The sequence below is a fragment of the Tachypleus tridentatus genome, chromosome 3 (assembly GCF_004210375.1).
Source record: "Tachypleus tridentatus isolate NWPU-2018 chromosome 3, ASM421037v1, whole genome shotgun sequence".
NCBI classification, from domain to species: Eukaryota; Metazoa; Arthropoda; class Merostomata; order Xiphosura; family Limulidae; genus Tachypleus; species Tachypleus tridentatus.
The window spans coordinates 90,251,033-90,307,548 of record NC_134827.1 but is presented as its reverse complement, the minus strand read 5'-3'; the positions used below and the strand labels follow the sequence as shown (position 1 = coordinate 90,307,548).

Genomic DNA, 56,516 nt, shown 5'->3' with positions numbered 1-56,516 from the left:
TGTTAAAAGTAGTTTTCTTCAAGAGGGTTTATTGTTAAATATATATTACTATTCATTTTAAGTATGATACGAGAGCATTATTTAATTTATATTGTGTGAGTGTTAAAGTAAGTTATTTTTAGAAGCAATAGCTAAGGCAAGTTTGCTCACATAACGTTTTACAAAGCATTTGTTGTTTAGTTGAATTGTTATGAATTAACGTCATTTTACTCGAACATTCCGGAATTTTTTCGTTGCCTTAAGCGAGTTTGTTACATCATAATGACTCAGTTTATAAAAGTTTAGAGCTCAGTCGGGAAAATTACATATATGTAGCAGACCAAGTTAGTGCAAGTAAGTAAGTAAGTGAAAGTGAAAGTAAGTGTGAAAAGATAAAGTTAGAATGCATGATTGTAAGCTTAGCCATAAAAAGCATATAGTGGTAATTTTTAAAATGAGTTTCACAGGTTATTTTGTAATAACAGAGTAGAGGAAAATAATTTGTCATGCCAAAGAGTATTATAAAGTAATTGAACCTGGACTCTGATGAAAAATATAAACTTATTTATAGTTCTGGATACAACTGTGGCAACTAATAGTGTAACAAAGTTTTGTACATATGTTTGACTTGTTTTTAATATAATATTTTAAAACAAGTGGGTTGTATGCTGCCTGTTTATTGCTAAAATTTATTGCCAAAATGTCACAGACATCTACTGTGAAGAACCCGGCCTCACAAAACTGACATACTTAATGTATGTAACTTTACAGGTTTCTTTTCCATTAGAAGACAAAAGGTGTTATCAAACTTTAATAGCATAGAACAATAGATAACAACTTAACAAATTTCTTGACAACATGCTGGTAAATAAGTTATAAAGCTAATTCTGATCTAACTGTCTATGTTCTCAATTATTCCTTGGATAGTATCTGATTTGCCCATGGAATGTGTGGCTTTAAAACTACACCTTGTGCATGAAGACTGACAATGCTGGTCCTTCAATCATAGGTCAGGTTATGTCTCGCGGCTTTGCATTGTGAGAATGAACTTGTTTTTATCGTACCTTACATATCATATCTTATATATTTAGTTAGTTGAGAAAATTCAGTTAGTTCAGGTAAATTCAATATTATTTTGCAATGTATTTTGTCAAACCTTCTATCATATAATGAACATACGTCATTTATTCTTTTAGGAAATTGTTAAATTGAAAATACCACACTTGCATATTCAAACCTTCATATATCAAAATAAACAGAAAGAATATGCATGTTATTTCTCTATACCAACCGCCCACCATGAATATTAAGAGATTGACTCTTATTTTTATTATGTACTCACGTTTTAAATTCCGGGAATTTAATGTGATAATGTATTAATTTAAATTTGGTTTATTTTATTTTAGTTGTTTGTGTGAAATTAAGCTCAAACCTGCAAAATTGGCTACCTGTGCTCTGCCCATCATGGGTATCGAAGCCTGGTTTCTAGCAGTGTGAGTTCACAGAATATCAGTCCACCACTGGAGTATAAACCTCGTTCACCAGTTTCAAAATGCAGTGCTCTACCAGATGGCTAACCTACACCCGTCCAAAGACATAAACTTAAGGCTACTATAATTAAATGTCATTTGTCAACTAAATTTGCCCAACTTATAATTGATTTAAGTCATTTTGTACTACGTTGAGATTCTCAATACAGATAGAATTACCCAAGAAGTTTAATGTCATCGATAGTGATGTAGTTTGTTTTCTCCTTGTGTGTGTGAGTCAAATGCTTAAAAAGATCGAATATGTTGTTATAAATTATATTTAGTGTGTAGTAATTTGTTTAACTTAGATATTAGCTTGAGGGTGAATGACATTAAGATAAAAAGCTTTAGAAATATCTAAAGCCAGCGTTTTGTCGAATGTCATGACGATAGTTAAAAGTGACTTAAAAGATAGTAGAGGATATTGTAGAAAAAGTTTAAATTTATTTGAAGAATCAGCCAGTTTATTTTTGTGAAGTATTTAGATGTGTGTTTGTGTTGTACGGGGAAGTTATTTTTTTCATGTAATGTAGTGAAGATAACATTATTTGTAAGTTGTAACGTAGGCCTACAACAATTTACGACGACGTACAAGTGTTTAAATATGTAGAAATGTTGAAAGATTTGTGTCCCTTTTTTGTAGTTATGCGCAAAGCTACAGGACGAGCTACCTGTGCTTTTCCACCACAAGTATCGCAACCTGATTTTTTTTTTTTAGCATTGTAGTTCAATAACATTTCGCTGAGCTATTGATGGGGGGGGGAAGTAATGTTAAATAAATAAATAATACAATATGTGATTGTTACTAGAGTGGGCGATAAATTATTTTCACCAGATAGTTTAAAATAACCCGCTAATGAAAGTACAACGTTGTGAAAATGTTAAAGGTGGATAAATAGGTATATTTTTATTTAAACAATACAATTTAGACAAATTTACAAATACAGTCATACTTCTAATTTGTCTTACACATAAAAAAATAACAAAAACACTGTTTCGTAGAACCTAGTAATAAATATATAACTAGAATCTTGAAAACGTAAATTACCGAAGTTGTAAGGTTCTGTAGACAAATCCTTTGTCAAAGCACAATTTTACTTATTACTTATTTTGCATGGTTAAAGAATATTCTGTATTGTTTCCCATAATGCACTTTGGTATACGTGTGTCGGCTAAAAAGGTGCAACATTTAAGCGGTGCTGAGAAAAGTTGATGATGGCGTCTACTGTGTACAGTATTTGTGTATTTCTGTTTATGTGTTTATTCGTTCTACAAGCATTAGCTGGGTATGATTTCTATTATATTTGACTCTGTAAGAAGCAAAATGTTAAATTAAATAATGCTAAGTGTATTTTCGTTCCTGTTTAACTTAAAAATGAAATATTAAGTTAAATACGATTAAGAGTTTAGCCCAGGTTGGTACTTGTACATATAATTATTTTAAACAGTACCGGATATCTTGTTTCTACATAACTTGTACGTTTAATATAATATTGTTATTAACCGTATACTTTATATAGCTTACATGTCTTACAAGCTCTAAGACTTGTAATTTATATTAGTTATACTGTTGTATAAAATTTGTAAGTTATACAGACTAGATAGCCGGCGTTGTTTAACATTAAAATAGTTGTATAATACTTTCAGACAGTTGGTTACAATGTAATGCTTACTTGTTACTCTTATTAACTGTTACTGTTGCAAGTACACGTTAAGTATGCGATGTTACTGAAGAACATTTTTATACATTTAAAACCGGAATAATGTAAATATTTTCAAGGTACTGTCTGAAGAAACAAAAGAAAATAAGTACATAAATACAAAACATTACTGTTGTCCTATTTCAGTATTAGTAAATTTTCACGTTAACAGTGCAAAGTTTTTTTATGCATTTTAAAAATAGTGCTTGGGTAAGATAATTGACTAGATTATAGATAGTCAGTTACCAAGAATACATGCTAAAGAAATGTCATTGATTCCTAGTCACTACATTTATGAATTAAATTTGCAGTAGTTCAAATTTTGTTTCAATTCTTAATATTATTAATGCTAAATAGCAAGAAGGTAAGGACTTGGCTGTAGTGTGTGTTGTTTTTTTCTACATCAAAACCTTCAAGACTCTTTGTTAAGTTCTAACACTCAGTCTTTAAAGTTCAGTACTAGCATTCACTTAAAAAAAAAGCACCAACAATAACAAAGAGCCAGTCTAGATCATTTAATTATTCATTACATTTTTAAATTTAGGTTTACGTTTGAAGACAACACATTATATAGAATAGTCACCTTGCGAGAAAAATAACTGTGCAAACTGAAGATAATGCTTAACCTGCCAAAATGTGTATGTGTCCACTTGTGTTAATTCTAACTTCTAAGTAGATATTACCAAAAATCCAGTTTGCTTAGTCACTAGCAATAGCACATTACTTGAATGGTTTCAGAAACTGATGAACTAGAACACCAAGATTCATGTACTTTTCATGACACTATGAAGATAATTCACATAACATTTATTTTTAGTTTTATAACTAAGAACCATCTGCCAGTTATTTGCCAATCTCAATAAATTATCTAAATCTTTTCTAAAGCAGTAGCATCCTTCTGTCTACTAGCAACATATAAGACCATAATATCAGCACATTTGAGCAATTTAATGACTGTTCCTTTGTGTCATTGATGTACAAAAAGCAAATGTTTGAATACTGAGTTATGAAATGTCTCACTTAGAGTATTAATTTGATTTGACTGAATTCTTTATAACTGTCTGCCTTTCTGACTTAATCTCCATTTCTTCACAGATGCTTCTCTGTTGGGCTGAGATATGTTGCTGAATAACAACATGGCTTTGAATGTGTTGGTTCTGGAGGTGTATTGATTCCATGTCAATGTACATAAACTTTTTGCTTTCCATGGAGCATCTTTCATTTCCTCCCTCTTTTGTATGGATCAGTTGGTTATGATTCACTTTGACAATTCCATGGCCATTTTTTATATCATTTTTCATGGGGATACCCCTTCCAGGACACTGTGCATTCATGGCTTGTCACATCTCTGAACTTGGTGGAAAATTTTCCTTGGCCGGACAGGATTCTATCCACAGTGTGTTCTATTCACCCACATAGAACCAGTCTTCCTCTTTTCTAGTCACCAGCCTCTCGGTGTGGATTCCTGTACATGGTAAAGGGATCTCCCAGGGAAGGTTCTGTTCTTTCAGTTTACCTCCTCTGGGATCTAAACATCCACCCATGTGTTTGTCATGCGTGACAACCTGTGAAGGGAAGGAGAGGATCTGGTAGTTGAGGGGTCCAACCCTAACACACCACTTTGGCCTTGAAATCCTGTAGACAGCAGCCTTGGGTGGCCCACCTAGGGTCAGTAGGCTGGTCCACTTGGGCTAGAGTCAACCAAGTACCAGTGTTGAAAGTTCTCAATTGGTGTTGCAGACATTGTGTCTGATGCTGGTGTTTGGGTGTAGTGCTCACAAAATTTTGGCGTTGCTGCAATATCCTTGCATGACATTGTAGTGCGTCTCCTTGTAGGGCTCCATGGTGGGTGGGGTCAGTGGGTACCGAAAGTTTCCTTTTTTCTATGGAAATTTTCCTTTTTCTTCTCCAACAAAAAATTTAAATAAAATAGTGAAAAAACAGTCAATAGATAAATGACCATGTCTTAAAGACTCTGAGCAGCAATCTTCAACATATGTAACACCTGTACCCCATTTTCTTGTATTGCATTCTCTTTCAGAGAAACCTTTAGGGCAAATGTCCCCCTTTTTTATTCAGTATGGACTAGAGGGACTTGTTGGCTCTCCAAAGTCAGTAAAGAAGCTTCGATCTGGAGACATGTTGGTTGAAATATCCACATCCCAACACAGTGAACTCCTCTTGATCTGGCAATTGATGATATATCTATTGAGGTTACCCCTCATGCTACCTTGAATTCATCACGAGGAGTCATTGTTGAGAGGGATTTGAAGAATGTCCCCGAGTCGGAGATTCTCGCTGGTCTCTCCACTTGAGGAGTTTCTGCAGTGAGGTGCATCTCCACTCGCAAAAACAGAGTTACACTGCCCACAGATATCCTCGTTTTGACATTTACTTCACCACGTGATCCTGCCACCATCAAGGCAGGTTATCCAATTTGCAGGGTATGGCCATACATTCCAAACTGTCTTTGTTTCCAATGTCAGAGGTTTGGCCACTCAAAGTCATCTTGTCATGGTTCCCTTATATGTGCTCATTGTGGTGGCAAGGACCACGATGCCTATGAATGTGACACGGACTCACACTGTGTCAACAGCAATGGTTCCCACCCTTCCTACTTTCGTTCTTGCCCAAAATGGTTGGAGGAAAAATAAGTGCAGCGTTTGAAAATGATTCATAACGTTAGTTATTCTGAGGCTTGGAAATTACTGTTTCCACTCCATCTCAGACATATGCTGCTGCACTTCGTTCCACAACTACAGTGGGAGTGCAGACAGATCTCTCTGTACCTCCAAGAGAATTGTTTTCAAAACAAATGAAAAGCCTTTTGACCTCCATTGTTAAAAAGGTTGAATTGCCTTCTACACCCATCTCTGTTCCTCCCATGCAGTCCAACAAATCTCAAGATCCACATCTTTCAGTTTCGAATACAGGCATTTCTTCTGATACATCTTTTTCTCCAACCCCACGATGCAAAACAATCATTCGTTCACATCCTCAGTCACTGGAATCCCCTTCCAACAACAAAGTCCTGCTCCATCGACCCAGGGCATAATCTACGAAGGTTGATAGACCTCCTCCGAATGAAGAGAGTAAAGAAAAAAGATGTGGTCGTAAACAGAAGGGTTCTCCAGCCACTTCACCTATCCATCATTAAAAATGGCCACCTTGATACAATGGAATTGTCGAGGTTTACATTCTAATCTGGATAATATCAGAACACTGATTGCTTCTTACCATCCTGTATGTCTTTCCTTACAAGAAACACTTCTAAAACCTGCTGATACAGTCACCATTTTGCAGTTTTCTCTGTACAGAAATGACAGGCTCTGTGATGGACGAGTACATGGAGGGGTGGCACTGTTGGTTGATCAGCATGTGCCCACCCTGTCTTTGTCACTTTACAAACCCTTGGAGGCCAAGCCATTCATGTTTTCTTTCATAATATCATCACTGTTTGTTCTCTCTTCCTGTCCCCTGGAGAGACATATGATCAATCCGACCTTGATGCTCTTGTTGAACAGTTATCGTCTCCATTTCTAATCCTGGGGGACTTTAATGGACATCATCCCCTCTGGGGAAGGGCTGTCATTGATAGGAGGGGTCACACTGTAGAGCGTATATGCTCTCTGATCACAATCTTTCTCTTTTCAGTACTGGTTTTTCCACTTATTTTCATGCACCTAGTCAGTCCTTCACTGCTATTGATCTCTCAGTTTACACCCCTTCATTATTCTCCCATTTTTCAAGGAGGGTTGACAATAATCCACTGGGCAGTGATCATTTTCCTATACTTTTGAGAGAGACTGACCGTGGTCAATGCCACCCTACCCACGTGTCCCGGTGATAGCTGGATCAGACATACTGGTCCACATTCACTGCTCATGCAGAACTTGATCCTGCCATCATTAATCAGCCATCAATAGATGACTGTGTGGCAGTGGTAACTGACTGTATTATACAAGCAGCTGCTCAGTGTATTCCTCAAACCTCAACATGTTTTCCACGATATCCTCGTCCGTGGTGGAATCCTGCTTGCCACTTGGCATGGAAGGCTCAAAAACGGGCCTGGGATACTTTCTGTAAATATCTCCCACTTTCCAACGGGCCCGTGCACATGCTAGGTGAGTGAGACGTTAAATCCAGAAGGAATCTTGGATTAAGTTCACAACTAGCATATCTTTTACCATCAGTTCCAAGGTCATATAGGACAGGATTTGAAAGGTAAGTGGTCACTACAATTCTATCCCCCTCTCCATTTTGCTCTCTGATGGCCAAGAGGTAGCTGATGTCCAGAGCATTGCCGATACTCTAGGTGAAAGCTTTTGCCGGGTATCTAGCACTTTTGCTTGTTCCTCCACCTTCTTGGCCATCAAGACTTGGGCAGAGCGTTCACCTCTTTCCTTTTGAACTGACTGTCTTTTTTACAGTAATCGTCCCTTTACACTGGTGGAACTGAAAATGGCCCTTCATCTTTTGGACCTGATGATGTACACTATAACAAGCTGCACTATCTTTCTCCTGATATTCTTCTTATTGTTTTTAACAGAATCTGCCAGGGAATGTTTTTTCCTGATGTCTGGTGCCAGGCTATTATCTTACCTTTCTCTAAACCTGGGAAAGATCCCAAGATTCCTTCACACTACCGTCCAATTGCTTTGACAAGCTGTCTCTGTAAGATCTTAGAGAGGATGGTTAATGCTCGTCTTGTTTGGTTCCTTGAATCAAACAACCTCCTCGCCCACCCACTGTGGGTTTCGACGACAGTATTCCACCATGGACCACCTAATTTGATGTGAAACATCAATCAGAGAAGCTTTTCTCAAATGCCAACATCTTGTTTCAATATTCTTTGACATTGAGAAGGCTTATGACACAACATGGAGGTATATATATATATTAATATATGGGTTACGTGGCCATTTACCTATGTTTATCAAAAAATTTTTAATGGGTAGGATATTCCAAGTTCGTGTGGGTTTGACACTTTTCCGTTATTTTGTACAGGAACTTGGGGTCCTTCAGGGCTGTATTTTGAGTGTCACACTTTTTAGTATAAAGATAAATGCCATCACTGAACATCTCCCTCTCACTGTTACAAACAGGTTCTATGTTGATGACTTTCACATCTCAAACTGCCCTCAATTGTGTACTTAAGTGGACTACGGAAAACCGTTTTATTTTTTCTCTCTCTAAAACTGTTTGCATGCAATTTTGCTGCCAACGGGGTATCCACCCTGATTCTGAACTACGTATCTGTGAAGTTTCTCTGCCAGTGGTCCATGAGACAAAGTTCTTAAGGCTTATCTTTGATCGTAAGCTGACCTTTTATACCAGACTTAAAGCAGCTACGGGTCAAATGGATCAATGATCTATTGCTCTGTCAGACCCTTGGCCTTAAAGATGCTGAACCCCATTCATCATCAAGGACTTAGACTCTGCACTGGGGCTTTTTGCACCTCCCCAGTTCAGAGCTTATATGTGGAATCTCACGAACCTTCTCTGCACCTTTGCCATTTGCAACTGTCTTTACTGTATTCTTTGAAATTTGCTCCTTACCAAAGCATCCCACTTGGGAATGTGTTTTCCTTCCTCAGTGGGCCTTACTTTTTCAAAATAGATGATCTGCCATTGCTCCTTTTGGCCTTCGCATCCAGGTACAATTGGATGAATTGGGTCTGTCCTTAGAAAACATTGCAGAATCCACTGGTCAGTCCATTCCCCCATGGGTTATTACAGCTCCCAAATGTGACCTTTCTTTGTCATTTGAAAAAGGCAGATACTCCCGATTGGAAGTACCATTTTTATTTACTGAACATCTTTTGAACAATCTTTCCATTCCAATTTATATGGATGGTTCAAAATCAGGTGACTGTGTGGGCTCTGCCATAGCTTGTTGTGGGTTGGTGGTTACACACAGAATCCCCTCTGCAGTTTCTGTGTTCACTGCTGAACTGTACACCATATCTCTTGTCCTGGATAATATTGAAGCTGAGCAGTACTCCAACTGCACTATTTATACTGACTCCCTTAGTTCTCTGCTGGCCTTGGAATCGCTTTACGTTGGTTCACACCCTGTTCTCGCTGATATTCAAAACCGACTGGCCCATTTCTCATTAACATCCACTTCCATCCAGTTTTTCTGGATACCAGGTCATGTTGGTGTTCTCGGGAATTAGCTTGCAGACATGGCAGCTAAATCTATCTGCTCTGGCACTATCACCACTGTGCCTATTCCATACATGGACTCTGGTCCTGTATTATAGGCTCGGCTCTGTGCCAGCTGGCAGTCCACTTGTTTAATATAATCACTTACAACATCATCAATATATTTTGCTTTTTTAAATTAATTTATTGTTAGATTTAGGAACTTTTTTATAAAAAAAATATATATACACAAGTTTAACCTTTTATGGTATCTTTAATAAATTGTTTTATTTCTTTTAATAGATAAATGAGCTGCTTGGATTTAGTGAAAGGATTATGAAATAGTGTTGTAGAAGAATATTATTTTACTTCTTAAACAATGCTGCAAGTCAACACAAGACTGTGTGTGTGTGTGTGTGTGTGTATAGTTGGTGTGATAATAAAAACTATTTTGTAAGATTTATTGTTGAGATGCTATAGAAATTTGTTGCATTTTAATCTATTTTGTGTAGGATAAGTTAACATAAAAATATTTTATCAAGATTTGTCTTTCAAAATATTTCATGTTGTAACAAAACATTGTGCAAAATTTTCAAGTATCAACCATTGTTAAAGCCTCACAGTAATTCTAAATAAGATGCTCTTATAGTCAAACTTGTGTTACATACAGTTGTTCTGTGTGTTGTCATATTAGTTTACATTTTGCTATGAAATTTCTTAATGATAAACCAAGCTGCATTTAAATATTCTCTTGATGCCATGTAGTATTACTGTAAATAACTTATGCAACTTTCATATTGTATATAACATGGGATGGTTGTGTGATGAAATCAGTTTATATACTGCCTCTCCAAAATACATCAGAACTGTACATGGTTTATGGATATTAAGGAGCTGTTCAAAGTTGGCTTCAGATATCAAAATAACTGCAAACATAGTTTACTGTCCATAGCTTACAAAAGTGATTATATAGTTCAAAGCTACCAAGAAAACTTAGTGACCATCTGTTTAGGTAGGCCAAAACCCACAGAAGGAACACTGTTAACACTGACAGTCAGTAAAAAATCAGTTTTAATATAGCAGTCAATCTTGCTATATATTCCTCCCTTATCTATTTCAAGAGAGAAATATCTCTACAGTATGGGGTCTTCTTTGAATGCTGCCAGCTACAAGCTGTTCTTCCAATTGGCAACATTACCTAGTAAATGTTGCAGTTGTGTCATTAACCTCTTGACATATCAGGCCACTACTTCTCACTTCTGCATTTTATCTGGTGGATTTTAATAAGTCTAAACAAAGCCCTTGCAGGGAAATTTTTTATACGCATCTCTGGGTCTTTGGTGATGGAGTGGGAAGAAGTTTGGGCTAGTGGTCACTGAATAGCCCTTTTCTTTCTGTATTGTAACAGTCATGACAATTTGACATACCTGGGTGTTGATTTTTAATCATTGAAAAATACTTCTGTTCATAGGTGTGGTTGATCAGTGCACAGAGCATGTTTGCTCATCTAATAGAAATAGTTCACAATCTTCATGTTGTTGCAGCCATGTCAATCACTAGACATAAGGCTGATCAGATGTACTTGCTACTTAATATACATTCTCTTGGGAAAACATTCACCCTGACCAACAGTGTTTCTGTTGTCAAAGTTGTCTTCTTTTGAAGTGTGTGAACAAGTTATCCCAAGAGAAACTTGCCATTATAATTTAGGTGGTTGAGCAGTTCTGTAATTCAAATGAGTCTGGGGGCTGACTTTGAAGGTATTAATTGGTGATACTGATTCTGCCATTATTGCTCTGTTTTCAATCTGACAAATGTACCTTTTTGGTTATCTGTTTTCTGAGTATCTCTTTACTTTTGATCTGTTTTTTTCACACTGATAGAAAAATTTGTCTATATTTTAATTGAGTTTTTTCAACATAATAAAATTCTTTTCTCTTTTATTGTAATAGTGATTTAAAACTTGGTGAATAAAAAATCCTGAATTTTTATTTGTGAGTTGTTTTTTTAAATATGTTGGCTGTTTTATCTTGCAGAAGAGATTTTTATAAAATACTTGGAGTTCCTCGTTCTGCATCACTTAACCAGATAAAGAAGGCTTACAGAAAACTTGCAAAAGAACTTCATCCAGATAGAAACAAAGATGATCCAAAGACACAGGAAAAGTTTCAGGACCTGGGTGCTGCCTATGAGGTATAGTATTGTATTTAATATTGTAGTATAAGAATTTTTAAAAAACTAGTTTATCTGCTACTGTGAATTGTCTAAGTGCAAGAATGATTGTAATAATTGTAGTTAAAAAAAATTGGATAGGAAGTATTGAATATTCTAACTAGCTTATTTTAGATTATTTTGTGTACACAAAGTAAAACTGTTAATAATGCATAACTAGAAACTGATTATTTGAATTTTTTAGGATGCTTATGCATTTTTGAAAGTCCTTGAAATTCCATTCTCAATTTCAGAGGCTTGAAGTGCTTTTATATATTAACAGCAGACTACATCAATATATCTAATGCATGATGCAGAATTGAATGTAATAGTCTTTCTTTTATTTTTAGTCTCCTCCATTCATATGTTGAATGAATAAATAGGAATTGGATAAAATTTAAAATTTCAGTGGAATCCATTTGATTTTGGTATAGACTTGAGCTTCGAAATGTGTTTGAAAAACAATCTGAGAATGCTTAGAAAGTTCTTGGAAAGTGTTAAAATTTGATATGAGCAATTCAGTATGAACCATAAATCTTTTGTGTCAACAAAATTTAAATGAAAGTTAAAGAAATACTTTAATTTGTTTTATCAATTTTTTGCTTTTGGACTTGACAGGTTTTGTATTTTCAGCTTCATTTTTGTTATAATTAGTTCAGATTGTAGGCATTGACACAAGGCGTAGATTTCTTGAATTGTGAACTTCCTTCACAAATGGTATGAAAATGTTCAGTATTATTTCTAATACTTGTATCAGTAGCATATTCCATATATGGAATTATTAACAAGTCTGTGTGTGTGTGTGTGAAAATTAAGATGATTGTTCCATAATATCACCCACATTATCTGTTTCATCTTAATGCTGATGGGACTTTTTTCCCATTACAGTGGCTCTTAAGGTCAGCTGAAATATTATCTGTTTCATCTTAATGCTGATGGGACTTTTTTCCCATTACAGTGGCTCTTAAGGTCAGCTGAAGTATGAAATCATGATAACTGTATAAGATCCATGTGATTCAACTGCTAATACGAAAACAGACTTATGAATCTCAGTGAAGCTAAACTTCTACATGTTTGTTACCTCATGTTGCAGATGTTTTACAGTTATGATTGTTAATTAAGAACTAGAATGGTAAAGCTACTTTTCTACAAATCTTAATCATAAATGAAATATAGATAAACAATATTTGTTTAGTTACTTTTTCATTGTTTGTTATGAGACTTGCATTTATTTCAAAAACAAGATGATGCTTCATAGTCCCAATTTTCTCAGGTCAGAATACTGATTGAGATTGATTAATGCGCTTTAGTCTACATGAATAACATGTTTTTAAATGGTTGTAAAATTAATGATATGAAAAATATACACATTTTATACAATAAATCAACTTCTGTAATCAAAATATTAATTTTTTTTCTATTCATAAACAAAAGCTTAGTGTGATTAAAATTTGGAATTTCCATCTCTTTTATAATTGGATTGCAGAAGTAAAAGCTGTACTTCAACAAAATTGCTTTGTTGAGTACAGTTTGCAGTAAATGACACAAACTTTCTAAGGAATCATTTAATGTGTATTCTATTTTGTTTAGCATATATAAAAATGATACTTAGTAATGTTTACACAGTGATGTAAGTGTTATGAAATGTTTAACTACGTGATGTTTCATTACCCAGAAACAAAGCATGAAACAAAAAATATATGTTGGCTGGTAAATATGAGATTAAACCTTTAATATGTTGTTATTACACCAGTATTTTTAGAGCTTTAAATAGTTCTAAACTTAAATTTAAACTTTTATATTTGCTATTAAAATAAGCCAGTGATATACCTACTGAGTTATGATGTACATAACTGAAATATTGACCTGAGTTATTCCACAGGTTGACATTCCAGTGTTGCAAAAGCTGCTCAAATTTTACAAACTACTTTTCACAGTTAAGCTTATAAGGGATACTAAATTTTAAAACATGGGCTAAAAATGTTTTCTCTTGTATCATTTCAAAAATACTTTGAATAATTGACCAGGGTGTTTTATAAGTGAATATTACCTTACTATTGCCTTCAAGTTAATCAACTGTTTTTCTCTGGTCTGCAAAATAATTTCACACCTTCTGTTTAATAAAGTGTAAGATATTTGAAATCCAAACTTGGTTTTCTGATAGCTGAAATATCTCAACTGATTGTCATGTTAACAATTCCAATCTTATTTGAAATATTTTTGTGTGAAAATGTTATGAGCAAATAAATGATGAATTGGAGTATTCACATTGGAATATTAATTCAAATTCTTTGATACAAGTTTGTACTTTCTATGACTATCACCATAGGTATCTTTTATTGTACAATGACACAAAATTTGTCTTACATTCAAAATTTTATTAAACTACTTTGAAAATAGCATAAAAGCTGGACTAATAATCAATATGTTAATAGTCTATAAGTTTTAAGTTACTAATTCTGCAAGGTAATATTAAAAAACACACCTGAGTTTCCCCTTATGTGACCCATGTGACACATTTTCTTTTAGCATTTCAGCTTCCTTATTATATCCACTACCCCTCCAAAAAGTATGAAATTAAATGTAAATTACTCTTTGAAATTGTCATTGCTCAGACAAACCATATTTTTATAGTCTTCAGTTTGTTTTTGGTTACAGAACTATCAAATAGGAAATCAACCCCCCCCCCTCCTCCTGTCACATCTGCTGTTTCAGAACTCATTAATACATTTCTCTTATGTTTAATTATAGATTACTTATAACCAGTATAAAGTTAAGGTTTTAATTAATTAAATGATTTATAAAGTTATGTTCTGAATGGTTAAATGTCAGTTTCACTCAGAGTGCCAACAATGTTCCCATGAGAAAGTTAGATTAGATTGGATGAATCTGTCGACTCTTGTTGCATAGTTAGAGAGCCAGAAAAATTGGGAGGTGAAGTCATATTTGTTGAAATCAGTAGTAATAATATAATACAAATGTTTCACAAAGAACGCACGCAATCAGCTTGTAGCATTTCGTGGGTAATGTAATTTGTTAGCATAACATGAGCTGCATATTTGCTGAGTAATTTACAATGTATGATTGCACAGTTAGACAAAATTCAAAGGCCACAAAAAAGAAAAAAGTACAAATAGATGTATACTGTTATGACCTTAGAGCTGCTTAAGATAAACAAATTAGTAGTTTCATATTGCAATTTGAAGCCATTCTAGGAAGGAAAAAAGCTAATTTAGATTTATTTGGATTTTGTTTTTTGTGTTAGAGGTTTGTTGAATTGACCAATTCCATTCTAAGGTAGGGTAGAAGAAATAACAGACTATAAAGTTTTACTGAAGAAAATTTTAGAATGCATTTAGTAGGTTTGAGATAACATAAAGCAAATACAAAATTTTTGAAATGAGGAAAAATATTTTTAATCTTAACATGAAAATTACTTTACGCATGGAGTATTCTCAATGAATTCAAGGATATATTTTTATATTATTAAAAGTAACTTACTAAAAATGTTTTTATTTTGTATATGAGAAAGATTTAATAATATTAACGGAAAGACTACTAAATTTTGTGACAACATACACACTATATTTAAAATTAGAAGTAATAAATCTGAAAAGACTAAATACAAAGAGGTGGGTCAAGTCGACCATGCTTTTATTGAGAGAAATAATTTGAAGGTTGTAACTTCAGGTCCAATTAAGATGTTTGTTTAAACCTTATTCATTAGATTTAAGAACTAAATTCTGACTTTGCAGATCATCATATGTAGTTTATATAGGTTTACTTGTCCTTGCTGTAAGCAAACTCTAAAACTTGTTTTTCTAGCCATTGAAATGCTTTAGTTAATACTTATTAGTGATTTATTTTTGTCAAATTTGAAACTTAAGTAATTCAATTTGAATTCTTTATTGCTTAGAGATAAGACTGAGGAACAGAAAATTTGAAATCAGAGGAAAAAAAGTTAACCCATTCTCATAAAACTAAAATAGTGTGTTAAAACATCCCTCTCAAAATAATACAGATTTTAAGACTTAATATAATTAAAGAAAAAGTTAAAATAAAACTAAAAAGTGTGAGACTTCTACATTTTATGGCTTCCTAAGTATATTAGTCAAAGTGATGGAGTTACTTTGCATATGAAGTTAGTGCCATCTTGGTAGATATTTTTTCTGCATTTTTATGAAAAACACTGACTACAAAATTGTCCACAACAGTTTAAATATGTTGTTATAGTGTTTTTAATTGTCTAATACACCAAACAGAATCTAGCACCTGTACTTTTTTGCAGTGTTCAGGTATAAATTGCTTATGTATAACTATGTAATTACACAATCACCATATAATCAATAAAAGGAAATAAAAATATTTTATTTGTCAGGTAAACAAGTATTCAGCCAAAATAATAACCTTTTTAATTTTTTTATATGCTTTCAAGTAGTTTAAAGTTGTGTAATAGTTAGAATAACATCAATTTATTTTATATAATAAGACGTTTGATAAATACAACTGTCTTGCAAAGTTTGAAAACCATTAGGGAATAAACTAGAATAAATCTAGAAGGGTATTCAGTTATTGTAGTAATATTATATTAACTAGGAGGAACAATGTTAAACTATTCCTAAAGTAACCTAAATAAATCTAAGTTAAAATAACATTTAAAACATTTTGTAAGTGATTAGCTCAGTCAGGTTATAATTTGTGTGTTAATTCTGAGTAATATGATTGATATGAGAATAAAAACGGTTATTGGCAAACATGTCAAATGTTTGATTGAAGTTGCATAATTATAATATCCATAATTGTATATTTATAGCATTCATAAGCAGAATGCCTGTTTTCAGTTTTTAAAAATTGTAACTTGTACATTTATACAACTTAAATTTATTTAGATGTCAATAATATGAAAACATTTTTTTTTTTTTAAGAGTTCTAACTTCTAAGTAATGAAAATTTGATCAGATCTGTGTTATAAGAGCTGCAGAAGTCCTAAAGAATAATAATTTTAATGAAAATAGATCTAATGTGTCTGGAAAAGGGGCAAGGAATGAAAATTTACCATATTGACATTTCTATTATCTTACTGCAATACTAGATAATTCAGTTGTTAATTGCTGAAAAAAAAAAGATTAGTTTGCACATTTGAATCCTCCACTAGATGTGCTCCTACTTATACAGCATCAAATAATTAATGTCAATTATGTAGTTATAAATTTCATAACTCCAAAGAGTAAATTTGCATTTTATTTTACACGTCAATATCCATAGAGTTGGTAAGGGATTTGCCTGCCAATTGCCTTCTTTTTAGTCAGCAATTCAAAATTAATAACAGGGGGCAGATAACTAGTTGTTTTACAATAACAAAGGGCATGCAGGTTTAGTAACAAAGGGAATTCAAACCATAGAATCAAATCTCAAGGCTCCTCTGTTACCTAGCTTTGTGATTAACAACAAACAAACAATAGCAATGTTTCAGTTACTTGGATCGGTGAAATAATCAGAAATTAATTTTGATTAATTATTTGCATGAAAGTTAATGGAAGCATAACTTAGTTAATTGGTTGTTGGAATAATCTGAAACTAAATTTTAATTAGTTGATTATTTATGTAACATTAATTGATTAAATCTAAAAAGTGACCTTTAGAGTTTCCATATTATAACTTTTAAGAGGCATTTTTAAACAAATCGGGACTTTTAATGAAATATTTTCACTAGACGTTTCTCCATGAATATGCTATGTCAAAGTGTTGACAACTGGAAAGTGATTTCCATGGCATGATCAAAAATATATTTCTTCATGTGAAGAATTTCAAGTTTCATTTGTGGGTTCTATAAAACCTCCTAATATACTTAATGTTTTTTCCTCAGAGAAAAAAAAATTATTTTCTGTACTTTATGAATTTGGTCAATTTGAATGACTTTACTACCAAAAAAAATTGGAATAAATTTAAATTACTCTTTTTTTTCTTTATATAATAATTTGAAATTGTAACATGAAACTACAGTTGTTTATAATTAAAGTTTATTGTTTTCTTGCTTCTTGAACTGGATCAAACTGATAATGACATAACACAAGATGTATATCACTTGGTGAACATACAGTTCATGTTAAGCTATTGAATTACATAATACATGAGCCACTTCTAAGTGTATATTATTTAAAATGTTTCTTATTATAGATACATTCTTTATTTTACCTAATCTAACTTTATGTAACCTAAAATTTTTCTAATCTTTACATTTAAATTACTTTTATAATAATAATAATTACAGGAAAAATGTTTGAAACAAGAAACATAATATTTATTTGGGTTTTTTTTCTGCTGTAAACTGTCAATTAAATTTAAATCAACTAACTTTACTTTATACTTAATGTACTACTGCATCAAATAATCCTCTACTTACTTAAATAATGCACCAAAATACACAGAATAGTAGCACTGAAAAAGCAGACAATTTCTTAGTCACAATTTTTCTGGATTATTTTTTTATAAAAGCCACTAAAATTTCAAATAAGTTTATCAGTGTGTTTTTCACAGGAATGAAGTTTGAATTTGAAGCAAAATATGCAATTCTCTGGATAGTAAGTACTGTAATACAATGGATTAAAATTTTGACATTCTGTTGGCTATGATTAATATAATATTATGTCAAAGAAATGTTGCACCAGTTTCTGATCTAGAGGTTGGAATGGCAAGTGGGGTTGGATTTTCCATTTTATGGCTCTTTATTCAATTCAATTAAAGGCTATAAACATCTAATTGATGACAACACTATTTTCAATAATTTACATTAAATTTTGTAATTCTTGGATGGGTGGCAAATAAATTACATAAAGGGGACTACCTATAGCAAATGTCGCAATTCTTGTAATAGAAGAATTTCAGAGTTTATTTTAATATCACCTTATAAAATTGAGAACTTAAAACATTAAAATTTGGACTATTAGCTCTGTTTGTATTCCAGTAAAAATCTTTTGTTGTGCACAGAAAAAGATGCAAGAGTTAACTGTAATTTCAGTTTATCAGTTAGTTCAGAATACACTTCAGCAATGTGGTCACTGCTTGTAGATAATCAAGTACATTGATTTAACAAATTAAATTGACTAGGCTACTGATAATTTGTATTTATTAGTACCATGCTCAATTTTGCCATTATAACTTGTTTGTACATATGCAGTCATTTTTATTTGTAAAAAATGCTCTTCATTTGTATTAAACTGTTCAGGCTTTTGTTTAGAGCATTTAATGTCTTCTGTGTTTTTGTTTTTAGTAAGATGCACAATATATCAGCTACACAAGTAGACAAATGGTAAAATATCATTATTAATTTAGAGTAAACTGGAATGGACAGCAATTATCTATTCTAAAAAACACAAGTGCAGTGGATGTTATTTCAACAGTCTTCTCTTTCATCTTCAGTTCCTTTTTAAATAATGTTCTCTACACATGTTTTGTACAACAGGCAGTTGCCATCCATTCCAGTTTACTGATCATAAATACTCTGCCTAAACAATACATCAAAGAAATTATTAATTTACTTTTATTAAAATTTTAGGTGCTGTCTGATCCAGATAAGAGGAAAACATATGATAAATTTGGGGAAGAAGGACTGAAAAATGATGCATTTGGTGGAAGTGACCCTTTTGCAAGGTAATTGTTTCCAGCCTTATTTCACTTGATTCAACTTTCTTGCTACAAGGTCAGATGATGTGACTGATCTTGTAACCATTTTGTACTTGTTATAGTTTCCATATTATAGTTTTTTGTATCTTCATAAAATGTGACAGATTTTTAATAAACATTACAAATCTTTTGTACACAAGAAATGTTTTAATGAAATATTTCCATTTAAATATTTGTCCATGAAAATATATATGTAGTGTGTGTGTGTGTGTGTATGTATAGTACTTCTGTATACTATTGGGTTGAGGAATAATTCGTGAGCATTTTTTCAAGTTAAAAAAATATATTCATAAATGAAATGCTTTTGCAAAATATTTCATGTCATTTGGTGGATAATTTTTTGCTCTAATAGATGGTGTGTTTGATTTTCATATGTCTTTAATTTTTGCTTTCATTTTCAGCTCATTAAATGGAATGTCAAGTGAACAAAATCGAGCATTTTCGACATCATCTGCTTTTCGCATTTAATTTCTTGCAATTTCGTTTAAAACAATGCATACTATATACCTGGGTATTACATGAAATAAAGTATCATAATAAATGTTTTGGGTGTAATGTGTTCATGCATTGAAGTATTGTATAGTCTTGCATGTAATGCTTGAATGAAATTATTTAAAAATGCTCACAAATTATTCCTCAACCTAATAGTTCAAGTGCTAAGTGATTTACATGTTTAATATTAAACATTCTTTTCTTTATCCCAAAAATCTTGCATTTTATTTATAATCTCAAACTTCACCAAACACATTTCAAAAGTTTTCTTGGTAAAACTTTGTATTTTGTTATTTTCTATACACTAATTTTATTTAAGCTTGGTTAATTTGACTGACCTTGTAACCACCAAAAACAAAAATATAAATTTAATTTACCCTTTTTCCTTTTAATAATAACTACAACTTGTAATGGAAAACTACATTTTTGTATTCTAAATAGCTTTACGTTCATAACACCATGTATTTATTTATACTTAATTTGTATTGTTTTAACTCTATAATTACTATTTGTACCATTACATTCTGTTCATATTATTCAGTTACATTATGAACAAGCTTAATCACAAGCATACTTCATGAAAATATATTTCTATTTATTTCACCAAATCTAACCTTAACATAAGTTTCCTAAATTTGACATTTGAGTTACTTTTATAATAATAAATAAATGATATACATGAAATACAAGAAATAAAATAATTACCTGGATCCTTTTTTGTTTGTTTGTTTGTTTGTTTGCTTTCAACTGTCGATGACACTTTTTTATACTAATGATAGTACAGCAGTAAATCTTCATTTAATTAAATAATGCTCCAAAGAGCACAGAATTATAATATGCAAAAAGCAGAATTTTCCTAGAGAGAATTTCCTTTTGCTTCAAAGGAATTAAACTTAATTTTTATCACGTAATAATCCAGTTAGTTTGAATAATCGTAGTTTATACAAAGAAAAAAACTGACTATATTTGACTTATTCAAATTTGATTTTCTTTAGTGGTTTAAAATTTTTATACAAACTACAATAAAGGTTACAATCTGAAAGGTATCAAAATCTTTATTTTTGTACTTTGAGAAAAGCTCACTTCAAACATGTCTCTTCATGTAACTTGTTCTGCATAATTATTTTATTTTACAATAAATAAAGCATTTTAAAAAGAATATTGTAAAGAATCTGTAATACAACTTTGGCTATTAACAAGAACAACTAAAAGTTGAATTTGCAAATATGAATACTGTCAAAATCCAATCTTCATTAATAATGTTGAATCTGGAGTCATTACAGAAACTTTGTTAATGTTGAGCCTGGAATGAACACTTGCTGATTTAGTAAAATTTATTGTATTTATCTGTAATACCAAACTGAAATTTATAAAAGCTGTTTATATGTGATGATGATGATAAATGTTTTCTTGTATATTAAATGATTAACATGAATTGATGTTTAGATTTGGTCTTACATTGAAGTAGCTTTCTCCTATTGAAAGTTAATATTAGTGTGACATTGTTATGTGGAAGTTAAATCAGTGTCCAGCAGCATTATTTGCTAGTTCAAAGAACATCATTCAGGAGGAGATATGCAGCATGATGAAAAGTCAATCAAAATAAAGAGAAACAAAATGGGTTTTGTGAATTATTGTGCTTCAAATGACACGAAAAAAATATCTTAAGCTGAAAATATGTAAATATACTAAATACTGATATCAGTAAGTTACACAACACTATTTTACACTAATGGTACCATATTTCACATGCAATGTTTAATGACTGTATATGTAATTAGAGGTTTGGATTTGCTGTTTTTAACATGCTCCTTATATATATATAAAGTAAAAGTTACATGGTATTTAATTTCATAATACAAGTGGCGATTGTATTTGTTATATATTACTTGTTATTGTGAGGAATCTCTAAAGGAGCTTCTACGTCTGAGAACACATGAACTAGAAACCTAAACTTTGCATTATATACTCTAGTTTTCTTTCAAACAAGAAATGGCATCTCTGTAGTAGTACTCATGTATCCATATTATTTATAAATTATAGTATGCCAGCCTGTTACACAGAGTAGGAGGTTTAAAGCAAACTAAATGAGCCATGAACAGTAAGGATTTATTGTTGTATTTCTCATAAAGTGCCTGTTTTGTTAATTATGCTAGGTGTGTCACACGTGAGTGATGGTCAGATCCTTTATTGGTAATCATCTGACTGGATAGTGTCAACTAGTTACCTTCTATCTATTCTGTCATTTTTTACATTAAGTCATAATTCTACATCACATACATGTACATGAAATATGTGATAACGTTAGTATATTGCAAAATAAGTTCATCATATATAAACAGCTTTTATAAATTTCATTTTGATGTTATACGTGAATACATTAAGTTTTACTAAATCGGCAAGTGTTGGTTCCAGGTTCAACACTAACAAAGTTTGTGTAATAACTCTGGGTTCAACATTATTAATTTTTTTTCTTTCTATAAATTGTGATTATTCAAACTAACTGAATTATTATGTGATAAATTAGTTCCTTTAAGGCAAAAGTCTTCACATTTATGGGTAGAGATGTTTGATATTAATTGTAATGATTTCAGATAAATATTTATGTAAATGTGAATTGAGTACTTTAATATTGTTTAAAAAAATTACAGCTTTTTTGGGGACTTTGGTTTCTTTACTGGAGGTCATCGTCCTGAAGAAAGAGAAATCCCTCGTGGGGCAGATGTTGTAATGGACCTTTGGGTGACCTTAGAAGAACTTTACTCTGGAAATTTTGTGGAGGTAAGATGAATGATCCATCTCTATAAAATATTATACTAGTAGCTGTTTGACAGCATTTATGCAAGCAGATAAACCACTAAAAGTATAACAATGCAAAAATGGAACATGTCAAAATAATATTGCAATCTAACCCAAGTACATGTACACATCAACAAACTTGCTTCAAGCTCAGTTGAATCAGTTGTGTTTGCAACTCTAAATTGAGCTGTATAGTTTCCATACTGTAACATCTAATATGTTTTACACATCTTCACAAAAGTTTCCATGCTTATGCTAAGTATTAAGAGTTTTGCAGACAAAAAATCTGAGTTTTTAATGAAGTATTACCATTAAAAATTTCTTAATGAATATATGATTCAAGGTGTTGACTGCTCTTGTGTAAATTTATTTTCATTTTAAGATTAAAAATACTACATCTGAAAATTTTCATATTTAATTTGTGTAATATCTAAAGTGTCCCAAATAAATTTCTAAAATATATTTCTCATAAAGCTTTATATTTTATGTATTATTACCTCTTAACTCCATAAAAGTTCAGTAGAATTGTCCTACCTTGTAACTCCCACAAGGAAAATATGAAATTCTTTTCTTACCTTTCTGGAATTACTTTAAATTGTAACAAAAATTGCATGTGTTTATCCTCAACAGCTTAAAACTTGTCAAAGTATACATCTGTTTCTACTTAAATTTTGTTTCATTGCCATTTGAATTGTGTCTGTTTAATAATTTTACCATAGTAGTTTTAAGTCACTAACCAAATATGTAGCTTGTGTTATTGCATCAGATTGCTTAACACACAAACTGGTTGACAATATACGTTGTGAATGATTTTATTAATATACCTAATTTAATGTTACATCAAACAAAACAAGTTTCTAATTTTTACATTTTAATTACTTTCATAACAATAAATAAAGAATACACATGAAAAGCAAAAAAATATGGTACTTATATTTCTATGTGACATACACTTCTATTTCTTCATTAATATTACATGGTCTTGTATCATTTGCATGTTCATTAATAGATAACTGAACTTTACACTCATTGTTTGAGGGCTGAGCATGGCCTTGTTAACATGCTGGCTTGTAGATAAGTCATTACTTTGTTATAAGTGATAGTTAAATCCCACTGTTTGGTTTTGAACAGCCCAAGAGTTGGCAGTGGGTACTGTTAACTAGCTGCCTTTTTTTCTTGTCTATGAATTAATAATTAGGGACTACTGATGCAGGTTACTGCATACATTTAAGTGAATATTCAAAACAAATAAAATTGCTGCATAATGTCATACATTCATCACTACTAAGCTGATATTTTTGGCCCTTTAACTAAATTTTCTCAGCAAAACATTATTTGATATGAAATTTGGAATAAGGCTCAAACTGGAAAGAACTTTGCACTTGAGTTGCTAGCCTTTTATGCTTATGAAATATAATTCACTTTGATGCAGTAAGCTGCTGCATATTGCATACTATTGAGCAGTTTTTGTTCTTGTTTGTTAGAACACTTGATATAAAGAATTGACCAAAGAAATTTGATAATCTCTCATTTTCATTGTAAAATACATAAATGTTTCTGTGGATCCCAGCACCAAGAGGTAGAGTTACTTATAATATCAGTAGTATTTTTATGCAATTTGTATGTTATTAAGAATCTAGTAATCAACAAAAATGGCAAACAAACAAGCAATTTGAGACGCAGTGTTAAATAAGTGCTTTAAAAGTGCTGTAATTGATGAGTATTAGTTGTAGTGAAAATTTCCTACTTTACAATATCATCATTAGTTTGGTTTGGCTGAATATGAAGTGTATGCTTGCAAAGTATACGAATGCTAATCAGGTTATTCTATATAAATGTTAATAGTGCTGTCTGTTGTATGCCCATGTAACTACTACACAGCGTATGGATGATCTTCACCAAAATTGGTATGGAGGTTCATTTGTTTCATCTGGAGATACATTCAGGGTTTCAGTTTTTTTATTTTGCAGTTTTTGTTTTTTACTGCTACTTTACCTCTTACAGATAGATCTTCCAGATTTGGTTTGGAGGCTTATTGGGTTCGTAAAGAAATGCATACAAGTTCTCAGTTTTACAGTTTTTATGAGCATTTTTTACCTTTGTTTTGTTCCCTGTTGATAGATCTTCTCCAAATTTGGCATGAGAGTTTGTGAAGATGCATGAAAATTTACAATCTTGTGCTTTGCTATTTTAATGGGCATTTTTGCATTCTTTACAATTATATACAAGGGAAGCAACTTTTCACCTTTCATGAATTGTGCTTTTGCATATTTTCTGTCCAGGGGATGGGGACTAGAATGGTCAAATGATGTTAAGCCTAATTTGCGAAGTTAGGTGAGTGATGCATTACTTGTTAGATGTGATGTATGGCTCATAACACAGTGAGATGTATCTTTTTCAGAGGAATAAATGGAGGAGTGCTGTAATCTGCATTCATTGAGGCACAAACATTTTTGCTTTGAAAAATGAGTAAAGAGCTTATCTCTCAAGGATCTTTTGATAAAGAAATACCAAGTTTGAGTCTTGAGATTTACTATTGCTTTAATACACATCCAAACCAATAAGAAACTTAGTTTTGGCTGAAATGATCCATACTCCTTACTGTGACAAGTAATTGTCAACATTCAAAAGTAGCAATAATTGTTTCTATTCTAGTGTTACATTAGGTAACCTTACTGCACTAGATATCATTATCACAAATCTCCCAAATGGCCTGCTATGAAGAACTATCTCATCTCCAATCAGTAACTCTACAAGTGAAGTTCAGCAAGTCCTATCAGATTTTGATCTCGTAGGCTAATGATTATAATGCTGTTTAACTTTTGCATCTAAGTTTCTACCACAAAATATCGCACAACAGGTATTTGATAGTATAATTTTATTAAAATTATATGCTGTTTTACCATGGGGCTGAAATGATTTTGCAGTTCTTGTTTCCTGAGCATACTGGTGGAATTATATTATGAACATTGTCAGATTTTCTTATCATAAACTATGTGAGACAGTTGCAGTTACACACAAGGTCATGCATTTGAGTATATATTGATGACTTAGGTTCTGATTGAAAGTACTGTCTTCTCTCTGCTGAACACCCTCCAAACCATTCTTCTGTTACCATTTAAAAGAATGGTTTGAAATCGGGTGATTCTGCAGTATTTGCCATGTGCTGTGGCTTGGTGACTGTTCACTGCCACGTTGTATGCAGTTTCACTTTCCTTGGATCACTTGGAAGCTAAGCAGTGTACACTCTTAGTGTTTTTTGCTGGCCCTAAAATTGATTAATGTGAGTTCTTATCCAGTTCTTAAATATTCTGAAACTTAATGGCTCACTTCTCTCCATTTTTGTGAGATTCATGGGAATGAGTTTGCTGACACTGGAGCTAAATCTGTTTGTTCCAGCTCTGCCCTAACCCTTATGTGGACTACAGACCTCTCATCAAGACATGGTCTCATGCCAGTTGGCAGTCAATTTGAAGTGAGAAGTTCCAGATCAAATCTACTGTTATTGTTTTTGTCTAGTTTACATAGGGGTTGGAGAGGAAGTTATCTTGTTAAGGCTCTTTATTAGCCAGAGTTTTTTATTACTCAACTTATGTGGGACTGGTCTGTCAATATGTGGTCTTTGTGACACTCAGGTTGCAATTGGACATATTGTATTTTGTGGGCCATTATTACAACTATGAGTGGTAGCCTTGTTTTAAACACTTTTTTTTCTTGGCATTTACTCCTGCAATTTGACAGCAAGTTGTTGGCAGTAGTAACACTATCAAGATTAATCATGTCTCACTTTTTATGATTTGTTGGTTTTTTAATGTCTATTTAATCTTAACCTTATTTCTGGGTACTGTTTGACTTTGGTTTCCACTTTTTTTACCATATTTTACTTTTCTTCCTTTTTTATTTTATGACTTCATACTGGTTGTATGATGTAGATAGACCTGTTGCCTTTCACCAATAAACCATAACTAACCAACAAACCTTTAACTGTATAGTAAGGGGTTGTACTCATAAACAGCACGAGAAATAATAAAGACTGTGGTTTATAATCAAGTTGGAAAAGTCTTTGTTTCCCTGGATTTATTAGAATTTTTTTTGTTATACTGCTATATTTAGTTTTGTGATCTGCAGATGGTGATATTGTAGCATATAGCATGACTGTGTGTGTGTGTGTGTGTGTGTGTGTTAACTACAACACTAAATCTATTTTGTATTGCTGTTCCTGGTATTAGCTTACATTGGCTTATCATGGTTTCAGTAAGAGTTATATAACTTCTACAGAAATGAAGAAATTGTAATTGTTCATCCAAAAACAGTTATAATAATATTACTATTTTTGCCATTAAAAGATGTATCACTGTTCAATACACATGTAGCTCACATTATGCAATTGAATTACACTACCCATAGGCTACTACCTAGTTATTTGCATTCTTTCTTGTAAAATATTTTTATTATTACAATTTATTGACAAAATATCTGATAGCTAGGTGATACATTCTGTTTAATCCAAGAAACATCTAGTATAGACAGAAATTATAAAAAGACCATGAAGTATTTCTGATTTAAAGCATTGGTGTAAAAAAACCAGGAAAAACTGCAATGTACTTGTTTTGTTAGTTTTTGACAGTTTAGTCTGTGTAGTTTCTTCTATACATGTTTATATTTTGTGTAAACTTTTATTGTCATTAATCTCTTGTGTAGTTCACCATGGTAACTTTCTAGAGCATCATTGAGTGTTTAATGACTAACAAGTTAATAACTTCAGTTCATCACCAACCTTAAAAACCTTCCTGAAATTACAACTTGTTTTATCTTGGACATATGTTAATGTTTTTTCCTGCTGCATAACTGACATGAACTAAAGATTTATAAGTTAACAGAAAAAAATGTCTGTTTGATACTACAAAACTCTTTGAGGATAAAACTCAATGTATCTCAAATATAAACTCCATTAACAAAAACAACTATCTTAGATAAGATAAAACTCGTTTTAAAGAATGCATATATTGTGTATATTTTGAATTGGCTGTGGGATGTATATTTTTAATTGGGTTTTTAAACATATAAAAGATAGTTATAAGGTGTGTGTAACTTTATAATATGGCATTTTATTTATTTGGGATGTTTATTTAAAATTTTCAAAACTAGTTACATGAGCTTAGTATACATTTAAAATGTTAGGCTTTTGTGAAATGTTATGAGTTTAGATGTTGAACTTGAAATTGGATTTATTTTGTTTATTGCTAATTAGTACTATGTAACTTAAGATATGTAGATAATTATGTGAAGTTAATGCATGCAAATAGTAATAACAAAAGAATTGTTAAATCATTTCTTGTACCTAGGTTATACGAAATAAGCCAGTTATGAAACCTGCATCAGGTACTCGTAAATGTAATTGCCGGCAAGAGATGGTCACCAGACAGTTGGGTCCAGGCCGATTTCAAATGACACAGCAAACTGTCTGTGATGAATGCCCAAATATTAAGTAAGTTAGAGCCTAGCAGGTTTTTCAGTGGTTGTAAACTATATAATTTAAGTCTTTAGAGCATGTTTTATCCATTATTTTCATGCAAGTTTTTTTAAATAGTTTGGAGGAGATTGAAAAACCTTATTTTATTAATGTTTTAATTACATTTTTCTTCCAATTTGAATTTAAGTAAGTTGTCCTTGTTTACATAGACTCTAAATTCTTAACTAATAGAAATTCCCCAAATTTCAGAGGAAGTATGAATATATACTGGAGATTGTGTACATCCTAATGACTAAACAAGTGTTGTTTCCTCATGAATTTAGTGTTTTGTAAAACTAAAGATGTCGCATACATTCCAAGGGAACTTGACACCTTCCTATTTGGCTTTAATATATAACAATACTAATTTTAACAAACTTTTGACCAGTTGACAGTGGTCATCTTCAGTCAAAGCAGGCAACTCTCATTTATGGTATGAAAAATTAAGTTCCACTTATTTTTTTAACATTAATTGACAGAAATACTGATTTAAATAAAGTCTGGTTCATTGAAGGTGGTTATCTTCAGAAAACTTGAGAAATTAAGTCTGTGCTTAATATTTTCAACACACTCAACCAGAGAACACTGGGTTTCTATGAAAAAAACTCACCTTTCTTCAGGTTATCTTAAATGTTTGGACTTTATAATAAAACATAAACATTTTTGTTGTTTATAAGGGCAAATATCAACGAGAAACAACTTCTAATACGGAACTTGTTTAAAACTGCATTTTGTGAAAACTAAACAAACTTAGTTAAATAGTATGAAATTGTTCTAAACACTTCCAGTTAGAGCTGGATTATAAGTGAATTTGATAGTAGATTAGTTGTCTAACTGATTACTCATTTACATTCAACTAATGAATTATTCTTATGAGATGGCTAAAAGAAAAATAAACTTGTAACATTAAAGGTAAGGTTTCAATACCTATAGTGGGGTAGAGAACAAATAGCCCATTACGTATAGCCTTGTAAAGAATGAAATAATATAATGGCAATATCTTTGTTACTTGAATAGTTGAAATAATCGAAAAAAAATAATAATTGGAACGTAATTTCAGTTTGTTATTTTTGTGGTTATCAATTCAATCCTAATTTCAGATAATCACGTGCACAAATTTAGTTCATTGGACCTTAACCTGTACTGAAAAATTAACATTTATAGTTCACATTTATTTTATGCATCTCCATGTGTTTCAAAAAGCTTTCAATAAATGTTACAAGTCCTTTGTACCAAAAATATTTTATATTTATATATTTTTCAGTGATTTTTTAAAAAAATAGTAGTTATTTATTCTAAACACAGTGATGCTCATAAGTTCCCATCTCTTTTTTGTTAAATTCTATTGGTTTATTGCTCTTTGAACCATATCTGACTAATAATCTTACAATAAAGTTGTAAATAACAAAGCAAATACATAGCTCATGGTAATGTGTAATACAGTAATTGATGTTGGGCATACCTTATAGAGAAATGTTATTATTTTTAATATCAAAGAACATTATTGGCACTTTGTGAAATAGGGGATATGATAAGTTTATGGTATTTGACTCTGACTTTTCAGTTTATCTACTTAAACAAAAGCAGATTGCCATAAGGTGTTTCTGCTTAGATGTTTGTAGCTTTCATTGATAAGAATTTTACAGTAAATATTCATTTTTTTTTTAGTCAAACAGCATTTTTATTCAAATTGTGGCATGACAATGAGTAAAACAAAGTGTGTCCTAACGAACAAGTAAAATTTTTTATCAGTGCTGTAACTGTAGTTACCAGTTTGGCTGCCAACTTTGATTTCATTTCTTTAAGTTGCATACTTAATCCTTTTTTGGCTGCTTTTTTTTTATATATACTAGATGTTTTTGATTAGTTATCATGACTGGTTGTTAATACATACTAACAAACCACAACAAGTAAAAAAGTGAAACTTTATTGTAACCAACAGTAACTTCAGGATTGCAACCCTATTATTTGAAACAGGTTTAAGAACTATACTCTGCAGAACCAACTAGATTCTTTAAAATATTTGTGGTAGTTTTCTTCTCTAAAACAGTGTTAAAAATTCCCTTTATATGTGATCACAAGAAACCCACTTGAAGTAAAAATGTATTCTTAAGCTGGTATGGGTATTAGCACTTTAATTAAAATAAAGTACAGAACAATGTTTCAACCTTCTTGGAGAATTTTGTTTACCTGAATATGACCCAAAATGGTCGAAACATTGTTCTGGACTTTACTTTGATTAAAGTGCTTATACCCATACCAGCTGTCTTGAGAATACAACTCCCTTGATAGTAAAGCCATGAAAACTAGATTAACAGTTTCTTAATTAACAGTCATCACCTATACAGCCATATTAAGTATAATTATTTATTCTAATTGCTTAAGCTAATACCATGTGATGCTAAATGTGGCTTAATTAGGAGAGTTTCATGACTTTTAGTAAATTTGTTCTTAAAAGTTAAAAATTAATAGTAATTGTTCACCCATATGATACATGTTTTAAAACTTGAGCTGGACACTGCCAATCTAGTTTGCTTGGCCTAACCAATAATTATGTATATGTACATGCTTTTACTCTATAGTTTTGTTGTTTTAAATCAGCTATCTTTAATCTGATTGACAAAAAGACCAAAAACTGTTCATCTTTACTCTTGTAGGAAGTAACAATAACTAAAAATTTGAGACTGATAGCTCACATAACTTTTTGTGTAGGGGTAGGGAAAATTTTGCTCAGTTGAACTAAGTTGTAGTAAAAATTTAACTGATAACTGAGTAGATATAAGTAAAAATTTTGTTCAAAACTGAAGTTTTTTTTTATTGAATAACATTGTACTTATGGCTTTTATTTAGATAAACTTGACACCTAGCTGAAAGTTAAAGATCTATCAGTGTACCAAATTTTTTTAAAAAATCTATGAAAGCATATTTTTTCAATCAAATAAAATTTCCATACTTTTGGTGCAAAGAAAAGAAAATCAGAATTGGAGGTGTTTGTGTGGTGCATTTCATAATGGATTGCTCTGAAATGTGGAGTAAGAATTCAGTAAAGCACATCCACTGAAGATATGCAATGTTTGGATTACCACAGTCCAAGCTATGTAAAGTGGAAAATTGTTAAACTATCTCTCCTGTTACTAACACACAGTGTTGTTTTGGACTTATGACACAATACCATGTATCTTGATTAGACTAAGCTTTAGTAATGCCTTTAATATAATGAGTAATTTGTGTTATTGGGATGAAGAAAAATAAAGAATGGGCAAGTTGGAGCAAATTAGTGTAATGATACACATATAAGGGGAATTCAATTTCTTTAATGTCTTTTTTTTTTAATATTACGAAATTCAATATTACAATTTCATTTTCTAATTACAACTTGATATTAAACTTATTTGTATACATTTATAATAAAGTAATTTATCTATATATTTAATTGGAACTCTGTAAAAAGTCATGACATACACACTTTGATCTGTAGTGATAGGGTTAATTATTTGTTGGAGAAATCAAAAATAGTAGTAATTAGAAATATTTATTTCAATTAGTTGATTATTTGTTAACAATGACCAATTAAATCAATAGTACCTCCACTATAACCAGCCTTAACAGAATATGCCATGTACCAAAAAGTGTAAATAATACTTAAACAATTTGATATTTTTGTCAAATGTACTGAGTCAAAGTCAACAACATTCAAAATATATATAATTATATGAAACAAGATGCATCACTCATCTCAGTAAGATGTCCTCGTACAAGAATTATGATTAGATAAGCATATTGTGAAACATGAAGTTGTTTTTATTTTTTTGCAAGCTGATGGTTTGCAACATGAACTTGTAACTACCAAAAAATCTTAAGTAAGCATACTGTAAATCTGACAGTATGTAATATATCTTCACAAAACTTGATGCATTCATTAAACATTAGAGGTTTTGTAAACAAACTTGTTTTTTATATATGTATGTTTACCAAAACTACTTAACTGAAAAAAGTCAGTGTTGACTGCTCCTAGTGCAAAATGATTTTCATCATAGGATAAAAAAAATACTTTATATGAAAATGAAATTTCCTTTGCATAATCTCTAAGACAGAGTTTGTAAACAGCTTAAAAATACAAAGTAAATTTAAATTACCCTTTCTAAAATGACTTCAAATTGAAAACATAATACTATTGTACAATTATTTGTTACCCATCAGTGGCTCAGCAGTATGTTTGCAGACTTACAATGCTTAAAACTGGGTTTAGATACCCGTGGTGGGCAGAGCACAGATAGCTCATTGTGTGGCTTTGTGCTTAATTCAAAACAACAACAATTATTTATTCTAAATAGCTTAAATCTCTTAACATTGTGTATATGTTTATACTTAGTTTTATTTTTTATTGCCTTTTCACCAGTCTGACTGATCATCTTGCTACACAAATTGTAAAACACTCAGTGAATGTGTACCTTATGTTACCATATTGGATGATTATTGCACAAACTGCTTACAAGTATCTCATAGAGAAATATTATTTTTTTCTAAGTCTAACATTATCTAATTTAAGTTTCTAATTCTTACATTTTAATTATCATTATAATAATAATGAAATCACAAAAAACAAGAAATATGGTACATAGACTGTTTTTCTGTACTAATAGTACTGCTACATTAAATAATTTTCAACTAATTTAATAATGAGCCTAATAACAGAATAATAACATGCACAAAGCAAATAATATTGTATAATTATAATTTATCTTGCTTTCTAACTGTGCAATAAGAACCTTTTAAAATTCATCTAAACTTGTTAATATGAATACCTTAAAGTTTCAAATGGAAGACGAAATATGCAATTCTCTTTACAGAAAACAGCATTATATACTACATTGTTTGGTAGATTAAAACTTGAATTTTCAATGGTTATTAATAATATAGAATGCTAGGGAGAATCATCGTGAAGGAAAGGATGTGACAGATTGGTCTGGCAGGTGGGTCTGATTTTATACTTAATGGTTCTGTAAACAAGTAAGATTTAAGGTGAAGTCTGAAAAAAAGTTATGCTTTGCCTGAGTGATATCAGTGAGTTTCATTTTAAATTTCATACTTCTCAGAGGGGATAGTAAATTAGAGGAGAGGGAAGACTAAGAGAATAAATGATACATATACTAGGGAAGAATGAGGCATTTCAAAATTTTCATTGTAAAGTTAAAACTAATATTAATTTTTTATTTAGTAACTATGTTTTAATGCCACATTCATTTGTACAAAAGGGTAAAATGACTTAATTAAGTATTTACTGTAAGAATATAAAAATTTGTTGCATGTGCATTTGGTTATATCTAGCAAGAGGGTTTAAATCGCCTCCTTGTAATTTTGTTCACATTTAAGACGTAACACCCAATACATATATAGTTGCAAAGCTTCTTGCAACTACATTCTATAACCTTACCAACATGTCATTTCTGATCATTAAAAATATAAACTGGTGCAGACTACTTAGATTTATTGATTGCTGCATTGTAATAGTTTTTAATAGAAATGCCTTAAGCTAGTATATGATGTACTGGTTTAAATCTAGTTCTGTGTAGCTAAAATGTTTTGTTAATTTTACAGTTTTTAGAAGAAAGATTTTCTTAATTGTATATTTTTCAGATTGGTGAATGAAGAGAAACTTCTTGAAATAGAAGTAGAACCTGGCATGCATGATGGTCAAGAACAGAAATTTATTGCTGAAGGTTGGTTAATTGTAATTAACTTAAGATTTCTCAAATTGTATATGCTTTGTTATAGAGAAAAAGTGATTATTTAAAGAGTTTTGAATAAGTAGAAAAGAGCACCTGATGGCTGTGCAATGTTTACTTCAAGCATAAAAACTAAGATACAAAATAATCTTAACTCCTCTAAATAGTTCACTTGACAAGGGTTTTAGTGAATGATATATCAGTAACTTAAGACTTACTATTCATACATCCTACCATTCTCATGGTCACCCAAAGTTCATCCTTGAGTCAACATGTACAGCCTAACTGATACAGGATCCAGATTATTTAGTAACATCATTATAATTAATGTTATGCAGATAACTGGTGACTTATTGTGTAAGTACAGAAGGTGCAGACAAGTAAATGCTAAAACAGTAATGTTGAGTTAGGCTTTCAAATAATGTATTAAAACTATACAACTTCCATTGTGAATGTGCACTCCAATACATTATAAAAAAAAAAAAAAAGAACAATCTGTAATACTAATCCATCTGCAATATCCATTCATTTCAAAGAATAAGACTGTACAATAATGTGGAAAACACAGGACATGAAATACACATGAAAAAGTAATGCTATATTCACCTAACATAACATATTGGCAGAGAAGTTGTTAAGTCTTAGATACTCCTCCTAACACTATTTAAGTAGTTAATTGATTCAAAGTATAATGGACAAGATATCCAGCTTTTCTAAAAAGACCCATGATTAAACCCTGGCCTGTATCACCTCAAACAGCCCTTCTCAGGACCATTCTAAAGGTAGCAGCTGAAATGTATAATATAATGTATTATTTTAGTAGTTAGTATGTAATAGTGGTGTGGAAAAATAGAAATTAATTCTTCAGGCTTAGGTGATCGTATAAGCTACTTACTATGACTATAAAATCTATCCTATTGCCACTGTTTAATATATATTTGGGATTACTAAATTATTTTAATTTTATTGTACAGAAATGTTTGTTTCTTGAGAAATTTTCATAATAATGAAGAATTAGGTTGCATTTCATAATAGCATTACATAGTAATAAACTGAATCAGAAGTTCTGAATATATTTTTTGCCTGGTAGTTTAACCATATCACCAAGGGTATCCTTACTGTATGTGACAGGATTTGTCTTACGTTAAAGTTTTATGAAAGTACTTTTTGTTCTTATCATGCCAAATAATATAGCATAAAACCTCAGTTAATGATTTGTATATTAATAGTATATATGTTTTAAATTCTTAATTCTACAAGGCACTATGTTTTTAAAAATCTAGAATTTTCACTAGTGCGACACATTTTTCCCTAGGAGTCGTCTTTTCTCTATTTTATCTGACAACCCCAAATAATTACAAAATTAAATGTCAGGTACTCCCTCTAAAATTAACATTGGTCATACAAACCATAGTTCCTATAGCCTTCAATTTTGTTTGGTTACAGAGCTATCAAATAAGCAATCAAACCCCTCCTACTATTCCCACTTGTCTATCAAATAAGCAATCAAATCCCTCCTACTATTCCCACTTGTCTATCAAATAAGCAATCAAACCCTTCTGCTATTCCCACTTGTCTATCAAATAAGCAATCAAACCCTCCTGCTATTCCCACTTGTCTATCAAATAAGCAATCAAACCCTCCTACTATTCCACTTGTCTATCAAATAAGCAATCAAACCCTCCTGCTATTCCACTTGTCTATCAAATAAGCAATCAAACCCCTCCTGCTATTCCCACTTGTCTATCAAATAAGCAATCAAACCCTCCCTCCTACTATTCCCACTTGTCTATCAAATAAGCAATCAAAAATTCCCTTGTCTATCAAATAAGCAATCAAGGCCCTCCTACTATTCTACTTCCTATCTTCAGGCCCTCCTACTGTTCCACTTGTCTATCAAATAAGCAATCAGGCCCTCCTGCTATTCCCACTTGTCTATCAAATAAGCCCTCCTGCTAATCAAAGCAATCAAACCCCTCCTGCTATTCCCTCTATCAAATAAGCAATCAAACCCTCCTACTATTCCCACTTGTCTATCAAATAAGCAATCAAACCCCTCCTACTATTCCCACTTGTCTATCAAATAAGCAATCAAACCCCTCCTGCTATTCCCACTTGTCTATCAAATAAGCAATCAAACCCCTCCTGCTATTCCCACTTGTCTATCAAATAAGCAATCAAACCCCTCCTGCTATTCCCACTTGTCTATCAAATAACCAATCAAACCCCTCCTGCTATTCCCACTTGTCACATCCTCTCTTTCAGGCTATTGTATTGGTTCTTATATTTAATTATATATAACATATAACTATGAGAAAACCAATATTTTAATCTTATCAATTTGCCTGTTTTTTTTTTTATTTTATGTTGTTAGTAGATGTCATTTTCTCTGTTACTACAAGTTCTGTTCCTGTTGAAAGCTAACAGCTAGCTTGGAATGAACTTGTAACAACTCTTGTCACATAGTTAGAGAAAAAATGATATTTAGGTAAAATTTTCTTCCTTATGCATGTTATTAGTCTACAATCTGTGGTGCATTATTTAATTAAATAGAAAATTATTTAATATATTTTAAATTAGTTTAAAAAAAAAGGTTAAATATCATCAACAATCAACAGTAAGAAAAAGGAAGATTGGATAAATACTTTGTTTATCATGATTATTCTTTATCAATTATTATAAAAGTAACTAAAAATATGAAAATTGTGATCTTTTTAGGTCATTTAAAATTATATCAGGTAAAATAAATAATATAATAAAAATGTTGATTGTGCAGGACATGCAGCTCAGGGGTAATGTAATTCAATAGTGTAATGCGAGCTCCACATTCCCCAAGTGATTTACAACTTGTAATGGTACGAATATTAGTTAGACATTATTCAGAGGGCAATAAAAGTTAAGTGTAAATAGATATACTGTTACAAGTTTAAGGCTAAGAATAAATAAATGTAGTTTAATTTCATGTTACAGCTTAGTCATTCTAGAAAGAAAGAAAAAAAGGGTAATTTTAGGTTTTTGTTACAAGGGTGATCAGAGTAACATATACCATACAGAGATATGGTAAAGAAAATAACAGATAAAATAGTGTTACTGAAAACAAATGCTTGAAATGTATTTAGGAGGTTATAAGGATTACACAAAGGAAACTTGATTTTTGGGTTGAGGAAAAGTATTTTAAATCGTAACATAAAAATCATATCACACAAACTGTTGAAAACAAATAACATATTCTTGGATAAATCTATTAAAATTACTTCACTACAAAATATTTTGTATGTGAAATAGTTAAGATTAATTGAAAGACCAACAAATTTTGTGAAGATATATACACCATATTGATGGATAGATGTATTAAATCTATAAAAACAAAATTAATACAAAGAGGTCAAGCAGTCAATCAGATTGACCATGTCCATATTGAGAGAGTTAATGTAATATTTTTAGTTATTAAATTAATTTTACATTGTAGTTTCCCTATATGAAACTGTTACATATTATAATTAATCTTGGGTGTCTCTCTGATATGTTATTTATTACGATTTCAAATAAATGGAAACTGGAATTTGAATTTAGAAGTTAATTGAATGTTAATATATTAAATTTATGACACTTGCCAACAAGATTGACATGCAGAATTTTCTTTCTTAACAAATGTATATTTTAATGTAAAACAACATTGTAAAACTGTTGTATATAAATCATTATTTGTAATAACCATTAATATAAATTGTAAACTCTCAGACAATATTCAGTCTTCTATCTGGTCTGGAACTGAATATTTTATCAATGGTAAAGGTCAATGATGAGCAAATAAATTCAGAGTTGGTACACTGTATACTTCTCGATGACTAGCTAGCTTGAATCACACGCAAGTTTTTTTACCAATGACAATATCTCATATGCTTGTAGAAATACTAACATCCAAAGTTAATTCACTGGAGATAAATGGTTTGTAATTTTTGAGATCTATAAACATTTTTGGTCATATCTATAGTTTTCTTATTAATAAGTATTTATCACAATTATAGCTTCTGAGGTTTATATTGTACTGTCCCGCACTAGTACAGCTGTAAATCTACGGATTTAAGACTCTAAAATCAGGGGTTCCCGATGTGGCTTTGCTATCAGAAAACACACACTTGTACTGACTGTAGTGGCAGACCAATGTCATTAAACTGCACCTCTGTGTGCTGCAATTTATAAACTTTAAGACAAGGTTCTGGAAAGTTCAGTTAGCAACAATACTGGCAATCTAGTATTTTACATACATTATACATTGTTGATTCTTACACTTGTAAATCTACAAATTTAGAAAACTTGCAGGACTATCACAATATGCATATACATATATATTAAACTGAAATACACATAGATAGTAAAATACATACGTAATAGTAAATCTGTTATAAAATTAAATTATGTGAATGTATATTTTCATGTTTTTAAATATGTGGCGTACAACTTCAATACTCTGAATAATGTTTTTTTCACTTTAGGTGAACCTCACATTGATGGTGATCCTGGAGATCTCAAAGTTAGAATTAAAACTTCTCCGTAAGTAATTTTTATTTGAATGTTACCTTCAAATGCACATATTGGAAACTAATACAATGTTTTGGTTAAACTTTTCCCTTACCATCCTACTCAGCTGTTAAGTACTAGTGTTGAATGAAAGGTATTTTGAGCAGTGATTTGTGGCAGACAAAAGACAGATCTTATGTTCTGTATTTGTACTTAGATTTAAAATTCTCTATGGACAAATTGAGAGAAGTGTGAACAAAACTGAAGTTATTTATATAAATATTAGGTGTGTTATGTTATTCATAGTGAAGTTATGTGAACTTTGTAATAAGTATGATTATGTACGAATCATCAGGACCTATTTGATCTTCAAAATCAAATAAATGCTACATTTCAAGCTCACTTTATTAAGAAAACTATATTTCAATGCCTTCTATGTTCTTGGAGTTATTTGTAAAGCAGATAAAATGGGTCATATTTATATCCTTAGAAGATCAAATAATTAAAATTATTGATATTATTTAGCTGGTAATGAATTTGGTTGAAAACACTAAAATCATGAAATATATTGTTCTTAAATAATGTAATTGTGTGTTCCAATAATAGTTGTATGTAATTGTTTCCTATGTGATTTTAATTTTCAGTTCAAGTATGTATGATCTGTTTTTAGTCTAGTTGCATTTTGCAAGTTTTTAAACAGCTAGGTTTTGGTTTACTTCTTGCACCCCCTCAGGAGCAGAATGTATAAATAATTTATAATGCTGTTAAGGTCTTGAAAGGAACATACCATAATACAACTGTATTTTATAATCACTAAAAACCACAGGGATTTGGTCAGACATTATTTTTGCAATCTTGGAAATTCACAATTCCCATTTATTACACTGGTCAATTTCATCAGTTGGTTACAGGATTACTGTGCCTGCTGAAGTTGCTGGGGTATTTTTATGATACTGGCCATTTCCATTAGTTGTTAAGAGGATTTCTTTGGATACTGAATTTACTGAGATCATTATCATACTGGCCAGCATCATTAATTGATTACAGTATTCCTCTAGATCCTGAAGTTGCTGGTCACTTTATTTCTACTTTACTGGCCAGCTTCATTAGTTTACAGGATTGCTTTGGATTCTGGAACTGTAAAGAATGTATGCGAGAAAAATGGAGTAATAATGAATAATATATTGTAGTTCTTGACCTACAGATGACCTAGGATGGTCAAAACATTGTTCTCTGCTTATTGATAAGTGTTAATACCCATATCAGCTGTTCTGAGATACATCAGTATATTGTAGTGTGAAATCAGAACACAAATTTGTAATGTATCTCAAAATTATAATTTACTTAAACTAATAATTTTCTTTACACTTTTGGTGTGGGCTCATTCAAATTGACTGACCACTTGAACACTTTGTACTTGTTGAAATTTTGATGCTAACTTTTAATATAATACATGTATCTTCACAAAATTTGGTAGATTTTTATTAAACATTTTATATATTAAATCAGATTTCTCAGTGACATGTTTTAAATAAAAATTTGACCATGGCCATATTGCATCTTTTTTTTAATATTTTAATCTTCCAAATGCAAAGTGATTTTCATGTAAGGATCAAAAATACTTCTTCCCCAAAATTTCATATGCATAATCTCTAAAGTTAAATTTTATCTAGCATTTTCTTTACCCTAACTACAAGTTTGGTCAGTGTCTGAATTTATAACAATCAAAAAGAGAAATAAATCCAAATTACCCTTTTTTAAAATAATTATTTGGAATTGTAACGTGAAACTACACTACTTTATCATAAATCTTTATTGTTTTATTGTCCTTTGTACCATGTCTAACTACTATTCTCACCATTATAAATTGCAAACCACATGGGAAATGTGTGGCTCGTGTTACAACATTGGGCTTTCTTTTATTTTTGTTGTTGATTGTTGATGACACTTAACCCTACTTTCTTATACTAATGGCAGGAGTGTACTAAATTATTATTTTATATTTAATTAAATAACTCGCCAAAGAATGTGGAATAATAACATAAAAATCAGATAATATTCCATAGCTATTACAATTTTTCTGGCTAATTATGCAACAAAAGTCATTACAAATTCATTCAAGCAAGTTTATATTGGAATGAAGCTTGTACTGAAAGAAAATGACTGTTCCCTCTACAGAAAACAGTGTAATATAATGCAACATTTGATACATGAAAACCTTAGTATTCTGTAATAAACATAAAAGAAAACTACTGACAAATCATGAAATAGATGATGTGGCAGGTGGGTGTGGCAAGAGAGGTCCGATTTTCTATTTGATGGCTCTGTAACCAAACAAGATTGAAAGCTATGAAAATTATGCTTTTCCTTAGTGATGACAACATTATAATGACTAATTTACATCAAATTTTATTGAGGGATGGTGAATATATTAAAGAAGGGTTGTCTAGGAAAAAAATTCACATTCTGTGCACTTAAGGAAATTCAGGATTTTTTAAAACTGCTTTATAAAACTAAGACCTTAAAACAAATTTTATTAAAATATGGCTCAGCTACAATCTTATAGCATACTAATTATATAACATGAACAGAAAGTAGTTTAGTAAAATTTTAAATGTAACTCATTAAAACTTATGAGCATGAAGAGAGAGAGAGAGGATTATGGGAGATGAACATAGTACACATTAACAAGATGTAATACATGATTTTTACTTCAAAAAGAGTTACTGAAACCTTGCAAACTTTTTTATGTTATGTTTATGAGGAAAACTAAGTAAATCGAAAGCAGCTGCATAAAAAATATATTGAGGTTCATATTTTAAGTAAAAATATAACTACAGACATTTTGTCCTTAGAAATACTTTATAATTTACATTTTTTATTTTAGAGTAAAGAACACTTATTGATTTTTAAAGAATTTCTGCCCATCTAAAAATATAGGTTTATATATAGTTTCTCGTATGATTTCCCTTTCTCTCGTTAAACATTTTATCAGTGCAGCACAAGTTCCCACTTTTTTGTGACTTTGTACAAACTAATGTTAACATCTAATATTGAAACTAAGCTTCTAACATAGATACAACAAAAGTTTAAATGCCTTTGGATATAGTTATAAACTATTGATGTTGATGTAAAGAGAAAACTGATATGAGAGTAATTTGTTTTTGGGAAATGAAAAATGCCTTTTCTACTGAGAAGTACTACAGAATTTAATAGAAAGTTTCAAAGACTTGAGAATAAGCTACAGATTAAAGAAGCTGTAAAAATATCTCAAATTCCATTCAGTACTAAGGGTGATTTTGCTAAATTATATTTTTTTTGCAAAAGCTAAAGTTTTCTGCTATGATAAGACATATTTTATTTAGAGCAGGGGTTCCCAACCAGTTGGTCGCGACCCCTCGGGGTCATGAAGCCTTGACAGGGGAGTCGCAAAGCCTTGGCAGGGGAGTCGCATAGCCTTGTCAGAAGTAGCTTGGGATAACATTAATTTTATTTCATCAATTACATTTTCATGTTGCGAGTGCCAAAAGGTTGGGAATCCCTGATTTAGAGAATATGATAGCATGAAAGCAAAATATTCCTTTGAGTGAAATCATGATTTATTCAGTATTATTGTTTTTTGTATTCAAACAATACACCCAAGTAAATGGGAATGGCACTGCTTGATTTGTGACCAATTCCAAATTACTGGAATTTTAAACCTTCGTATTTGATGAACTGGAATACTGTTCTCAGATGCTTATCCGTAGCTTTAAATGTTCAACTAATAACCAATATGTCATTTATATAGGTGAAATATTTCTTCTAGTGCTATCCTTTATGTGTAAATTCCATCAACATTTCTGAAGTAGCAGATGCATTAGACAGACTGAATGATATACTGCTAAATTCATAAGGTCCTTTTTCAAGTTATAAAATCAGTCACCAAAAATTTATTTTCATCTTTTGTTTTCTCTTGCTAGTATCTAGAAACTAGATCTAGTGAACTGAATTGCCAAACACCCTCCAGTCTGTCCATTCATTCATTTGTTTGTGGCTAAGGAAAGGCATCAGTGTAATGTGTTATTGCATTTTAGCACTGGCAATATTTCTGGTACTTCAAAGCAGCTTGAGTGACATTTCCATAATATCTGTGACAGAATAGGGCAAAATTAAACCAGTTTTTACCTGTTTCATGTTGGAAAAATCACGCATAGCTTGGGCTTGTATATAGGGAAATTTGAGGCTTCTGAATACTTCAGAGTAAATATGTGTATATATTTATACATGTACGTACATATTTTCCTCCAGATTTTGTTGTGCAGAATATTTTGTGTACATAAAATGTAGTCTAAGTATGTTGTTACACTTGACTTGTATTTTTCCATTGTTAAGGTTCAATTTTGCAAGTGTTAGACAGTTTATAGTAAAGCAGCCTGCACTGATTTATACTCTGTATTAGAAAATGGTGTTTCTTCTAAACTGTGTTTTTATTAATAGGCATGCCATTTTTGAACGAAGAGGAGATGATTTGTATACTAACATCACCGTTTCACTCACTGATGCACTTTGTGGATTTGAAATGGATATCACTCACTTAGATGGTCACAAGGTGAATATTTTAATAAAATCGGTTTTGACCAAAGCTCAGCTGTATTGCATTGTGATTTCTGCTTGTTGTATGTGCTTGTGTTATAGGGTCTAAAATGTATTTAAGTGATATTTTTGTGATCTTGCACTGGAAGACATAACAGTTTAATGCAGTTAGTTTTTTCGTGTCTAAATGGTGCTGAAGATGCTCATTCTTAGGGTTCTCTACTTTCATGCCAAACCACTTTTGTTTATTATTGTATATTAACATGATTTTTTTTTTCTGCAAAAATGGGTTTATGGTAAGAACATACTGGAAACTTGCTGAATAAAAATTATAGCAGATTTTTCACTGCATTGTTGTATTTGCTAAATAACCTAGTGCTTGGTTATAGAAATTCATTTATTTTTAAATACAGAATATATAAAGATATAGCAGTATATCAGAATTAGAATTTAATTTTCTTTTCCTTTACTAAAAGATTATTAAAAATAATCTCACTCTTACTGTTGTAAAGCATGGTGAGCTAAATATATTGTTTCTGGATAAATTGCAGTTTTCTATTGTTTCATCTTCAAATGGATAATAAATTCTTGTACAAAATTTTTGAACATCTCTTGAAAGTAAAGCACATACTTTATCTATATACAACAAGATTACACAATATGAGATGTCAAGAATTTGTGTAAAATGTAATATATTAATTATATGCTTGTTTTGTTATGTGAGATATAATTTAATGTGCCATAGGTTGCTTGTTGTATTAAGTAGCCTTCAAAACCTGAAGAGAATGAATAACTTGTATCTATTTACTCACAGTTAAATGTCTTGTGGTATATAATGAGATGAAGATAGTACTTTAGTTCTAATTTTATTATTGTGGAGTGCTTGAAATTAAAAACAAGTTTTGCACTTCTCATATGTCCCCAGGAGTGTGAAGACACTCCTTGCGCTTCTCATATGCCCCTAGGAGTGCGAAGACACTCCTTGCGCTTCTCATATGCCCCTAGGAGTGCGAAGACACTCCTTGCGCTTCTCATATGTCCCTAGGAGTGCGAAGACACTCCTTGCGCTTCTCATATGTCCCCAGGAGTGCGAAGACACTCCTTGCGCTTCTCATATGTCCCCGGGAGTGTGAAGACACTCCTTGCGCTTCTCATATGTCCCTAGGAGTGCGAAGACACTCCTTGCGCTTCTCATATGTCCCTAGGAGTGCGAAGACACTCCTTGCGCCTCTCATATGTCCCTAGGAGTGCGAAGACACTCCTTGCGCTTCTCATATGTCCCTAGGAGTGCGAAGACACTCCTTGCACTTCTCATATGTCCCTAGGAGTGCGAAGACACTCTTTGCACTTCTCATATGTCCCCGAGAGTGCGAAGACACTCTTTGCACTTCTCATATGTCCCGGAGTGCTGAAGACACTCTTTGCACTTCTCATATGTCCCGGAGTCGAAGACACTCTTTGCACTTCTCATATGTCCCCGGGAGTGCGAAGACACTCTTTGCACTTCTCATATGTCCCCGGGAGTGCGAAGACACTCTTTGCACTTCTCATATGTCCCCGGGAGTGTGAAGACACTCTTTGCACTTCTCATATGTCCCCGGGAGTGTGAAGACACTCCTGATGACCCTTACAAAAACAGTTTACAAATTTGCAAGAGCTTACTTTCCATTTATGTATGTGACAGATGTTACACACAGGTTGGAAAACTCAGTCCTGTGATATGAACTGAAAATGCTTGAAAGAATGCACCCCTTGATCAAAAAATAGGCAAACTATTAGTTTCAAAGTTTTGTCTTCTGTATTTTGACATTTTTAATTATTTTCTTTTCCTGTTGTAAGTTAAATTACAAAATAAGGGGAGAACAGTTATCACTAATTGTAGTGGAATTTTATTTTTGCAGTCTTAGGTTTCAGTGAAATAGTCTTCAGTAACAGTTTGTGTTATTAATTGAGGTACTCTGTTTCTGATAGCTACATCAAACAAGCTCTGCCTTGTTTTTTATAGTTTCTTGCCCCAAGGTAATTACTTTGGATTATAACATTTTTTTCACATTTTTGTAACTTAATTGGCAAAATAATGAACTTTTGTTATTTGGTCAATAAATTAATGTTTAATTACAGAACTTGTTAATTGTTACTGTAACCTCACTGATTTGTTTCAGAACAAAGATAAATTACAGGTGAACTTTTTAATTACTTGCAGTTTTCTGATTTTTTTGAAGAAAAACTGTCACTGTTGTTCTAAACATTTTACTCATAAGTGGTTTGTTGGACTACCCAGATATAATTTATTTATCATTGAAAGTAAAGAAACGGTCAAATCGCATCATAGAAATCAGATAAAATATAAATTGGCATGTCTAAATAATGTTTTTTAACTTATTTTGTGCAATGTTTTGGACAGACTCCCTTCATCAGACAGTAAAGACTATGTTACATTGAAATTAGACTAAAAAAGAACTGTTGAAGAATTATAATGTACAGAGGTTCCAATTACACATGTTAACATGGATGGTAACACAATAGTGTGATTAAAACATTAGTTTTTTTTTTTTGTGTAGTATTAAAACTGACAAGAAAATACAATGAGAGTAACTATAATTGTATTCAGATATAAAAACAGAAAAATAATAACCTTACAGGATAATAAAATGGTTAAATAAATAATAAACTGATAAAATTGTTATCCAAGAAAATTTTCTGAGAAGGGAAAGATATTTAAGGTTAAGTTGAAAATGATGTTTAACAGGAATTAAATAGTAAGCAAAACGCATATAAAGAAAAGTTAATGTGTATGCATTAGAGACAGTTGTATGTGTATTACAAATTTTTATTTTAAAATGTTTTAACTACCATTTTTAACAGATTAAATATATACACCACCCTCTACAATCTTGCACCTATCACAACTTGTCTCTATGACATATGATCAATAACAGTCACTTTTTAAATCTTATTCTTTACACGACAATAATCTCAGGAAGGTGAAATTATAGCAACCCTGTAATTGGATTAAATTTGAAGCTAAATTTAATAAGGCCTTCAAACTGTTGGACTTGCACTGTTTCTTGGTGCTGGTTTAATGCAAGTTCAAATTAGAAGAACCAGCACCAAGGAACAGTGCAAGTCCAACAGTTTGAAGGCCTTATTAAATTTAGCTTCAAATTTAATCCAATTACAGGGTTGCTGTATACTTGGAAAAGTAGGGGAAAATTGTAGGTCCCCTTTTTTATTACTTCAGAACCTGCATATATACATAAATCCTGCTGTTTAACTATGCCAGTTATTGATATGTTATAACATAACCTTAAGTCACTCTTTTTATCTCTGGATAATTCTTTATATTTGATAATTAGGCCACGTTTTTTTTTATAAATTAAAAAGTAATAATTTAATCTTTATCATTAAATTAGTGTCATTGTTTACAGATCCTTTTCTGTAGTATCAGTTTGATGTAAATTTGATCTGAAGTTTTTATTACATATTATAGGATAAGCTGAGATAGTATTTACTAGATAGAATTTTGTTCAATGAGTTTTTCCTATGCATGCATAGGCAAGTCAGGAAAATCTGTTTACTAAAAAGTTGGAAAAAAATGTTTTGAGATAATAAGGCCACCTTAAATTAAAACTTCATACTGTTAAAGCAACTTAGTAGAAAAATCCAAAAGTACACAAGTCTGTGAAGTTTTGTTGAATAAAATTATATTTGCAGATATTTTAAGTGAGCTGTGATATAATGTTCACATGAATAACCAGTTTAGTGATATATATTGAAGACTCTTTGAGTATTTATTTTCTCTAGTTTACAAAATTATTTATTGTTTAACTGTATAATGTCTTAATGTTTTATTGATTTTTTTTGCATTTCTTTTCAATCATTGTTTACATGACTGTGAATACTTAATGAAAATTCTGGTCAAATGAAACTACCTCCAGTAATATTTTAAGTTGATCGATATGGCAGATTTTATTCCTGACAAAATGGCATTTATCTTTGTTTTGCATGATTTCTTCTTGAGCAAGTATTTTATATAATATTTCTTCATTTTGCCCAAGATGTGATCATGATTTTCATTTGTTTTTGCTTTTTTTACTGTTCATTATACTGCAGCAGATTTCTTTGTAGTGCAATAATATTTATCAGAAAAACAGATGTCAATTGTGCAGCACAATTGTACCATGTTTGTGATACATGGCTGTTACAGAATGAATTTTCATAGTTTTTTTGTTATATACATAGTGAAAGTTTTTATTTGGTATGTTTCTCAAATTGTCATAACACTCTCTTGTGGGTTATTATAATATATATTTGTGTAATAATTAATAGCAAATAGTAATATCAGTAAGAAAAGTAAGTTTTCATTGGTGTTTTTTAACAACATATGGATAGAAAATGCATAACATTCTCTATGTAAGTAAGTTACACTGAAGAGAAACCAATGAAGGTGTATCATTTTTTAAGTTTAAATTGAAACAACAGGCAACAAATTGCATATGTATGAGCACTTCATAAACTGGTTCCTTGAATAAATTTTCTGTATTATGTCTACAAAACTAGCAGATTAATTTATGCTAATATTACAGGTTCATATATTAAGAGACAAGATAACTTGGCCTGGAGCCAGACTTAGGAAAAAAAATGAGGGAATGCCAAACTATGAGAACAACAACGTTTTTGGAACTTTATATATTACATTTGATGTAGATTTTCCAAAAGGTCAACTCAGTAAAGAAAATATAGAAGGTAAAGTCAATTATTGGTTATTACATTTATGGCGAGATATCAAAATAGTTTTAATGTTTTTTTCCTACCACTATTATGTGTATATTGTTTTCATTTATATTATCTAGTAATCATAAAGATACTTAAGTAGAGCAGCATTTTATAAGACAATAATTTAAACGATTCTGAATTTCCCCTAGTGTGAGAAATGACATTTTCTCTAAGCATCCCTTCTCTGTTTTATTCACAACTCTTCCAGTGAATACGAAATTTAAAATAAGTCATTCACTATAAAATTGTCATTTCTCAGAAAAACCATAGTTACTATGACCTTTGCTTTTGTTTGGTTACAGAACCATCAAGTAGAGAATTGGACATTTTTGTCGCACCTACCTGTTGCATTCTCTCTTTCAGGAATTGTTAATAGTTCTTTTTTATATTTAATTATATGTCACTTATAGCCAATAGAGAGTCACATTTTTTTTTTTTTGTAAAAATTCCTTTCTTTTGGAAAAGCTAATAACTAGCTTGGATGAACTTGTAACAACTCTTGTCACATAGTTAGAAAGCTAAAAACATTTTGAGAGTTAGGGAAAATTGTCTACTCTGTGCATGTTATTTATTAGTCTGTTTTTTTGGTGCAATTTTGAAGAACATTATTTAGTGCATTAGTGCCAATAGTACCTATGTAGTATGTAGTGTTAAATGACATTGATATTTGATAATAAGGAGAAAGAAGGTCAGATAAATACTTTATTTTTTATATATATTCTTTACATATAAAAATAACTAAAATGTAAAAAATAGTGATCTTTTTATGTTAATTAAGATTGGTTAGGAAAAATAAATAATATAATAAGTGTCACAAAGCATGCATATGCACAGCTCATGAGTAACATAATTGTGTAACATGGTTTACAAAGCATGCACAGTTCATGAGTAACATAATTGTGTAACATGGTTTACAAAGCATGCACAGTTCATGAGTAACATAATTGTGTAACATGGTTTAAACTTTTCTAACTACTATTCACACCATTATCAGTTGTAAAGGGCAATAAAACAATAAAATTTAAGTATAAATAGATGTAAACTGTTGTGAGTTTGGAGATGTGGTTTCATGTTACAATTGAAGTCATTCTAGACAGAAAAAGTTAATTTAGTTGGTGTTTTTTTGGTGTGTTTGAGGTTGGGCAATAGAATTATAGTGGAGAAGGTAACAGATAAGATATAAAGTTTTACTGAAAACAAGCATTCAAAATGTACTTAGAATGTATTAGAGATTGCAGTTTGAGGTGAAGTAAAGCATTTTTAATCTTAATGTGAAAATTACTTTTTGCACAGACTATTGAAAACAATAGTCAAATTGTCTGTTTAATTATAGACAAACTATAATTAAACAATTATATTTATCAACATAAATATTGATATTTAAATTGCAAATATTACTCTTATTTATATGAGTAATAGTGTTGTAATGCACTGATATATATCAGTTAATATATCATTAATGGTATATTCTTGCACAAATCTTTTTTTAGTTTATTTAAAATACTTCACTAAAAATACATTTTTTTTAATGTCAAAGACTTAATGTTTACTGCAAGATTACCAAACTTTGTGAAGATATACATACTGTATTAAAAGTTAGTAGCATCAAATCTATAAAGACTTTAAACGAATACAAAGAGCTATTGTGGTCAGTCAACTTGACTTAGCCTGCATTGAGAGAGCCAGCATAAATAAATCATTTTGCACTTGATTCAATGTTTACAGACAAATTTTTCACAAAATTGTATGATTAACAAAATCTAATTTTCTGTGTACAAAAGACTTGTAATGTTTACAGAAATTTGCTAAATTTTGTGAAGATACATAAAGTGTATAAAAGTTTTTATAGTATAGAAACAACAAATATAACATGGTTTCTAACTCAGTTCAACTGTCCCAATGTGAAAGAGTTAGAGGCTTTAAAGGTATACACAATAAATGTATATATTAATGTCAGTATCTCTGTTATCTTCTGCGTGCATGAAATATTAAAAGGTTTTATGACATTGTGCTGTCCATACTTTGATATTCTCATAATCTAAGCAACTAAAATTTATATCTGTACAATTCTTAAATTATCAGAAAATATGTGCTTGTTAACTTCAGTATGTTTTTATACATTTTTATGAAAATTCATAAAGTTATCAAGAATTATTTTAATATCAGCTACAGGAACATAAAGCTGATAAATGCACTGTAGATTACAAAAGTACACTTTGTACTTGAAAATGTATAATTTTAATGTTTTTGAAATATTAAAAGCTTAATGCCATGTTTTGAAACATCTGGTGAGAACAGGAGAAAGATCATGTAATAAAAGGTGCCATTTGGTCCAATGAAGAAACCAAAATAACCTTTATGTAACTTGTAACGTACATAAAATTATTAGAGATATTTGAAATAGTTGTTTTAACTAACAGCACACGCATTATATATCAATCAATGAAATAAGTTGATAAATATATAAAAAAATTTTTGATCTTCTTTTTTGCAATAAACTGAACATTTCTCCAGATCATTCCATTTCAAAATGATGACAACCTTCTGAACTTATTTTCTGTAGATAGATCTCAGGGGAAAACTGTTTTGTAATATTTTATGACATCCAAACATTTAACTGAAAATGTGACTTTTGTTGATCATTGCACACAAATCCATATTCTCTACAATTTTAATGTTTCTTCCATACAAGAAAGTAATATGTCCAAATTGTCATGTCCTGTATTGCTTTAAGTTTTTTAGTGTTCAAGCTTTTCCAAAGATTAACCTTTATAGTAAAACTGTTCAAGTTTGTACATTAACTAAGCATTTTGTGAAGAACCATACTTACTAAACAGTTTAGTATTATCAGCAAATGTAAATATCTTTACTTATAGAGTTGTCAAAGGCCCAAAATCTTGTGATATTTCATTAGTCACATTTACCAAATAGCAATCTTTTGTTTTGTAACTTAAACTCAATTTGTAATTTACATTTTTGGATTCCCTCATTTCAATAAGAATTGAATTTAGTAATTAACCTTTTGAGAGGAACCTTATCAGTTGACTTACAAAAATCTAGAAACAAGTAGATATTTGTCTACATAAACAGAGCCATGTTTTAAAGTAATAAAAATTGATATTTAAATTACAGAAGACCGTATTAGCATGAGCAAATTGTCAGAAAGGCTGTACAACTGTACTCAACAGGAGTACCCTTACCTAGATAAATGTCCTATCATACATTCTAAGAAATTTAGCAAGTTAAGTCTGAATAAGAATTTTGAATTAAATTCCAAACTTTGTCAGGTTATTCCTGACAATGAAATTTATTTGTTTATAAACAAATTGTGCTAACTGATCTGTGAGTGTAAAGGTCTTTCTTAAATCTCCACTTTGTGTTTTTTTAAATTCAGTTGAATTAGGCCTGTCTGTATGCAGACATTGTAAAAGTTGTATATTTAAGATGAAGAAAGACTCAAGACAAAACATAAGATGGATGCACCAGTATTTTTAAAACATAAGTTCTCATTATGACTAATTATTAAGGTAAGAAAAAATAATTCTGATAGCATTCTTGAATGAAGAGATGCTTTAAAAACCTTTTGTACTAAAGTGAACATTATCAGCAAGTAAAGCACTGTCCAAGCCTAACTTAAACATCACCTTTTTATATGTATATAAATCTCACCCAAGAGGATCCATTATATTATTTACATTTATATATTTCTTGTGTATTTTACTGCATAACTTGCATTTTAGCTCTTTAATACGATTCACTTAAAAGTTGGTTGATAAAGTGTAGAAATAATTTTTCGTTATAGATGCACAAATGTTTATTTGGTTTAAAATGGTAAATGTAGAAGCAAATGAATGCCTCGGTGTTATTCATTGCATTGGCAACCTGCATTGTGTTCACTTGTGTTTTTTATTTTTTGAAACTTTGCTAGAATAGATCTATAACAATAAGTAAGTGGACATTATCAAGAAATGAAATCCTATATCTACTAGAAGAAGACAATTCTACTTTTGAAGAGCAGGGAAGTGAAAATGACAGCAAATTGGTTGATGATTGTGAAACAGATCATATCGGTGAAGATTTGTACCCAGTATGTCAAAACGGTTTGCTTCATTAACCTGAAATGAATGGTATAACTAAAGATAAAAAAAACAAACTTGGAATTCCAATCCATCACATGAACCAAAAGGCAGAGCTGCTTTTTTCCATACATTTAGAATCACACCTGGACATCTAGGTTTGTCAAAAAAGAATGCAATTCTGTTGCTTTAGTTTTCTCTGCCATACCTATACTCAACTCAGTTTAACATTGGATGAATGTCAAAGGTAAACTGACTTGTGTGAGCTCATGGGAGGAAATTGATAACATTAAATTCAAAACATTTGTTGGACTTTTAGGTCTAAAATAAATGTTTTGCAGCTATGGATAAAGGAAGATGGCCACCATGTTTTCATTTAAACAATGAGTAAACTAAGATTTTAACAGATGCCAAGATTATTGTTATATGATTATGCAGAGACAAAGTAAATGACACAAGTACTGACAAACTGCAACCTGTTTGAGGTATGTATGATAAGTGGAACAAACACTTATAAATTGCATATATTCCAGGGTTATGTATCAGTATATATGAGAAATTAGTATCTTCCACTTCGGCAATATATCCCATCAAAGCCAGATGAATATAGAATCAAAATCTGGGTTATATGCAATGCTGAGGCTTCCTATACACAGAAGATACAAATATACACAAGGAAAATTCCAGGTGCTGGATGTGAAATCCATTTAAGGTGCAAGAATAGTTCATTTTGTCAAAGAACTGGAAAGGTTGGATAGAAATATTGCTTGCAGTAATTTTTCCATTAGGTCATCATTAGCGAGTCAACTACTAAACAAAAAGGTTGCTATAGTTGAAACCATAAGAAAGAACAGGACAGAATGGCCTCTTGAATTCAACAATCCAAAAGGAAGGATTGCCAAAAATTACATTATCTGTATTCCAAGCTGATTCAGTGATAGTATATTGCCACAAGAAAAACTGGGGTCAGTCTTCTCCACTATGCATTTACAACTTGTTATTGATACCAATACAAAAGATAAGAAACCAGAAGCAATTTTGTATTACGATAGTACAAAGAGTAATGTTGATACTCTTGGCAAGATGACTCGAAGCTATAGTTGTAAGAGGATGACTTGAAGGTGGTCAATGGTTGTATTGTATTGTATTATATACCTAGTAGTGATACATACATGAAGATTTTGATAGGTTATTGTTATTTTAAGCAATAACTTTAGGAGAGAGTAATTCTACAAATGAAGTGTATGTTATTTTGTATGCAAAATCTTTACAATTTCTATTAAAGGTAACTGTTTCATATGAAATAGTTATTATGAGATAAATGTTAATATTTTATAACAAGAATTGCTATTCTCTTAACCACATACATTTTAAGAGATTCAAGAATATATACCCGTCTGTATACAGCCATGTTAGAACTAGATTTTTAATTTTTAAATAAGTTTATAATCTGACTTCAAGGGTCACTTTTTTTTTTATTAGCATTGGTGAAAATGTTATGTTTTGTTATGTTTATATTGAAAAACAATTTGGAAAAATTAGTGTTCTGTTGCAGTTTTTATTTTAGTTACCAATTTGACAAGAAGGCAAAACCTTGATTAATTCCAGTCTTACAAGTTATTAAGTAGTACTTTTAGTTTTTTGTTTAATTTTTTGCAGTATATAGTTTAAGGAGAGAATAATTTTTAATGATACTTTTTGTTTAATCAGTTGTGTGTATAATGAGTACAGTGAAAAAAAAATGCTTTAGTGATTGGATATCGATTTAAAGAAAAACTAGAGTATAATGACATTTGATATTGTGGATATCAGGCAGTTTAAGTTACAAAGAAGCCATTTTAATTCAGTATTTTGTCATCAAGCATATTAAAATATTGTATATAGATAGTTTTAATATTTCACTAAATTTATACAACTGTGCTTGAATCAAAGATAAATGAATTATCACAAGATAACCTATAACATTTATCTGTAAACTCAGTTTGGCTTGCAAGAAAATATAATTTTCAGTCATAAGTCAAAAAATACAAGTTATTCAAAGATTCACTTAGGTTATTTAGTTTTTTTAAAGAACACTAAAGATTTTCAGTACTGTCAGAATGCTTGCTGTTGATATCTATTACAGAAATTGAATAGATCTAATTAATTAACTAAAAGCAATGTTCAGTTTTTTTTTTCATAAATTCTAACTTACAAGTAAAATCTGGTTTATTTCAGTTATTAAAAAGATATTTCAAGAAGATTCCAAGACAAAAGTGTACAATGGACTGCAGGGATTTTGAAGAAATCCAATATTTAGAGGTTTCTTACAAATGCTGTGAACCTGATTGGTAATTTTTGTATACAAAATAATGGAATGTGTAGTAGAATTTGTTGTTTGACATTTTGATCCGTGATATGTGGTCGCAATGAAAGTTTAGACATATAACAAATAATTTATTGTTTGTGTGTTGAAGTGTTTCTAAAACATTTGTTAGTTCTAACGTTAAATGATTAAAGAAAATATGGTTGCACACCTAATGTAAAAGTAAAATCCCTCTATTTTCAGTATGTAAAAATTTCCTTGAAAAATTGAACCTCAGGTTATGTTTCTAAATACAGAACTTTATTACAGCTTGTGTTGCTAGTAATTTTTTAATACTTAAATATATTTCTCTTTCCAAGCAATATGAAATGATTTATTTCATGTTTGTGATAAATTATTCCATTCTTTTATAGTTCAACATGTAAGTGTAAGTCATAAAGTATTACAGTTTTTGTTTTTCTCATGTCAGAAATATCCTTGTAATAAAGAAGTGTATTAATTGAATAATGACAGCGGATGCATTTATTTTTGTAAATTTTTCAAGTCCTTCACACCTTTTTTTACCATTATAAAATAAAGTTTTTCAAGTGATTTCATTGAGAAATGAAAAGCTGTATACTGTAGAATATTCAAACATTCACTTACCTGTAAATAATAATGTAATTTATAACAAAACTCATTTGTGATGAATAACAGTACATTGAAAATTTATAATTTGTCTCTTAAGAAGTAATTTTTCTCAAACTTCAAAAAAATTTAAGTTCTTATTCAGAAAGTTATTCAAATACATAAATTTATGAAAAAGTAATTCTTGTTTTAATCGTAAGTAATTTTTGTTACACGTTATTTTCAAACTTGACATTTTGAAGCCTATTGGTAAAAATAATTGATTCTGGAAGTATTCTCGTGTAGAAGTTTGTAATAGTTTTGCATTTTATATTAAGGTAAAACCTAAGCATTCCTTATCAAGTAAAGATTAACTAGGCATATGCTGTAGGAAGTGGTAATAAAACAAGGTGACTTAATTGTACCTGGTTGATATTTCGTAATGTTTTGTACAAGTGTTTGCTTGTTCTTCAACATTATTTGCACTATATCTGTAATAAAACATCTGTAGCATGATAGTGTGACTGAAAATAAATTGTTTGTTCTTCATGCTTTGTTTTAAACACTGTTCTTTTGATTATCTTTTTTTTTTCAATCCGAAAGTCTGAATACTAATTTTATTCAAAATAAGATATGTACAATGTAATATTCACATTCCTCTATAACTACAGAAACAACGTTTTGTATTTTACAAACAAAATGGCTTGGTATGGCCAGGCAGGTTAAGGTGTTCAACTGGTAATCTGAGGATTGCAGGTTCGAATCCCTGTTGCTCTAAACGTGCTCGTCTTTTCAGCTGTGGGGGTGTTATAATGTTATGGTGAATCCCATTATTCATTGGTAAGAGTAGTCCATGATTTGGCAGAGGATATTGATGACTAGCTGCCTTCCCTCTAGTTTTACACTGCTAAATCAGGGATGGCTAGTGCAGATAGCCCTCAAGTAACTTTGTGCAAAATTCAAAAAACAAAACAAACAAAACATTTGTTTTAAATATTTGGTCAGTTTTAAGATGTGTTGAATGTAGACAGAAACAAGTTAAGCATTATCCAACTGAACAACCAATAAGACTTTCCAAAACAGTTTCTTTTAAGAGAAAGGATGTCACTTGTTTGATTTCTTTTGGGTTCTAACTTTGTTTTTGTAAATGGTCATCAGAAACGTTAGTGAAAAACTACTAAAATCTATTAAGGCATTAAGTCTCTAGTGATACTTTGTGGATTTATTAATGAACCACTTTTTAGACTCTATGTGCTGTATAAGATATTTTCATTATAAACTTAATGCTTTTACTTTGGAATAAGATAACTTATCCAAGCCGATCATTGGTAACACAGTGCCACAGACGAGTTAATTCGTTCTCAATAATACCTAACTTCAACCCTAAATGTCAGCACCATACATGCATTTTACCTAGTTACAAATTGTTTCACTTTCGATCCAAAATAGCGTCACGAAAAAAGTTACAAAATGAAGAAGCATTAATTGTATTGTAGCAGCTGAAATACTTTGCAGTCAACAGGTTAATTATACTTAAAAAAAGCTGAAGTTTAAAGTTGCTGTGTAACTCTAAACATAAAGCAACTGATTTAAGTTTTAAAACCTACCATGACTCTTGTAAGACATTGCAAAATGTCAATAATCATGGTTGTTTAGTTTTTTTATTATTTTTTGAAAGATGAATATTTCTTTAGTGAGTTCGTAGGTTCAGTGTTGTTTTTTTATACAGCTTTTGTAAAATTATTAGTAAATGTAATTGTGGCTAATGTGAAAATGAAAGTTTAATAAATCAAATTGTTCATAAATCAAAATGTAAATATTTTTGAAAACCTAAAACTTTCAAAATCTGGATTAAATCTAAGGAAACATTCACTTTGAA

At 30.9% G+C, this 56,516-nt stretch overlaps 1 protein-coding gene across 1 annotated transcript; it reads left to right on the top strand.

The window, feature by feature from the left end:
• Positions 1-2,636: 2,636 nt before the first annotated feature.
• shv (DnaJ heat shock protein family member shriveled) lies at positions 2,637-55,186 on the top strand. The gene is made up of 10 exons (XM_076495581.1): positions 2,637-2,794; positions 11,392-11,548; positions 19,122-19,216; positions 22,393-22,522; positions 27,886-28,028; positions 33,690-33,772; positions 38,275-38,332; positions 42,779-42,890; positions 47,461-47,620; positions 53,944-55,186. The coding sequence occupies exons 1-10, from the start codon at positions 2,721-2,723 to the stop codon at positions 54,006-54,008; spliced, it is 1,077 nt and encodes a 358-aa protein (XP_076351696.1). The 5' UTR covers positions 2,637-2,720; the 3' UTR covers positions 54,009-55,186.
• The last annotated feature ends 1,330 nt before the right edge of the window (positions 55,187-56,516 follow it).

Bases quoted from the DNA above. Each gene is read 5' to 3' on its own strand.
- shv (XM_076495581.1), top strand. From the start codon at position 2,721: ATGATGGCGTCTACTGTGTACAGTATTTGTGTATTTCTGTTTATGTGT. The intron at 38,333-42,778 runs GTAAGTAATTTT...TTTTATTAATAG, and splicing joins GTTAGAATTAAAACTTCTCC to GCATGCCATTTTTGAACGAA. The intron at 47,621-53,943 runs GTAAAGTCAATT...GGTTTATTTCAG, and splicing joins CAGTAAAGAAAATATAGAAG to TTATTAAAAAGATATTTCAA.